Source organism: Manihot esculenta, chromosome 8, assembly GCF_001659605.2.
Source record: "Manihot esculenta cultivar AM560-2 chromosome 8, M.esculenta_v8, whole genome shotgun sequence".
NCBI classification, from domain to species: domain Eukaryota; kingdom Viridiplantae; phylum Streptophyta; class Magnoliopsida; order Malpighiales; family Euphorbiaceae; genus Manihot; species Manihot esculenta.
Genome location: NC_035168.2, coordinates 27747354 through 27819442, shown reverse-complemented (window position 1 = coordinate 27819442; position 72089 = coordinate 27747354). Strand labels below are relative to the sequence as shown.

Genomic DNA, 72089 nt, shown 5'->3' with positions numbered 1-72089 from the left:
CAAAAACTCAATATTAACCTAAACATGCATTTCTACCCCATAAACTTTCATAAAACTCGTTTAAAATATGAAATGAGCTAAGGATCTACTCTTACTTCTTAGAGAACAAAAGGAGAGGCGATCTAACTCGGAGATGGGGGAGATCTAGCTCCTTGGGTCTCCAAGCTTCAAAACTTGCTCAAAGTTCACAAATCTTCAAAAGCCAAGCAAACACTTGTTAAAACTTGAAAGATTGGAGGAAAAATTATCAAAAACAACCATGAGAGAGCATGGACTCACCATTGGCCGAAAATGGAGAGAAAACTCGCCCGTTTCGGCCATGGAGCCCTTATGTAGGGGCAGGCCCGACCACCTTCGGAAGCCTAAAGTGCCTCCAAAACTCATGCAAGTTCGGTGGCCGAACATGGGGTTCGGCGGCCGAACCTGAGCCACTTTTGGAAGCCTAACTTGCCCCCCTAAACTATCCCATGTTCGGCGGCCGGACTTGAGGTTCGGCGGCCGAACCTGTAAATGCCTCCATGGTCTATTTCATTCAAAACTCAGCTTCTTTCTTACTTAAAATCATAAAATACATTAAAACATTTTATAAAAATATTATTTTACCCTTCTAGAGGTTTCCGACATCCGAGATTCCACCAGACGGTAGGAATTCTGATACCGGAGTCTAGCCGGGTATTACAAAAAGCTCGAGTTGAGGGGAGGCTAGTTCCTCGACCATAGGTTGGAAGGAGGAGGGGGAAGAACAATCACCTCCTCTGAGGGGCAAGCACGATTAATAAGGGGATTAGCAACAGCCTTACCCTTGTAAGTAGCACGCACCGCCTCGGTAAATCTGCTTTACTCGGCTATATCTGCAAACAAATGAAAAAGTAAGTAAGATAGTCAGTTCAAGAAATAAAAAGAATGAAAATGGAAGTACCCTGATCTTGAGAAAGAGGTACGCTTTCGAAAAGGCTGGGCAAGTGAGGAGCATGGGACAACATGCGGCTTTGCCAGGATAAAATGGCGTTCCTCACCGCCTAAGTAATATCAATCTTTCTTATGGCTTTAGCCATCACCATAAGAGAAGCTAAAGCCTCGTCCTCCTCTCTCCCCGGACAGACCCCATCTTTCTTCAGCTCCACCCAATAGTGGCAGCTAGTCTGAAGGCATTCAAAATCCCCAAGAGTATGATGACGGAGGACAAAAAATGTATTTTTCTACCATTTCAAAGAAGAAGGTATCGGGTAAAAAATGTTCAAATATTTTTGACTGCTAAAATACCAAAACTTTTTATTCTTACGAGTACCCAATGGATAAAACTAGAAAAAAAGTGCTACATAGGTTGTGATTATTAAAACACATGAACCAAAAAGCTACCAAGATTCTCCAACTGTTAGGATAGAGCTAAGCGACAGAAAGCTTGTGAAACTGAAGGACCTCCACAAAGAAGGGATCTAAAGGGAAATGAAGACCCACCTTTAGCTGCTCTTCGAAGACTATGATGGTGTCACCAGCAGGAATCAAGTCGTTAGCACAGACATGAGGAGAAGGAGCAAAGATTCAAAAAGAATCCTGAGGAATGTGATAGGTATCGTACAAATGATCCACGTTGCTATCCAAGAAGACGGATGAATGTCACTAAGGGAGGCACCCTCGTTCTTGGAAGTCTCCCTCAAGGTAACAATGGGGGTTGGCACTCGAATGGAGCCATCAGAGAAGGATTTGGAAACCCTACTAGGGGAGGAAGAGATGTTTCTATCCACATCAAAAAAGATAAGAAAGTTAACAAAAATCATGTAAGGGCTTTGACAAAAAGGAAGTCGAAAAAGTGAATTTCTCTTAAAAAGAAGTTGCAGAAAAAGCGCAAAAGGTATGCTTGGAGAAGATGATGGCTCTCTATAAAGGTAGTTTTAACAGCAGACATTAAACATGACACGATAAACATCGCAACAACCACTAAAAGGACTGGCACGCGAAGTAACGTGAGTAAGCAAAGAGCCAACCTCAAGGGGCCACGTGTCCCAGGCCTCGGTAAAAGATGACCTCTTCAAATTTGAAGAAATGAAGACTAACGGAGGGGACCTCTGATGTTACATAACATCCGCCCAAAGTAAGCTATGAGCTGTCACCACAAGACAGGGGCCACGTGGCAAGAAACTAACAAGAGGAAAACATGGTTTCGCCTAGAGAGACCCAGACACTTTAATATCGGGTTTAATAGTAAGGCTCGCCCTTTCTCAATGAGCTGAGTCTTGACATAAAGTTACCGTTGTCAGACATACTTACATGTTGCCTTAGATTGCGAGATTACCTTTTCATTAGCTGACGATGCCTCTTATCAAGTAGTCGGCCACATCATCACTGGATTCCTAGGAAATGCTATGTTTATCTCCATTTTCCTGCAATATAAAAGGAAAAGAACTACAGAGACAAAGGGATGCTATATCTGACACTGGAGCTCTAAGCCCTTCATTACATTCTCTTCTTCAGGATACTGACTTGAGCGTCAAAGTGGCTGCCGTGAGCATCCACCACCACCTCACATTTTCTCCTTTGTAGGTTCTAGCCAATCATAACATAACTCTATTTCGGTCACATCATCAATTTTTTTCAGCAACATCAATTATCCTCCATTAGCTATGAGATGTAATTTCAAATCTCTTTCTTCCTCTTCAATGGAAAATCAAAATAAGGTAAACTATAATTCAACTTGTGCATTTTGGTAAAATTTACATACTAATCTATTCGTTTTTTAAAGTTAGCTATTTAATTCTTATAATAAAAAAACAACAAATTATTCTTTGTCCTGAGAAATAGAGGTAGAATTCATTTACTATTAATAATTTAATTCTTCTAATTTCATACATTCTAATAATTAGTCCCTTTAGTTTAAACACTTACGGCAATTAGTCTTTAAATAAATAATATAATAACAGTAATTTAATTGTATTTTCACATAAACGATCAACTAGTTGGTTTTTTAAAATTACAAGAACTAACTAGCTCATTTTTAAAAATATTGAATTGTTGCATAGATTTTAATAAATTACATAGTCCAATTATAGTTCTATTAAAATAATCCACGATTTGCAAATTTCTAGTACAATCATCTTTGGAGGATCTATAGAATGCTTCAATTAATTGAAGAATTACATTTGAAGCTTTTTTTTTAAATCATAAAAAATATATAAAATAAATCTCAAATCATATAACCACCAAATAACTTTTTGGATTCAGATTGGTCAACATGTTTGTTCAATACTTTCAGTGTCAAACAAGCTTGTTCGCTACTATTACTAGTGAAGAAAAGTTTGTTCGATATTGTTAGTGATGAACACGTTCATCAGCTATGAAATTTGACGTGTCGCAGGACACGCTGGCTCCATCCGACACTAAAGGTGCCAAACAAAACCATGTCAGCTTTGATTGACCCTTCAAGGGTCAATTAGTATAGGAGGTGTCACACCCACTCTCTAATATGTAGAGACGGATATGACTCGAAAAACTGACAGAATTTTCCTAAAATATATATAATGAACACATATAACCTACGACAATTTTAAAATATTAAATCATGAAAGAGAGGACTGGTGGCTGATCTAGTTAAATCATAATATATTTACACTACTATTCCCTTTATAAGGATCAAAAGACTATATATATACACCAATCAAAATACTAGCAAGCTGAGGATATAATTTATATATCATCCTCCAAAATCGCAAAAAGTTAAAAGGACTTAAGATTGGTCCGACCTCCGCTAGACTCTGAAGCTAATGAAGTGGAAGAAAGGACAATATTAGAAGATGTAGACTCCTAGGAGTGGATTACCAAAAAGAATCTGTGATATTAAAAATATAAGAGGTGAATACAGTTTACTCAGTGAGCAGATGAATAAATAATAAAGGGGAATAGATAAGGTTTTGGTACTTAGTAGTATCAAATATTAAGCTAAAATAGGTCATCTGAATAAGTACAATTTAATTCAATTAACATAAATTAAGTTGAATAAAAATTTTGCTAAGATATCACTGCTGGAATAATGAATCCAAAATCATAAAAACGATAAATAAAATCTACATATACTCATAACATGCTTTATATGGATAATGTTGGCATTTCACGAGTGATAAAGTAAAATAATAATAGTCTAAGAGTAATGCTTACTTCTTAGGTTTTATGATGACAATATTGGCCCAAGAGTAAATAAATAAAAATACTGGTCATACACATGTGCAGAATTATCCCAAAGGGTGACCATCTAACATATGCTCCAAAGGCTGTGTATATCAAGTTTTGTTATAAAGATAGTATAAATATGTGCTAAATTGAAAATAAATCACTTTGACTTATAGTACCGAAAGCTTTGTTGCATGCAGATGCCATGCGAGTGTCTACATGCAAGGCTGAATGCAGAGAACTCTCTGCATGCACCTACTCTAGCCTAGCGAGAGTAGAAACTTTGGTTTTAAAAAGCCAAAGTTCCTCTTCCCATCACTTCTTCGTTTGACTCTTCTCTTCTTTTCTCTTCTCCTCTTCTTCTTCTTTATTTGTCGTAGAAAAAATTTTCACCATAAATTTTCAACATTTCTCTTCTATTTTTTTCATCTACATTTATAGATTTCTTCAATTTATTTCATCTCATTACCAAGTATATCTAGAACTCTTTCCTTTTTTTTATGAAAAATGTGTAACGATCCGGAAACCGGACCGCTACCGGCACTAGGATTCAGATCGACTTAAGGTCGTCGGAACCCGTAGCAAGTCTATTGTGCACTCTGTGTACCTGTTATATCCCATACATGATCATACATTTCCATAAAAATTTTGAACTTTTCATTTACCAAGCTTGACCTGTGCAAGCACTATCTCTGTAAACATAAAACTACATACTAGAGCCCTCATCAAATGCTCTAGATGGGTCATCATCATATATATATCAAGCTTGGTTCTCATCAAAAAACATCATAAAACATAAAATACTGATCATGTACAAAGGGATCAAACATACATTAGGGCCAAGCACAATACTATAACTCTGTATATTACATAACTTTACATTATCTCTATACATTACATCATGTCCACTACTCTCTACTGTTACACTTAGACTTTACCCTTGCTGATCCTTTATCTTCTCTATGGCCCTGAAAACATGAGGGTTAGAGAGAGGGGTGAGCTTACTAGAGCCCAGTTAGCAGAACAATAAAAACATTTAATAAAACATGCTATCATGAAATGCATCACATCACAAGGAAATCATAGCAAGGATGGACTGATCCAAAAATCCCTCTGCTCTATGCCCGGCCCTCAAAGGATCTCCTCAGGACTTCTGTTACATACAATAGACTCTGTGCCCGGCTCTCGGTGGGGCTCCTCAGGATATAAACCATATCCAGAGGGCTAATGGATCGTCCTGTTGTCCATCCACATTAACAACAAATAATGCAATGCGTCATCTTAGTGAACACTAATGCAATACATCCTAATATAATCATGGCATTTATGATGCATGAAACATGCTAAAACTTTCATTTAATTTAAAAACATAGTTCTATTCCACTCACCTCTAGCAACTGCTGAACAGCCTCTGAATCAATTAACTCTGTGGGCCTCCTTGGTTCCTCGGGTCCGAACCTACAAGGGTGGACTCAAATGAGGGACTGAACATACTCTAACATAACTCTGAACATCTCCCCAAAAACCCCCTAAAACATCATAAACATGCATGGAAAAATGGGCAAAGGAAGGCTGGACAGGGAACTTTCGGCGGCAGGTTTGGCGGCCGAAGGTCTCTCCAGATCCGAAAGTCAGACACTTTCGGGGGCGGGTTCGGCGGCCGAAAGTCCTTCCAGAGACGAAAGTCACCCACCTTCGGCGGCATGTTCGGCGGCCGAAACTCTCCTCCAGAGCCGAAAGTTCAAACTTTCAGGGGCGAGTTTAGGCGGCCAAAATAGCCTCCTCAAGGGGTTCGGCGGCCGAACCTTGCTTCGGCGGCCGAACCTAGGTTTACCAGATATGCAGAACTTGTTCCAAACTCAAGTTCCCAGCCTCCAAAACCTATAAAAACACCCATATCATGCATACCACTTCTCTAAAACATACATATACCCTTTTCCATGCATATAGGGGCCTAAAAACTAGTTTAAACCCCACAACTACATCATGGCATCTCATATAGCATATGATCAACATATACTCCAACTTCTAGATCCACTCTAAACATGCCATGAAACTCTCTTAAACCCTTTAAAACATGCTTAAAACATAAGGGGAGGTGAGGATCCATGCTTACCTCTTGAAGATCGAGAGGATCGATGGTCCTAACTCGGAGATGTAGAGGAAAACGATCCAGAATCTCCAAGTCTCTAAACTTTGGCTTCTATGCTCAAAACTTCAAAAACCAAGTTCAAAACTCATTAAAACTTGCAAGATTTTGAAGAACATGATGAAAACAATCAAAGGAGGACAAAAACCTACCTTTGCCCGAAAAGAGAGTGAAACACACTCCATTTCCGGTCAAAGGGCCTTTTTATAGGTGGCCGACAAACCTTCTTCGGCGGCCTCAGCTGCTTCCACAACTCCACTACGTTCGGCAGTCGAAGTGGGGATTCGGTGGCAGCAAAAGCATGCAACTTTCGGCGGCCGAACTTCACTTTCGGCGGCCGAACCTGGCAATTGCCTCCTTGGTCTTTTTGTTTTCAAAACTCAATTTTCTTAATCAAAACCATAAAAACATGTGAAAACATTTTGAAAAACCTCTGTTTTCTCCTTCTAGAAAGCTCCGACATCCGAGAATTCTGGATTCCAACAGAGATTTCGCTGGAAAGTAGGAATTCCGATGCTGGGGTCTAGCCGGGTATTATATTCTCCCCCCTTAAGAACATTCGGGGATGAATGTTCCTCCTCTAACACATGCATACTGAAGCCATCACATAAACATAACATAAACTCATGAAAGCATAACAAAAAACATAAAGAAACAGAAACTCTCACCTTAAAAGAGGTAGGGGTATTGCTAGAGCATAGACTCCCATTCTCCTAGGTACACTCTTCTATGTTATGGTGGTTCCAAAGGACTTTCACCATCGGGATCTCCTTGTTTCTCAGTTTTCTGATCTGAGTGTCTATGATCCGCACTGACTGCTCTACATAGGTGAAATCTCCTAGGATCTCTACATCTGGTTCACTACGAACCTTACCTGGATCTGACACAAACTTTCGTAACATGAAAACATAGAAAACCGGATGCATTCTTTCCATAGAAGCAGGTAAATCTAACTTGTACGACACATTCCCAACCTTCTGCAATATCTCGAAGGGTCCGATGTACCGTGGAGCTAGCTTACCTTTTCTCCCAAAACGAACCACCCGTTTCATTGGAGACACCTTAAGCAATACCAGATCTCCCTCCTGGAACTCTATATGCTTCCTGCAGACATCTGCATAGCTCTTCTGCCGACTAACAGCAGTTCTAAGTCTCTCTCTAATAATAGACACTACCCTGTTGGTAATCTCTACCAACTCAGGCCCTGCCAAGGACCTCTCTCCAACCTCTTCCCAACAAACAGGTGACCTGCACTTCCTCCCATAAAGAGCTTCATATGGAGCCATCCCTATGCTAGCATGATAGCTGTTATTGTAGGCAAACTCTACTAAAGGTAGATGCAGCCTCCAAGAACCGCCAAAATCTAGCACACACATTCTGAGCATATCCTCTATGGTCTTGATGGTCCTCTCCGACTGACCGTCAGTCTATGGATGGAAAGCAGTGCTAAAGTCCAACCTTGTGCCCATAGCATCCTGTAGACTCCGCCAAAACCTGGAGGTGAACTGGGGTCCCCTATCTGACACTATAGAAACGGGAGCCCCATGCAGCCTGACAACTTCCTCAACATATACTTGCGCCAATTTGTCCACAGAATAGCTACTCCTGACAGGGATGAAGTGAGCAGATTTGGTCAGTCTGTCCACAATCACCCATATGGAGTCTAGTCTGTTGGACGTTGCCGGTAACTCCACCACAAAATCCATAGCTATATTCTCCCATTTTCACTCTGGAATCGGCAGTGGGTTAAGCATTCCAGCCGGCTTCTGATGTTCTAGCTTCACCCTCTGACATACCTCGCAGGCTGACACAAACTGTGCCACTTCTCTCTTCATAGCTGGCCACCAATAAACTTTTTTTAAATCCTGATACATCTTGGTGGCTCCAGGGTGAACACTGTACCTGGCATTATGAGCTTCTCCCATAATGTCTCCTTTCAGACTTATGTCATCTGGTACACATAACCTGTTCCCATAGCGGAGGATCCCTTTGTCGTCGAATCTGAACTCATCACTCTTCCCTGACTGAACAGTTCTGGCAATCTTGACCAACTCTGGGTCCTTATGCTGTTTATGAGCCACCTGGTCCAGAAACACGGGTGTCACTCTCATCTGAGCTATCAAAGCACCTGTACCAGATAACTCTAACTGTAGCCCTTCGTTAACAAGCCTATAGAACTCCCTCACGACCGGTCTCCTCTCTGCTGTGATATGGGACAAACTGCCAAGTGATTTCCGGCTTAGGGCATCTGCCACAATATTTGCCTTACCCGGATGGTATTGTATCTTACAATCATAGTCACTAAGCAGTTCTACCCATCTCCTCTGCCTCAAATTCAACTCTCTCTGACTCAAGATGTGCTGCAGGCTCTTATGATCTGTGAAGATCTCACATTTAACCCCATAAAGGCAATGCCTCCACATCTTGAGTGCAAAGATCACAGCTGCCATCTCAAGGTCATGTGTAGGATAGTTTAACTCATGCTTCTTCAGCTGTCTAGAAGCATAAGCAATCACTCTGTCATTTTGCATCAACACACAACCCAGTCCCACTCGGGACGCATCACAGAACACTGTGAAGTCTTCATTACTGGTAGCCAGAGCTAACACCGGTGCTGAAGTCAACCTTTTCTTTAGCTCTTCAAAACTCTCTTCACACTGGTCAGACCATGCAAACCTCTGGTTTTTCCTGGTCAATCTGGTCATAGGAGCAGCAATTTTTTAGAAGTCCTGTACGAACCTCCTGTAGTAGCCTGCCAAACCCAAAAAGCTCTTAATCTCTGTCACTGTGGTGGGTCTAGGCCAGTTAGCTACAGCCTCTATCTTCTTGGGGTCCACTGCTATTCCTTGGTCTGACACAACATGCCCCGAGAAAGAGATGTTCCTCAGCCAGAACTCACACTTGGAGAACTTGGCATACAAGCCATGCTCTCTCAAGGTCTGTAGAACTATCCTTAGATGATGGGCATGCTCCTCTGCATTTCTGGAATACACCAAAATATCATCTATGAAGACAATAACAAAGTGATCCAGATACTGTCTGAAAACTCTGTTCATGAGGTCCATGAATGCTGCAGGGGCATTAGTTAACCCGAACGGCATTACTAGGAACTCATAATGCCCATATCTGGTCCTGAATGCGGTCTTCGGTACATCGTCTTCTCTGATTCTCAACTGGTGATACCCTGATCTCAGATCTATTTTAGAAAAACAACCTGCTCCTGCCAGCTGGTCAAATAGATCGTCGATTCTGGGTAGAGGATACTTATTCTTGGTAGTGACTTTGTTCAACTGCCTATAGTCGATACAAAGTCTGAAGGATCCATCCTTTTTCTTTACAAATAGCACTGGAGCACCCCAAGGTGAGGTACTCGGTCGGATGAAACCACTATCTACCAACTCTTGCAACTGTTCTTTTAACTCTATTAACTCTGCTGGTGCCATCCTGTAGGGAGGGATAGAGATCGGTCTGGTACTAGGCATCAACTCTATTTCGAACTCTATCTCCCTATCAGGTGGTAGTCTTGGAAGCTCGTCTGAGAAAACATCTAGAAACTCTTTGACTACGGGCACTGAGGCGGGTTCCCTAACCTGACTATCAAGCTCTCTCACATGAGCCAGAAACCCCTGACAACCCCTCTTGAGCAACCTACGAGCCTGTAGGGCTGATATCAAACCTCTAGGCGTACCCCTCCTGTCTCCTCTGAAGACAAACTCTGATCCATCCTGATCTCTGAACCTGACTACCTTGTCTCTGCAGTCCAAGGTAGCACCATGTGCAGATAGCCAATCCATCCCTAGAATGACATCAAAATCCATCAAATCTAGAACCATAAGGTCAGCTGGAAGGCATCTACCATCTATAAACACTGGACTATGATGGCAGACTGACTCTGCCACTGATGGATCACACTTGGACCCACTAACCCAAAGGGGACACTCTAACCTAGAAGTCATCAAACCCACTCTCTCTATGGCTCTCGGAGCAACAAAAGAATGAGAAGCACCGGGGTCCAATAAAGCATACACATCAGAACAACCAATGATGAGATTACCTGACACCACGGTGTTAGACGTGTTAGCCTCCTGCTGTGTCATAGTGAAAATTCGAGCCGGAGCTGACGGACCTTCACCACGGGAACCTACTAAAGAAGAGGCTGCCCCTCTCCCTCTGCCTCTGCCCTGAGTCATGGCTAGAGCTGACGGCTGTGGCATACTTCCTGGAGCTGTCTGATGGGACGGTGCCGTAAAAGCTACCCTAGGACACTCTCGAGCTATGTGTCCTTCCTGGCCGCATCTATAACATGCTGTAGTCCCGAGATGATAGACTCCCTTGTGCGGCTTACCGCACCTCATACACTCTGCAACCTCTGTACCTGAGCTTGAGCCACCTCCTAAACCCAGACCTGACTTTAGCTTATTCTAGAACATATTCTTCTTTGGCTTATGAGTGAAACCACTCCACTTTTTACTGTCTAAAGCTGCTGCATTCTGGGAAGAGGGATCTGACTTTCCCCTACCTGGGGTCTTAGAGCCTGAAGACTGTGCCACCTGCTGTTTAACTATTCCCTGTATAATGGCACTAGCCTCCATCTTTCGTGCTATATCCACCACTGTGTGGAAACTCTCCCTTTCTGCTGCTAGGATCAAGGAGGAATACCTAGGATGAATGTAACGACCCGAAAATCGGACCGCTACCGGCGCTAGGATCCGGGTCGGCTTAAGGCCGCCAAGACCCATAGCAAGCCTGACATACATCCTGAAAACCTGTTTAATCCCATACATGATCAACAACATACATAAAAATTTAAAACTTTTCTTTCATACACCCAACTCAACCTGAGCATGCACTGTACATAGCCATAATCATAATCATGACCCCTCTGTGGGATCCCATCAATGCCCCAATGGGCGATACATCATAAGATGAGTTGGCTTACATGAACATTATAAAACATCTTTGATCATGTACTAAAAGGGATACCTCATACATAAAGTCAAGCACAATCTCTAATCCTCAACATCATTACATGACTGAAACTGTACTTTTACATAACATTAATACATTCATCATGTCCACACTATCTATTACATACACAAGACTTCAATACTCTTGTAAACCTCCTGGTCTACCCTGTACCTACAATCCTGGGGAAAATTTGGGAGAGGGGTGAGCTACTAGAGCCCAGTGAGCAGAATAATAAAACATTTAAAAACATATGATAACATGGAATGCATCACATCACAGCTAATCACATCAAGGATGAACCTGTCACCAATAGCCCTCTACATGGTCCAACTGTGCCAGAACGTAGAATGGGTCCTGGTCTTTCCCTTACATATAATAACATAACAGTGTCCAACTGTGCCAGAACGTAGAATGGGTCCTGGTCTTTCCCTTACATAGTGCCAGCGAACGTAGAATGGGTCCCACTGGTCTTACATTCCGTACCGTACATATCACATTGTCACATCATAGGTCGAGGGCTATGGATCATCCAACATTCATCCACATCAACATTTAAAATATGCAATGCAACATATTCGTGAATTCTAATGCAAGCAACCTAATTCATCACATGGCATTCATGATGCATGATCAATGCTCAATCCTTGCAATTGATTTGCTTAAAAACATAAAGAGTTATTCCACTCACCTCTGGATAGCTCTGACCAGACACTGGGGCAACAGACTCACTGCTGGGGTCCTCGGTTCCTCGGGTCCGAACCTACACAGGTGGACTCAAATGAGGGACCAAACATACATGAACAAAACTCTAAAATATTCCCCAAAAACCCCCCTAAAACATCATGGAATAATCATAGAAAAACATGCAAGAAAGGGCTGGACAGGGCACTTTCGGCGGCAGGTTCGGCGGCCGAAAGTGCCGCCGAACATGCATGAGTTTCGCCTCTGTCTGGGAGTTTCGGCCGCCGAAGGTGCCGCCGAACCTAATGGAACAATTGGTACTCACTCTCACCAGACTATTCCCTTAAAGTGGGAGGTCAAGGGTTCGAGTAGTGGGGGAGGCGACCTAATTTCCAAAGGGAAATTTGGGCCAAATCCACTTGGGGAAGGATGCATTCGATGCAAGAACCCAAGGGGACAAATCCTGCCAGGAACCCGTGAGGGTGAATGGATGTTAAGAGCTGTTCACGACGCCAGTGGAAAGCCCGAGGTGGCAAAGAGGCCAGGCGAGGGATAGCCCTGGGCCGTGAACGGTAACAGTGCCGGGGTTCACGTCCGGGCTGTTACAATGAAGCCTCATGGTATATCTCCTAGCCTTCTTCTGATCTGTGTCATAGGCCTGACCCACATACTGCAGCAACTCCAAGAACCTATCAATGTACTCATCGACACTCATATCCTTTGTCTGTCTCAACTGTTCAAACTCTATCATCTTTAGCTCTATGAAACTATTTGGAAAAGCCCATCCAGCAAACTCATTTGCAAACCCCCCCAGGACATGTTATCCAGTCTAGGGTCCACATAGTTATTAAATCACTCTTTTGCTTTCTTGCATTTCAGAGTGAACCCTGCCATATGAATGGCTCTACTATCACTTGCCCCCAACTCATCTGCTATCATTTTCACTGTTTTGAGATACTCAAACGGATCATCTCCTGTTTTGTACTTAGGAGCATCTAGCTTCAGGTAATCAGTCATCTTTACCTTGCTCCTCTCAGATGGGCCAAGTTGAGGTGTTTGGATAACAGGGGCTACTGGTTCTGCTGGTGGTAGAGGAGGTGCAGCACTTTCTGGAGTAGGATTTGCTGGACTTGGGTAAAAGGGTGAGGGTGGATACATGGGGTGTTGTGGATATGGTGGGTAAAAAGGTGGATAAGGCATAAAGGTAGGATATGGGTGAAAACTAGAGTAATCTGATGTACCCCCCATCGAATACCCTGGGCCCTGTGGAAAGGGCTGATATTGGGGTGGATAACCAAACCCCGAGGCCTGAGCGCCTCCCTGAGATGATCCCATACCCTCCTCAGATATGCCAACACCCAACCCTCCATCTCTTCTCTGGTCAATATCCATAGCTTCCTTCACATCCTCAGATCTTCTACCCTGCTCTGTTCTCCTCCTGCTTTCATCAAAAGACCTTCTAGGGTCCCTTGATATTCTTTCTCTACCTGTCCTCTGAGACATTGCCCTTGGCAAAGCAGGGGAACGGGCATCCATGCCCTCATTCTCTGGTGGAGCTCCAGTCAATCTAGCAGATCGACGAGTTCCTCTCATCCTGACTTCTGAAAACATAACATGTACACATAAACATTAGCATCATATGGTCCATGTGAAAACACATGAACCCTCATCACATACATAGCATATCATTAAATGCACATGCATAAAATCATGGCATTACACATCATTATCAAGACAGGACTCTGCATCCTATCCTAGTGGACATGATCTTTCCTATTGTGCTTGCCCTTTTATAACCTCTATGAGCCCGACACTCTATAGGTCCGATCATATGAACCTAGAGCTCTGATACCAATCTGTAACGACCCAAAAACCGGACCGCTACCGGCGCTAGGATTCAGATCGACTTAAGGTTGCCGGAACCCGTAGCAAGCCTACTGTGCACTCTGTGTACCTGTTATATCCCATACATGATCATACATTTCCATAAAAATTTTGAACTTTTCATTTACCAAGCTTGACCTGTGCATGCACTATCTCTGTAAATATAAAACCACATACTAGAGCCCTCATCAAATGCTCTAGATGGGTCATCATCATATATATATCAAGCTTGGTTCTCATCAAAAAACATCATAAAACATAAAATATTGATCATGTACAAAGGGATCAAACATACATTAGGGCCAAGCACAATACTAAAACTCTGTACATTACATAACTTTACATCATCTCTATACATTACATCATGTCCACTACTCTCTACTGTTACACTTAGACTTTACCCTTGCTGATACTTTATCTTCCCTGTGGCCCTGAAAACATGGGGGTTAGGGAGAGGGGTGAGCTTACTAGAGCCTAGTGAGCAGAACAATAAAAACATTTAATAAAACATGCTATCATGAAATGCGTCACATCACAAGTAAATCATAGCAAGGATGGACTGATCCAAAAATCCCTCTGCTCTGTGCACGGCCCTCAAAGGAGCTCCTCAGGACTTCTGTTACTTACAATAGACTCTGTGCCTGGCCCTCGGTGGGGCTCCTCAGGACTTCTGTTACATAGAAACCATATCCAGAGGGCTAATGGATCGTCCTATTGTCCATCCACATCAACAACAAATAATGCAATGCGTCATCTTAGTGAACACTAATGCAATACATCCTAATATAAATATGGCATTTATGATGCATGAAACATGCTAAAACTTTCATTTAATTTAAAAACACAGTTCTGTTCTACTCACCTCTAGCAACTGCTGAACAGCCTCTGAATCAATTAACTCTGTGGGCCTCCTTGGTTCCTTGGGTCTGAACCTACAAGGGTGGACTCAAATGAGGGACCGAACATACTCTAACATAACTCTGAACATCTCCCCAAAAACCCCATAAAACATCACAAACATGCATGGAAAAATGGGCAAAGGAAGGCTGGACAGGGGACTTTCGGCGGCAGGTTCGGCGGCCGAAGGTCCCTCTAGATCCGAAAGTCAGACACTTTCGGGGGCGGGTTCGGCGGCCGAAAGTCCTTCCAGAGACGAAAGTCACCCACCTTCGGCGGCATGTTCGGCGGCTGAAACTCCCCTCCAGAGCCAAAAGTTCAAACTTTTGGGGGCGAGTTTAGGCGGCCAAAACAGCCTCCTCAAGGGGTTTGGCAGCCGAACCTTGCTTCGGCGGCTGAACCTAGGTTTCCTAAACAGGCACAATCTGTTCCAAACTCAAGTTCACAGCCTCCAAAACCTATAAAAACACCCATATCATGCATACCACTTCTCTAAAACATACATATACCCTTTTCCATGCATATAGGGGCCTAAAAACTAGTTTAAACCCCACAACTACATCATGGCATCTCATATAGCATATGATCAACATATACTCCAACTTCTAGATCCACTCTAAACATGCCATGAAACTCTCTTAAACCCTTTAAAATATGCTTAAAACATAAGGGGAGGTGAGGATCCATGCTTACCTCTTGAAGATCGAGAGGATCGATGGTCCTAACTCGGAGATGTAGAGGAAAACGATCCAGAATCTTCAAGTCTCTAAACTTTGCCTTCTATGCTCAAAACTTCAAAAACCAAGTTCAAAACTCATTAAAACTTGCAAGATTTTGAAGAACAAGATGAAAACAACCAAAGAAGGATAAAAACCTACCTTTGCCCGAAAAGATAGTAAAACACACTCCATTTCCGGTCAAAGGGCATTTTTATAGGTGGCCGGCAAACCTTCTTTGGCGACCTCAGCTGCTTCCACAACTCCACTACGTTCGGCAGCCGAAGTGGGGATTCGGTGGCAGCAAAAGCATACAACTTTTGGCGGTCGAACTTCACTTTCGGTGGTCGAACCTGGCAATTGCCTCATTGGTCTTTTTCTTTTCAAAACTCAATTTTCTTAATCAAAACCATAAAAACATCTAAAAACATTTTGAAAAACCTCTGTTTTCCCCTTCTAGAAAGCTTCGACATCCGAGAATTCCGGATTCCAATGGAGATTCCGCTGGAAAGTAGGAATTCCGATGCTGGGGTCTAGCCGGGTATTACAAAATGTGTATGTTTTTTTTTTTTTGATATATAGAAATAAGATTTTTAGTTGTGTTTTGATAAAATGCAATAATAATTTTCTTTTATTATTTAGATTGAAAATTTATATAATTATGATTTTAATGTAGTAAAAAACTTATTGTAATTTTAGTTGTAGAATTTATATACTTGTTTTTTATATAGTAAAAAAATAATATTATTGAGGTAAAAAATATAATAATTGTGTTTTAATGTAGTAAAAATAAATGTAGTAATTGTATTTTAGTGCATTAAAAAATTTATAATTGATCACTACAAAAATTTATCGGATTAGTAATGGAAATTTCCGTTACTAATTATTAAAAATCCGTTACTAAAACGATTTTGTAACGGATTTGTAACGAAAATTTTCCGTTACAGCAAACCTCGTTGCTAATGCATTAGTAACGGATTTTCTAATCCGTTACTAAATTAGTAACGGATTTATAACGGAAAATCCGTTACTAAATATTGTTTCCTTTTCGTTGGTTTTAGTAATGGATTTTTTTAGTAACGGAATTTTCTATTACAGAAATCCATTACTAATTGTGAAAAGGTAATAACAGATTTTTTCGTTACTAATCCGTTACTATTTTTAACAGATCAGTAACAACTTAATCCGTTACTAATCCGTTACTATTTATAAAATTACAATAAAATATTACAAATTATATAATTTAATCAGACAATTTAACATGTAAATTCACTCACCTATTACAACTCATCTCAATAACAAAATGTAAAAACCAAATGTCATACCTATCATGAATGCACTCAAATCCAATATCATATATTATGTAAATCAAATCAAACATATATCCAAGTATTAAGTTGTGCAATTTTAAACTAAAAAAATTAACAAAATATTTATTATCCTAGTACATATGTGTAATGAAAAAAGAAACTATAAATGTGTAGTATTTTCGTCCTCGCCCTCGTCCTCATCATTAACTTCATCTTCTTGATCAGGAGGCTGTGCAGAAGTTCCCTCACCGGGAGCTAAAGGTTGGCTGCCTTGCCTTTGACTCACAAGCTGCATAAGTAAATCCTTCACCTGTGAGAGCTCAGAGGTAATCCGCACATTTTGCTAACGCAATACTTGTTCATTATCCTCACGCTCCTTTACCTTGCGTCTGAGATCAGCCACTTCATCTTGAAGATCCTTATTTTGCTGAGCTGATGTGAAGGATGTACTAGCAGAAGTCTTGTTTGGGAAGAAAACTGAAGCCTATGATCCAAGACCATACACCCTTTTTTTTTTCTCTCCACCTACTGCCTCAAAGTATAACTGAGCCTCATCAATGCGGGATGCCTGACTACTGTCATTATCTGTCAGTGATGCTTGCTCTTTCAAAGTTAGAAAGCGGTCCTTCAAAAAAGATACCATGTGATATAACAGTATAAAATACAAATCAAATACTTTACTATAAATTTATTTAATTTCTCACATGAATGGTCTTTGAGCGTGTATCAACAAACTCTGAGGTACCATTCTTTTTATGAGTAGCCTCAAATAACTCATGAGGTAGAAGATCTTTGCCTAGTCTTTCGCGCTACAAGTAAAATATAAATAGTAATAACATGCTTCAATATAAATTCACAACAAATTGAATAAAATTTAAAGCATTTGAAAAAATTTAAGTGAAAATGAATAGTACATACCATCTGTTGTTGATGCCTATACTGAGATATGGATCCTCCACAATGTCTTGATGGGCCAGCGCCTTGCCCACCTGTTTCACTCTTTCTGTTATTTGAGAATTTTTTGCATTTCTCTTTATACTCAATTGCTCCCCAAGCGGATTGCCATGCATCCATTACTCCTTCTGTCAGTGATAGTCTCTTCTCCTTCCCATTCCTTACGCTACACATAAGGCTACGATACCGCTCGGCAGCTTTCTTCCTCCAAGCTATCTTCATAAGCTGCTTTATTGCCTCCTCCCATAAGAAGTGTTTCTGTAATTACTCATATTTAGTGACAAATAATGCACAGTAAAAATAATCACATGTACTGTAAAATTTGTATTACCTTAAATTCTTGCCAATAGAATTCTTTAACCTCTTCTGGTACATTTTTCCAACAAAAGCCATCTGCTACTAACTTTTCCTTGAAGATCAAGGTAATCCGCCTAGCAATCGGATCAGAAGGCTGCATGCTGTAGAAGAATAATTGACAAAATAATTATATTGAAATAAGCATAGAAATTAAATGCATATTTAAAAATACTTATAAATTTTACTCACATTGAGTTTACTAAGGAAATATATGGTCTGTATCCTGTGGGTCCGCAACTACCAGAAGCAGATGCAAATGCAGATGCAGATGTAGCCATCGATGGAATAGGTGGCAAACCTATGGGAGCTGAGGCAGTAGCAGATGTGTGTACTGAAGCAGGAGTGGATGATGTAGCACCCTGTGTAGATCTCTCACCCTGGTCTGGTCTAGGAATCAAAGCAGTGTGCTGTACCAAATCTTGATTGATATTTTCTGATTCATTTGTGTGGACACCCCTGCCATGGTCTCCTCGACCCCGTGATGAAGATCCACGTCCTCGTCCTCTCATCCTGTATAAATTTACATTAAACAAATCACATATAGTTAATATATTTAATAACTGAAAGTAAAAATAGATATCAATTATTTTATACCTTTTATTCACTATCTACATCTAAGTCATTATTATCATCATCATCATCATCATCGTCCGTTTCTGTTGCTATTATAGTTTCATCTTCATCATTTTCTTCACCATCATCAATTTCAATAACATCCCCAGTTGGATCATTTAATTGTTGTGTTGAATCATCAATTTCAATAACAATGGCAGTGTGTTCCATTTCATCTTGTTGAAATGGTTCTTCATCAGGTTGTGTATTTTCTTGTGTTGGAAGTTGAATCATAGAACGTGCTTTGACTTTTACAGCAGCCCACCATTCAATTTTATCTCGCTTAAGGCTAGGATACGAAGTATATATCACTTGTATTGCTTGTACTCCCAGCACAAAAGGCTCATATCTATTAAAAGATCATTTATGATTTACATCGATAAGTTTATATTTACTATGGATCTTTGTGCCTACATTTGGAGTGGGGTCAAACCAATTGCATTTGAAAAGTACAACTCGCTTGATTGGAAGACCTGGATACTCCAAACGTATAACTTCAAGCAATTGTCCATAGTAATCGCTCTCTTCGTTGCTGTAATTTGACCCCTTAATACACACCCCACTGTTCATAGTTGCTCTACTTGTACAGTATGACTTTGATTGAAACTTATATCCATTCACCATATATCCATTGTATGATGTCACACTTCGTAATGGACCCTTTGCAAGCGATATGATAAACTTGTTGGATATATTACTGCACGAATCATGAGCAAAATTGTTGAACCATATAGCAAATTCACTCTCCAATTTGATGTCAATCTGAGAATCATTGACTAACGGATCATTTGAGCGCAGTTGATCAATGTAAATGCTGGAAAAATCTTAACTTCATTAGAAAAAGTAATTTAAAAAAATAATATATAAATTTCTTATTAACGATAACTTACTCAATGTAGGGTTTCACTTCTGGACAATTTAATAATATGTACATTTGTGCTGCTTTATACTCATCCTCCATAAGGTATCTGGTTGTCCATTTTCCTATTGGTCGACCGGACTGCATGAAAATTGATAGGTTGCCTTCATAATTTTCAGTACTTTCTGAAATGTCAACATTTCTTAGCACTTTTCGATGTCTAGTTTGAACATACGGCTCAAAGTAATGCGCACAAAATGAAGTGGCTTCTTCTACTAGGTATGCATTACAAATTGATCCCTCGACTCTAGCTTTATTTCTGACATTATTCTTAAGTCGTCGCAGATATCTATAAAATATATGACCAACATTAGTAAACATTATTAAATAACTTAATTAAAGTGAAGTTAAAAGAACTTACCGTTCAAAAGGATACATCCACCGATATTGCACTGGACCTGCCAACCATGCTTCATATGCTAGATAGACGGAGAGGTGTTCCATACAATCAAAGAAACTTGGAGGGAAAATACGCTCAAGCTTGCATATGATCAAAGGAATTTCACCATGCAACCGCAACATATCACTCTCACTTATAGCCGTAGATGTTAATTCCCTAAAAAAATTGCTCAACTCTGTTAAGGGTTGCCAAACATTCGAAGGAAGCAACTCACGAAATACAATTGGAATAATCCGCTGCATGAAAACATGACAGTCATGACTCTTCATCCCAAACATCTTCAGCCTCTTCATATCAATACATCGGCCCATATTGGAAACATATCCATCAGGAAACTTGAGATTTTTCAGCCAATCACATAACACCTGCTTACTTTGCTTATCTAGAGTATAACAAGCTTTGGGATATCTCCTAGTGACTTGATCCATTTCCAACTCTGGTCGATCGCAGATCACATTGAGGTCTGCCCTTGACTTAGCATTATCCTTTGTCTTTCCTTCAACACTCATTACAGTGTTGATTATATTTTCAAAAAAATTTTTCTCAATGTGCATTACATCAAGATTGTGTCGAATCAAATTACTTTTCCAATACGGTAAATCCCACAAGATACTTCTTTTTCGCCAACCGCATTGCTTTGATAGACGGGAATTTATTTCAAATGCATCCTCATCTATAACCCTCTTAAACCCCAATTCATTAATCTGTTTCAGTATTTCTTCACCGGAAATAGGTGGTTTAGCTTTCTTAGTAACAGATACATTCTTCCTAAAAGCTGTTTTGTTTCTTCTAAAAGAATGGCTAGGAGGTAAAAATTTGCGATGATTATCAAACCATGATTGCTTACCTCCTCTTGTCAATGTGAATGCATCACTATCTTCCATGCAATAAGGACAAGCAGTCCGTCCTGCAGTGCTCCATCCAGATAACATTGCATAAGCAGGAAAATCACTTATAGTCCACATTAAAGCAGCTCGCAAGTTGAAATTTTCTTTATTGAATGCATCATATGTTTCAACTCCATTCTCCCATAAATCTTTCAACTCAGTTACTAGGGGTTGCAAATACACATCCAACTTATCTTTTGGATTTCTAGGCCCTAGGATAAGTATAGTGAGAAATATATACTCACCTTTCATGCATAACCATGGAGGTAAATTGTACGGTGTCAATATGACAGGCCATGATGAATATTGCTGACCAGATTGTCCAAAGGGTTGAAAACCATCGGTACATAGTCCCAGACGGACATTACGTTTCTCAGCACTGAAATGAGGCCAATTATTATCAAAAGCTTTCCATGCATGCGAATCAGCTGGATGATGCATTAAATCATCATTAGTCCCATGATTGGCATGCCAAGTCATATCCTTAGCTGTAGCATTAGATGCGTACAACCTTTGTAGTCTAGGTGTGATTGGCATGTAATACATTTTACTATAAGCAACTTGGGTTTTACTAGAGCTTTGGCTTTCTTGCAATCGTTTGTACCTCGGATGATCACACACCTTGCACCTGAGCAATTCATTATCCTCACCCCAATAAATCATACAACCATTTAAGCAACTATGAATCTTCTGAATTGGTAATCCCAAGCCTTCAAGCAATTTCTTTGTAGAGTAGAAATTATCAGTAAACAAATTATCAGTAGGTAAAATTTCTTTGATTAATTGGCAAATATTATCAAAACAACGTTCGGACAAATGATGTTCAGATTTGATATTCAATATCCTTGCCACAGCTGACAGTTGTGAATGATTTTCACAACCTGGCCACAATTCCTGATTAGCAGCGGCCAACATGTCATACAATCTCTGAGTAGATTGGTTTGGAGGCTCAGTACTTATTGATGGGGAGAAACTAGGCCCTGCTGCATCTGCAACTAGTTGCTCATAAGCATTAGAGAACTCACCATGTTGATATTCCACATTGCAAGTGTTGTCAGTCGAATCAATATTACTTCTTCTATGGACCGCATTGTAGTTTTGAATTTCGCCATGCAAATACCATACGTAATAGTCTCTAACAAACCCATATTTCATCAGATGAAACCTAACTGTATTCTCATCTTCAAAACTGCGATTTTGGCACTTAAATCGATTACATGGACACCTAATTAGTTCTCCATTCAAACAGTCTGGAAACTGTTTGGCAGCTGATATGAATTCATTTAATCCTTCAAGGAATAAAGGATTTAGTAGACCAACTTTTAGTCTTGCATACATCCAACGTCTATCAGAATGCATATTGTACCTATTGTACCTAGAAAAGAGTTGGTCATAACGGTCAAAACGACTATCAATATTTGCATATTGAATTTCAATCACAATCTAAGTTATTGAAAGATGACTATATCAATTAATTCATCCAACCAAAGAAAATGACTATCAATTTGAAAGTTGACGAAGACAAAGAGAAGCTCCCTTCAACTCAACCAGACTAGGAAAATCTACAATGTCCAATATACCTTGTGTTCATTTGATTAAACTTTTGTCACTCCAAAACCAGAAAAATCTACCAAGTTCAATATACCTTGTGTTCATTTGATTAAACTTTTGTCACTCCAAAACCAGGAAAATCTACCAAGTCCAATATACTTTGAGTTCATTTGACTACACTTCATGTAAATAATCAAGTGAAAATAAAATGTAACTACCATGAAATATTTTTAAATTTAAGGAAGAGGTGACCATAAGTCTTGTTATCATTTTCTGTACTTTTGGCAATTTTTTTAACACATCTATGTATAAATTTATTAATATATTTTATTTTTAAATTAAAATTAAAAAATTGAAAATAAGTTAGTTTTTGAGAAGGAGGACTTACAGGGAAAGACATCCCCAAAAGTATATATTTTATTTTTAAATAAGAAGATAAGTTAGTTTTTGAAAATTAAATAAAATTAATATATTTTATTTTTAAATTTATTAATTATGGAGTAACTTATCATTGTGTTGATTTTTTTTAATTTTAATTTAGCTTTTAGAATTTTTAATGAAAGACATATTGCTCAAAATATCATTCTTGCTCAAAAGACTTATTTTTGAAACAGCTTTAAATAAGAAAATAAGTTAGTTTTTGAAAATTAAATAAAATTAATATATTTTATTTTTAAATTTATCAATTATGGAGTAACTTATCATTGTGTTGATTTTTTAAAATTTTAGTTTAGCTTTTATAATTTTTAATGAAAGACATATTGCTCAAAATATCATTCTTCTATATTTAATTTCAGAAGATCTTAATATTTCCTCCAGTTATGAGTTTTATGGATTTTCTTCAAAAGCTACTGGAATCACACAACAAGAAAACAAGAAGAATTGAAATCACAATCTACTGGAATCATTGAAATCACAACAACTGCAGCATCTCTTCATTCCAGAATGCTACAAGAAGTTGATGGCAGGTTAATAATATTTTATATATTTTCTATAATGTTATTGACTACTAATAAAATTTTCTAATACTCATAAATTTTGCTAATTAATATAATGTTATTGACTACTAATAAAATTTTTTAATAATATTTTACATATTTTCTATCATTTGAAATATTTAGAAAAATTTATTAATAAAAAGTATTTTTCTGACAAAAAGAAAGAATTAAGTGAAAATAACCCTCAAATACAACGTAACTTATTAAGGCTTCTTTATTCAGATTGAGTAGTAGAACTAGGTCCTTCAGCTGTGCATCCAAAATCTGCATAGCTCTTAGGGCCGAGAGGAGTACTTTTTGCTATCTAGTTTTCACACTTATTATTCTCACTGAGGTACAAAAACCAGTTTAAAATTATTCTCCAATAATAGCAATATGTTAATGGCCAAAAGAATCTCACTAAATTCACTATGAGCTTAAAGGTAGGACTTTGTAGTAGATGACTAGTTGGGATTTGCTGAACCACAATTGATTTTCTTTTTTCTGATATTAATACTGTGCTTATTTCTACCAAAAATAGTTGAATTGGCAATTTAGTATATTTTATGAAGTATAGTTTTGCCAATCTTATAGTGGCTAGAAAACAAGCAAGTATATCAATTGAATGAGGTAACAACCACATGACAGTAATTAGGAGTCTGGTTGTACCACAGAGTAGATGAGGATTAGTTCTTACATATTGGCAATATTGAAGTTGACCTTGACAAAGGTGAACAAAAAAAAAGTGAAGTTGCAAGGTGAGCTTTTTGAATTTGAATAATAAAATGGATAGTCGGCTTGAACATGCTCGAAGTTCCAAGGTGAGCTTTGTTTTGTCAAGTGACAGTTCATTGGTTTTAATCTAGATGTCTCCCTGGCTTCACTATCCAACTATGTAGTTGTGACAAATGCTAAATAAATGATGTTTTAGTAATTTAATTATAGTGTTCACAAGAAACAAATGATTTAGAGGGTTATTCTATATGCTCTGTTGAACTTGTAAAATATAGAAGTCTGCAGCTAAGATGTTGCATATTTTAGGCTTTAGCCACTCTATGTAAAATTACCATAGGAGAGATCACATATATTCTTTTCTGGCCATATTATGGAAAAAATACTTACTTTTAATAGTTTTAGTTTTGGTGCAATAGGTCATCTGATAACAGAAAATATCACCTAGGCATGCCACATGAGCACAAGCATTCACAGCTGGATAAAATTCCTTACTATCAATTTCAATAAATAAATTATGATAGCCAGGCAATGTGGCAAGCTTTATCCTTCATATATACTTTTGAGTTCAGCCACTAAGATGGAGTTAGTGCCAAAGGCAACAGTGAAGCCCTTTAGCCACTCTCCTTCTGAGTTTCTGAACATACTATTACCATAAGTAAAATCAAAGTATTTAGATTTCGCAACATCGACATTCAACTTATAGAACTTACAAAAGGACACACCAACATAGACCAATCATAAGAATTGAAACAGCAAACAGCAAGAAAAACAACACATTATAATCACACAAAAAAATTCAACAACTCATTTCAATAATCTCACATTAACATATCAATAAAATTCAACAACCCATTTCAATAATTTACACAAAAAAGAGAGCATTTGAAATCACAATCTCAAAATTAATTCAAACTTGCAGTGACTGGACCAGCGGATGAGGCGAAAATCAGCAGAGGCTTGCTTGAGGACGAGGAGCAGCACCGGACAACAGAAGAACTGGACCAGCGGATGCGCCGATGAGAATTAGATGATGCAGCAACGATGACCAAAGGGAGCAGCGGAGGAGAGAGAAGAACCAACCACTACCAGCGGACGTAGCAGCGGCGTGACTGAGGACGAGGAGCAACACCGAACGGCAGACGGACTAGACTGATGGAAGCAACGACAACGATCAGAGGGAGCGATGGCGAAAATAGAAGAAGCAACTGTAATACCCGGCTAGACTCCGGTATCGGAATTCCTACCGTCCGGTGGAATCTCGGATGTCGGAAGCCTCTAGAAGGGTAAAATCATGTTTTTATAAAATATTTTAATGTATCTTATGGTTTTAAGCAAAAGGAAATTGAGTTTTAAATGAAAAAGACCAAGGAGACATTTCCAGGTTCGGCCGCCGAACGTGGGATGGTTTAGGGGGGCAAGTTAGGCTTCCGAAAGTTTCAAAGATTCGGCCGCCGAACTTGCATGAGTTTTGGAGGCACTTTAGGCTGCCGAAAGGTGGTCTGCCAGCCCCTATATAAGAGCTCCATGGCCGAAACAGGCGAGTTTTCTCTCCATTTTCGGCCACGGTGAGTTCTTGCTCTCCCATGGTTAATTTTAGATGTTTTTCCTTTGATCTTTCATGTTTTAACAAGCTTTATGTTGATTTGAAGATATTTGAATAAAAGAGCGAGTTTTGGAAACTTGGAGACCAAAGAGCGGATTTCTCCCCATCTCCGAGTTGGATCGTCTCTCCTCTCGTTCTACAAGAGGTAAGAGTAGATCCATAGTTCCTTTCATGTTTTAAGTAAGTTTTATGAAGTTTATTAGGGTAGAAATGCTTGTGTAGGTTTATGTGGAGTTTATGGGTTTACTGTGCGTTTATGAACAATGTATGTTGGATATGCATGTTTGATGTGTTGTAGATGGGGTTTAGGATAGTTTGAAGCCCCTAGGAGCTTGTATGCTTGAGTATGCATGTTGTAGAATAGGAAAATGCATGATTGAATGAGTTGTGAGGCGTTTATGCATGTTGAGCTGAGTTTCTGCCCTTTTGGGAAGAACTCAGGTTCGGCAGCTGAAGGCCCTTTTGGCCGCCGAACCTGCCTTTGGTTGCATGTATCGGCTGCCGAACCCTGCCCCCGAAAGTGGACTTTCGGCTCTGGAAGGGAGTTTCAGCCGCCGAAGGTGCCGCCGAACATGCATGAGTTTCGTCTTTGGAGGGAACCTTCGGCCGCCGAAAGTGCCGCCGAAGGTGCATGACTTTCGGCTCTGGAGGGCCTTTCGGCCGCCGAACCTGCCGCCGAAAGTGCCCTGTTCAGCCCTCCTTTGCATGATTTATGTGATTTTTTTAAGGTGTTTTAGGGGGTTTTGAGCAGTATTTTAGAGTCATGTTTATGTTTGTTAGGTCCCTCATTTGAGTCCACCTGTGTAGGTTCGGACCCGAGGAACCGAGGCCCCCAGCAGTGAGTTCAGCTACTTCCGTGTCTGTTAGAGCTTCAGCCAGAGGTGAGTGGAATACCTTATTTTGTTTCAAAGTAAATAAATAAATTCTGAGCATGATACACGCATCATGAATGCCATGAGATATACTAGGGTGTTTGCATTAGAATTCACGAATATGTTGCATTGCATAATATGTTGTTGATGTGGATGAATGTTGGATGATCCTTTAGCCGCACTACGTTATGATATGATGTGATACGGTATGGAAGACCAGTGAGGCCCATTCTACGCCCCTGGCACTATGTAAGAGAAAGACCAATGAGGTCCATTCTACGCCCCTGGCATATTGGATAGTTATGTTATACATGTAATGTAAGAGAAAGACCAGTGAGGCCCAGTCTACGCCCCTGGCACTATTGGAATGAGTAGTGGGCTATTGGTGACAAGTTCATCCTTGATGTGAATTGTTTGTGATATGTTGCATTTCATGAAAGCATGAAATTTAAATTGAATGTTTAATTATTCTGCTCACTGGGCTTTATAGCTCACCCCTCTCCCTTAACCCCCAGGTTTGCAGGTACAGGGTAGACCAGGAGGTCAGCAGAAGTAGAGTCATGTGTATGTAATAGTTAGATGTGGACATTGATATTGATGTAATGTAAAAGTATGATATATAAATGTTATGTAATAATGTTTATGGAAGTTTAGAGTTGTGCTTGACCATAGTATTATGTTAATTCCTTTCTAGTACATGATCTTAATGTTTAATGATGATTATCGAAAACCAAACTTAATGTATGTATGTTACCCCATTGGAGCATTGTTGAGGACTCCAGTGTGGGTTGATGATTATGATTATGTATAATGCATGCACAGGTTGAGTTTGGTGAATGAATGAAAGAAAAGTTTAAAATTTTTATGTATGTTGTTGATCATGTATGGGATTAAACAGGTTCACAGGATGAATGTTTGGCTTGCTACGGGTCCCAGCGGCCTTAAGCCGATCTGGATCCTAGCGCCGGTAGCGGTCCGATTTTCGGGTCGTTACAGATGGGTATCAGAGCCCTAGGTTCATATGGTCGGACCTAGAGTGTTGGGCTCATAGATGTTCTAGAAGGTCAAGCACAATAAGAAAATCATGTCCACTAGGATAGGATGAAGAGTCCTGTCTTGAATGATGATGTGAAATGCCATGATTTTATGCATGTGCATTAATGTTATGCTTTGATATGTGATGTATGTGATGCGGGTTCATGCGTTTGCACATGAACCATTTGATGCTAATGTTGTATGTGATGTATGCTGTTTTTCAGAAAACAGGATGAGAGGAACTCGTCGATCTACACGATTGACTGGAGTACCACCCCAGGACGAGGGCACTGATGCCCGTCCTCCTGCATTGCCTAGGGCAATGTCAAGTAGGTCCAGCAGAGAAAGAGCAGTAAGAGACCCTAGAAGGTCTTTGGATCTGGGTAGAAGCAGATCAGTGAGGGGAACAGTGCAAGGGGATATGTCAGAGGATGTGGGGCATCAGATGGATGTGGATCAGAGGAGGGATGGCAGTCTCGGAGTAAGTATGTCGGAAGAGGGAATGGGAGAGTCCAAGGAGGCACTCAGGCCTCGGGATTTGTTCAGCCACCTTTCTACCCACCCTTTTCACATAATCCCGGGTATTTGATGGGAGGTACATCGGATTACCCTAGTTTTAACTCTTATCACTCTCAGATGCCATATCCACCTTTCTACCCACCGTACCCACAGTACCCTATGTATCCACCCCCACCCTACCATCCAGGTACAGCAAACTCTACCCCAGGGGATGCTACACCTCCTCCACCACCACCAGCACCTACTGTCCCAGAAACCCAAATGCCTAAACCTAGCTCATTTGGGGGGAGCAAGGTCAAGATGACCGATTACATGAAGCTGGGTGCTCCCCAGTTTGAAACCGGTGATGACCCGTTTGTGTACCTTGAGAGGGTCAAGACAATTACAGATGAGATAGGAGCTGATGACAGTAGAGCCATTCAGATGGCTGGGTTCACACTAAAATGCAAGAAGGCCCGAGAGTGGTTTAAGAACTATGTGAACCCGAGGTTGGACAGCCTATCATGGGAGGAGTTTGCAAATGAGTTTGCAGGATGGGCTTTCCCTGACAGTTCAAGAGAATTGAAGATGATTGAGTTCGAGCAGCTGAGGTAGACGGATGAGATGAGTGTGGATGAGTTCACAGACAGGTTTTTGGAGCTGTTGCCGTTTGCCGGGCAAAATCTAGATACAGATCAGAAAAAGTCAAGGAGGTATATCATGAAGCTCCATTCCAGGTATTCCTCCTTGATTCAGTCGGCAGAGGAAGAGGGACAGCCTCTTCTTCAGCGGGTTTCAGGGGTGAGGGCCCGTCAGCTCCAGCATGGATCTTCACCATGACTCAGTAGGAGGCAAACACATCCAACACCGTGGTGTCAGGTAATCTCATCATTGGTTGTTCTGATGTGTATGCATTAATGGACCCCAGTGCATCTCATTCTTTCATTGCTCTGAGAGCCGTCGAGAGGTTGGGTTTGATGGTCTCTGGGTTAGAGTGTCCCCTATGGGTCAGTGGACCCAAGTGTGACCCGTCAGTGGCAGAGTCAGTCTGCCAGTATAGTCCAGTTTTTGTTGAGGGGAGATGCCTTTCTGCCGACCTTGTGGTTCTAGATTTGACAGATTTTGACGTCATTCTAGGGATGGATTGGCTATCTACCCATGGTGCTACCTTGGATTGCAGAGACAAGGTAGTCAAGTTCAGATGTCAGGATGGGTCAGAGGTTGTCTTCAGAGGAGACAGGAGGGGTACACCTAGAGGTTTGATATCAGCCCTATAGGCTCGTAGGCTACTCAGGAGGGGTTGTTAGGGTTTTCTAGCTCATGTGAGAGAGCTGGATAGTCATGTCAGAAAGCCCGCCTCAGTGCCAGTGGTCAGAGAGTTCTTAGATGTTTTCCCAAACGAGCTGCCAGGTTTACCACCTGCTAGGGAGATAGAGTTTGAAATTGAACTGATGCCTGAAACTAGACCGATCTCTATCCCTCCCTACAGGATGGCACCAGCAGAATTGAAAGAGTTAAAAGAGCAGTTGCAAGAGCTGGTAGATAGGGGTTTCATCCGACCGAGTACCTCACCTTGGGGTGCTCCAGTGCTATTTGTAAAAAAGAAGGATGGATCCCTTAGACTTTGTATCGACTACAGGCAGTTGAACAAGGTCACTACCAAGAATAAGTACCCGTTGCCAAGGATCGACGATCTATTCGACCAGCTAGCAGGAGCAGGTTGTTTCTCCAAGATAGATATGAGATCAGGGTACCATCAGTTGAGGATAAGGGAAGAGGATGTACCGAAGACAGCATTCAGGACCAGATATGGGCATTATGAGTTCCTTGTGATGCCGTTCGGGTTAACCAATGCCCCTGCAGCATTCATGGATCTCATAAATAGAGTGTTTAGCCAATACCTAGATCACTTTGTTATTGTCTTCATAGATGATATCTTAGTGTATTCCAGGAATGCAGAGGAGCATGCCCATCATCTGAGGTTAGTTCCGCAGACCTTGAGGGAACATGGCTTGTATGCCAAGTTCTCCAAGTGTGAGTTCTGGCTAAGGAGCATCTCTTTCTTGGGGCATGTGGTGTCAAAAAATGGAATCGAGGTAGACCCCAAGAAAGTGGAAGCTGTAGCTAACTGGCTTAGACCCACTACAGTGACAGAGATCAAGAGTTTCTTGGGTTTGGCAGGTTACTACAGGAGGTTCGTTCAGGACTTCTCTAAGATTGCAGCTCCCATGACCAGATTGACTAAGAAGAACCAGAGGTTCGTGTGGACTGACCAGTGTGAAGAGAGCTTTGAGGAGCTAAAGAAGAGGTTGACTTCAGAACCGGTGTTAGCTCTGCCGACTAGTAATAAGGACTTCACAGTCTTTTGTGATGCGTCCCGTGTGGGACTGGGTTGTGTACTAATGCAGAATGAAAGGGTGATTACTTATGCTTCTAGACAGCTAAAGAAGCATGAGTTGAATTACCCTACACATGACCTAGAGATGGCAGCAGTAATCTTTGCACTCAAGATGTGGAGGCATTACCTCTATGGGGTTAAATGTGAGATCTTCACAGATCATAAGAGCCTGCAGTACATCCTGAGTCAGAGAGAGCTGAATATGAGCAGAGAAGATGGGTAGAATTGCTTAGTGACTATGATTGCAAGATCCAGTACCATCCGGGTAAGGCGAATGTTATGGCAGATGCCTTAAGCCAAAAATCACTTGGCAGTTTGTCCCATATTTCAGCAGAGAGGAGGTGACAGTGCGGTTGTCGAAACCGGTCAAAAATAACCTTCTTGGTTACCTACAATTTACAACTGCAAATAGTGGTGAAGGATCGAATCCACAGAGAATTGATTACCTATTTATTTTTCTCAATCAAGACCAAGAGAACTAATTGAAAACACAATGGAAAGCAAGTAACTAAAAGCTGAATTAAAGTAAAGTGCAATAAAAGTAAAAAGGGAGGGTTTGAGATTGATTTGTCTAACAACTATTGTGAGCAACTAAAACAGCAAGTAATTAAAATAAAAGAAGAAATCAATAAGAGAAAAGTCTAGTTGAAGATATGGATCCACTTTGGTTGTTTTGGTTGATCATTGAAACATGGTTATCTTGATTGATTCAATAGGTTGGTTTATGGGGGTGGAAGACGCTTCTCACCACCATGTCTTTCCTTATGAACAAACTGATTAGGGAACGTCCTCTAACCAATTACTAATCAACAAATTTCCAAGGAACGTCCTTGGGCCAAAGGCATCAAAACAATTGCCAATTGCATGAAGAACAAGAAAGATCCAAACCCTAGCTACTCAAACGCATGAGATGTTGCTAGATCATACAATTTCTTGGGTTTTTACACCAAGTGTTCTATGGACAGAATATTTCCAGCAATTACGGACTAACAAATATCCCAATCCAACAATCAATTAACTTTGCAATCAAGAATCAAGTGGCCAATTTGATCAAAACAACAAAGCAATCTTGGAATCAAAGCGCAATTGCATGAATATTGAATAAATCAAAAGCAAACACTTTATGTTCAAATCTCACAACCTTTTAAACAACCTTAGTTTCAACCAAACTTCAACTAGAAAGAAGGTCGTTGAACCAAAACAGAAAATTAAAGAAAAGAAGAAAGAAGAACCGAAATTGAGGGGAGAAGCCCCTTGGAGTGTGGCTGCCCTTGCTTGGCCGAATTTGGAGAGTTGAATTGTGTCTCTTCTTGTGTTCTTGAGGCCTTTAAATAGGTATTGAGAGGCTTCCCAAGGTTTGGTAGCAATCCATGAGTCTTTTAGAGGCTGTCCAAAGTGCCCTTGGTCCCATATGTGCCTTCTTTGTGCATGGGTTAAGGCAAAAACGTGGAGCATGTTTTGAATTGTAAGTGGGGGCTCTTTGGTCTTTTAATTACTGCCCAAGATCTTCAAGATATTGCCTAAAGAGTTAAGAGGCTGCCCATGCACTAATAAGGAAGGTGGAGCCTCCTTTTGAATTTTTGAATTTTGAATGTGCATGGCATGAAATGGGAAACATGTGATCTTCAAGATTTGGCTTCTTGAATGAGCTGGATCTTGAAATCCAATATCTGAATATGAATCTTGGAGATTTGAATTTCAAAATACTTTCCTTCTTTAGCTCTTCAATTATGGCAACTTGAGATATGGCTTCTTAAATAAGGAAAAGGCAACTTGCTGATTTGAAATTCGAATTTCAAATGGCTTTGGCTGAATGTTCTTTCCTTCTTTGCCACTTTCCTTATTTAGAACTTTCCATATTTAACTTGACTTGATTTCAACTTGGCAGGCTTGCTCTCTTTTGCTCCAAATAAGGCAGTTTTAGGGGTATTTTCTCCAGAATATCCTTTTACACCATTTTTTGCAAAATAATATTAAAAGCACTAAATTAAGCAGAAATCATGTAAATATTCATCAATAATATTAATATAAAATGGACTAAATTATGCTCTATCAAATACCCCCACACTTAAGCTTTTGCTTGTCCTCAAGCAAATAAACATAATCAAATAAGTTTTCTTCCTCTAGATCCTTATTACCACTTAAGCTCATACTCTAGACACTTATTTTGAAGCATTGCAGTGAAGAATATATGCATGAAGATTACTTACCCCCTTTCCTTGTTTCCCTTTGCTTACCATGGTTAGGATTTGTTTTCCTCAATAGAGACATGCACATTAATTTGTTAAGACTTTTTCTAGCTTTTGGATTGACTTGCCCTTACCTTGAAGTACTTTATTCAGGCTTTTGCACTTTAGAACTTGCTTGGAAAGGTCACCAACCTATTTTTGATGTCATGGTTTATATTTTTCAGTTGGTCACCTATCCAAGTGGCTACTAGCCTTGTTCATAGTCTTTTGACCATTGGAACAATTTTTTACTTTGTGCTTTTGAGGTCTTTGCCTTTGCTGAATTTTCTTTCTCTCAATGATTTGGGCAATTCAACACCAATTGCTAAATTAAGTCACATTAAGTTCATTCACACAACTTTAATTTATTCTCAATCAATTGAGGGTCATCAATATATTTTTCACCATGGCAAACTCAAAGATTCAATTCAAAAGGCAATTCTCAAACATGAATATAACCCACTGCAATTGATTCAATATAAGTTTAAAGAGTTATCACATTAATGGGGTCATGGAAAGAAAAACTCATCCAACGTAGTTCATCAGTTTGAGTGGAGCAAAACAAAAAGAAGAAGAAGGTTGTGGTTGTGTGTGTTTTATTGAAAGCAAAAACAAAAAATGAAAAATTTTCACCTAATGCAAGCAAACTAGAGATTAAAGCAAAAATAAACTTAAAAGTAAAAATTCAGATATATGCACCCCCACACTTAAATCATGCATTGTCCTCAATGTATAAAAAACATAAAAGAACAAAGGAAACTGAGTACTTCCCTGGGTGTGGTGTGCATGGTGCGATCCACTTGATCAAGGCTCAAGTAATTGGGGAAGGAAAAAGCGTCCCAACTGTATTGAGCAAAAAGTGTAGCACTCCTTTTGATTTGGTCATAGCCCATCCTATTTTCTCCGTGTACTCATGAAGTAACATGATGAGCTTCTCTCCTTTCAGATGAGGTGTGCCTCTAGCCCTTATGTTTGCATTTTTGAGATGATTGGGCAGAACTTTGAATTCCAATTCATGTTTCTCCATGTGTAGCTGCAAATTGGTACTAAGATCTGGCAAAACAAACTCTACCTTATCCGGAGGTTTGGGAAGGCATTGATCCGCATGCTCCTTTGGTTTTGGCTCTTGGATTTCCACTTGTTCCTTGTGAGCATGGGCTGTTTGCATTGGATCCATGGCTGAATTGGTTTCAGTTTGCTCCTTCTGCACAAGATTGGCTATTTCTCTTTTTATGACCGAAAATAAACTGAACAATAATAAACTTAAAAATGAGATAAAAACTGGAAGTGTTGCAGGACTGTCTTGCGCAAGGCTTTTGGCAGAACTGGATCCAGGGGCCTCCTTTTGCGCAAGGTCTGACTGAAAGGGAGGACTGGAGGAGCTTGACTGTGCTGGAAGTTGAAAGGATGCGATGGAGATGGTTTCAGTCTGCAATGAGAGCTGAGGTGAAGGGTCCGGCGGCCGAAAGATGGTGGAGTTCGGCGGCTGAAAAGTCATGGCTTCAGTTTGCGCAAGTCCTTCCTGAAGTGGTGCAACAGCATTTTCTTCATCCTCCGCTTGGCTGCAGTCTACCTGTTGGATGCAATAGTCAGTTTCTTTCAATTCTGGCTCTTTCTGGCTCTCTTTCCTGCAAAGATCATTGTTTAGCATATCATCTTTTATATCAAAAACATCTTTGTTCAAACAATCAATGATATCCAAATTATCAACAGGCTCTGTTTGATCAGTTTGTTTGGACAAACAGTTTTCTGGTTATGTCTCTTCAGCATCTTGTTCTTGAATTTGCCAACTTTCCTCATCTGTCTCACCAGCTTGAAGCTCTTCCTCTTTTCTTACCATGTCTGCTCTCCATTTGGCAGCTATTCGATCCACTTCTTGTTGGACATTTTGCAAAGTTTCCAACATTTTATAAAGTTTAGTTCTGCGATCTTCAGGTATTGCTTAGGCTTGATAGTTTTTGTAGTAGTTATCCCTTCCATAGTCATAATTTGGTTGGTCTCCCCAACATGGACGTACTTCAAGAGCTTGTTCAGCTTGGTCTATAATAAAACTTCTTGCAGCAGCGATTTGTTCATAAAGTTCCGCAAGGCGAAAAGGTGTACTTGCCTCGTCCATGATTTAATTCAGTGATGGTGACTTACTTGGGTGAGATGATGGGCAGCAGAATGTTGATGAAGTTTGGCGGCTGGAGTAGAGGACTTTCGGCGGCCGAATGTTGGGGTGGTTCGGCGGCCGAAGGTTGGGCAGAATGTCCTTCAGGCGCAGAGGCTTGCTTTCCTAATCTTCTGAGGGTGCGTTCAATTTCTTGATCAAAAGGGCAGAGTGTCCCTGTGTTCAGATCTGGTCATGAAAGAAAAATAAACAAGTGAAATCAATTCCCCGGCAACGGCGCCAATTTTTGACAGTGCGGTTGTCGAAACTGGTAAAAAATAACCTTCTTGGTTACCTACAATTTACAACTGCAGATAGTGGTGAAGGATCGAATCCACAGAGAATTGATTACCTATTTATTTTTCTCAATCAAGACCAAGAGAACTAATTGAAAACACAATGGAAAGCAAGTAACTAAAAGCTGAATTAAAGTAAAGTGCAATAAAAGTAAAAAGGGGGGGGGGTTGAGATTGATTTGTCTAACAACTATTGTGAGCAACTAAAACAGCAAGTAATTAAAATAAAAGAAGAAATCAATATGAGAAAAGTCTAGTTGAAGATATGGATCCACTTTGGTTGTTTTGGTTGATCATTGAAACATGGTTATCTTAATTGATTCAATAGGTTGGTTATGGGGGTGGAAGACCCTTCTCACCACCATGTCTTTCCTTATGAACAAACTGATTAGGGAACGTCCTCTAACCAATTACTAATCAACAAATTGCCAAGGAACGTCCTTGGGCCAAAGGCATCAAAACAATTGCCAATTGCATGAAGAACAAGAAAGATCCAAACCCTAGCTACTCAAACGCATGAGATGTTGCTAGATCATACAATTTCTTGGGTTTTTACACCAAGTGTTCTATGGACAGAATATTTCCAGCAATTACGGACTAACAAATATCCCAATCCAACAATCAATTAACTTTGCAATCAAGAATCAAGTGGCCAATTTGATCAAAACAACAAAGCAATCTTGGAATCAAAGCGCAATTGCATGAATATTGAATAAATCAAAAGCAAACACTTTATGTTCAAATCTCACAACCTTTTAAACAACCTTAGTTTCAACCAAACTTCAACTAGAAAGAAGGTTTCAGCCACTCATGGCTGAACCAAAACAGAAAATTAAAGAAAAGAAGAAAGAAGAACCGAAATTGAGGGGAGAAGCCCCTTGGAGTGTGGCTGCCCTTGCTTGGCCGAATTTGGAGAGTTGAATTGTGTCTCTTCTTGTGTTCTTGAGGCCTTTAAATAGGTGTTGAGAGGCTGCCCAAGGTTTGGTAGCAATCCATGAGTCTTTTAGAGGCTGTCCAAAGTGCCCTTGGTCCCATATGTGCCTTCTTTGTGCATGGGTTAAGGCAAAAACGTGGAGCATGTTTTGAATTGCAAGTGGGGGCTCTTTGGTCTTTTAATTACTGTCCAAGATCTTCAAGATGTTGCCTAAAGAGTTAAGAGGCTGCCCATGCACGAATAAGGAAGGTGGAGCCTCCTTTTGAATTTTTGAATTTTGAATGTGCATGGCATGAAATGGGAAACATGTGATCTTCAAGATTTGGCTTCTTGAATGAGCTGGATCTTGAAATCCAATATCTGAATATGAACCTTGGAGATTTGAATTTCAAAATACTTTCCTTCTTTGGCTCTTCAATTATGGCAACTTGAGATATGGCTTCTTAAATAAGGAAAAGGCAACTTGCTGATTTGAAATTCGAATTTCAAATGGCTTTGGCTGAATGTTCTTTCCTTCTTTGCCACTTTCCTTATTTAGAACTTTCCATATTTAGCTTGACTTGATTTCAACTTGGCAGGCTTGCTCTCTTTTGCTCCAAATAAGGCAGTTTTAGGGGTATTTTCTCCAGAATGTCCTTTTACACCATTTTCTGCAAAATAATATTAAAAGCACTAAATTAAGCAGAAATCATGTAAATATTCATCAATAATATTAATATAAAATGGACTAAATTATTCTCTATCAGGAGGCTAGTGGTGAGGCAGTTCTTCGAGCTCCTGAATGAAGGTCTACAGTTGGAGTTGTCTGGTACAGGTGCTTTGATTGCCCAGATGAGAGTGGCACCCGTGTTTCTGGAGCAGGTGGCTCAGAAACAGCATGAAGACCCAGAGTTAGTGAAGATTGCTAGGACTGTTCAGTCAGGCAAAGATAGTGAGTTCAGATTCAACAGCAAGGGGATCCTCCGCTATGGGAGCAGACTATGTGTACCAGATGATATAGGGCTAAAGGGAGACATTATGAGAGAGGCTCATAATGCCAGATACAGTGTTCACCCTGGAGCCACCAAGATGTATCAAGATCTGAAGATGGTTTATTGGTGGCCAGCTATGAAAAGAGAAGTGGCATAGTTTATGTCAGCCTGCGAAGTGTGTCAGAGGGTGAAGCTGGAACATCAGAAGCCGGCTGGAATGCTTAACCCACTACCTATTCCAGAGTGGAAATGGGAGAATATAGCTATGGACTTCGTGGCGGGGCTACCGGCGGTGTCCAACAGATTGGACTCCATATGGGTGATTGTGGACAGACTCACCAAATCTGCTCACTTCATCCCTGTCAGGAGTGGCTATTGTAATACCCGGCTAGAATCCGGCATCGGAATTCCTGTCGTCCGGTGGAATCTGGGGTGTCGGAATGCTAAAGGAGGGTAGGCTTTATGTTTTACTACGTGTTATGATGTGTGTTAATGTGTTAAAGTCAAATGGACTTAAGTTTTGAGCTGAAATGACCCAAGGCAGATGAGCCAAGTTCGGCCGCCGAAGGTAAGTTCGGCCGCCGAAAGTGCTCAAGGTTCGGCTACCGAAGTGCAAGTTCGGCCCCCGAATGTTGCATGGTTTTGCATGCGATTCGGCAGCCGAAGCTGAGTTGCTCAGCCAGCTCTTGTGCGATCCTTAGTCAGCATTGTGGACAGGTGTTATCACCAGATCATGTCCAGAAGTTGGTCACGTCTCCCATGCTTTATTTGTTCAGTTTGAGCAGCTCATGCACGAGTTAGCTTGTGTTCAAAAGAGTTTGAAAATTTTGAAGCAAAAAGCTAAGTTTGTGAGAGTTTGAGAGTTTGAGGAGTTGGTCCGTTTTCCTTAGTTCAGAGTGTTCATCTTCTTGTTACAGGAGGTAAGTAATGCTCTTGAACTTGGTTAGATGTTTTTTGAAGGTTTTATGGAAGTTAAGGGAGAGAGATGCATGTGTAAGTGAGAAGTAGTGGTTTTGTTGATTTATGCATATGTTGATGTGTTATGTCTGATTTGTTGTTTGGGGTGATTAGATAGTTTTGGACCCCTGTGAACATATACTTATGTATATGAGTGTTGAGGAGTTGATATATGCATGTTTGGAGATGTTGAAGGGAAGGAGGAGCTTGGTTTGCCGTCGGGCTGAGTTCTGGATGAACTCAGGTTCGGCAGCCGAAGGTTCATTCGGCCGCCGAACCTCTTGCATGGTGGCTTTGGCTGCCACAGCTTGCCCCTGAGTGTTTTTGCATGTTCGGCTCTGTTTGGGGACTTCGGCCGCCGAAGGTGCCGCCGAAGGTTAGAGACTTTCGTCTCTGGAATGTGTTTTGGTCCCCGAAACTTGCCCCCGAAAGGGTTCGGCCGCCGAAGCTTGAGATTCGGCCGCCGAAGGTGCTTGAGTTTCGTCTCTGGAAAGGACTTTTGGCCGCCGAACCTGCCGCCGAAAGTGTTCTGTCCAGCTTTCTTTTGCATGCTTTGCATGAGGTTTAGAGTGAGTTTCAGGGGATGCTTGGGGAGTGTCATAGAGGTATTCAGAAGCTTGTTTGGTCCCTCATTTGCGTTCATCTGTATAGGTACAGATCAGAGGAACCAGAGAGAGCAGCAGTGAGTACTGCTCCAGAGTTTTCAGAGCCTGCTCAGTCAGTCAGTCCAGTTAGCCAGAGGTGAGTGGAACTAAACTTAACTCTTTTAATTGACTAATGAAATGTTTTAGCATATCTCATGCATCATGATTATGCCATAGGTTGATTGCATTAGTATCCACGAATATGTTGCATTGCATAGTTAGTTGTTGATGTGGGTAAATGCTGAATGATCCAATAGTCACAGACAGGAAGACCAGGAGCCTTTGACTACGCCCTGGCAGGTATAGTAAAGACCAGGAGCCTTTGACTACGCCCTGGCAGGTATATAGTAAAGTCCAGGAGCCTTTGACTACGCCCTGGCAATGGTAAGTACAGAGGTGTTATATACACATATACATATATGACAGGAAGACCAGGTGCTCGATTCTACGCCCTGGCACAGAGTTACTGGGACTATGTGGTGACAGGTTTACTCTTGATGTGATTTGTCTGTGTTATGACGCATTCCATGCGAGCATGTTTTACTGAGATGTTTTACTGTTCTACTCACTGGGCTATAGAGCTCATCCCACTCCCTTAACCCCAGTTTTGCAGGTTCAGTGTTCAGTGTACAGGGACAGTTCAGCAGCGTACAGAAAGAGTAAAAGAGCTTGTAATAGTATAGCGTGGACATGTAAAGTTTAAAAGAGATGTTATAGTTGTGTATAACGTTAGAGTTGTGCTTGCCTTAGTTGTGTTGTGTTGTAAAGCTTTTATTACATACATGATCTGGATATATGTATATATGTTTTATCACCAGGCTTAACAGGTATGAGTTAACCCATCTAGAGCAAGCTCTAGTCAGGGGTACAGAGTACAGAGTACAGAGTACAGAGTACAGAGTACAGAGTACAGAGATAGTGCATGCACAGGTTAAGCCTTGGTTCAGCAAAGAGTTTTTATTTTCACAGAAAATGTATGATCATGTATGAGTTTTACAGGTACACAGAGAGTATAGCAGGCTTGCTACGGGTTCTGGCGGCCTTAAGCCGACCTGAATCCTAGCGCCGGTGACGGTCCATTTTGGGGTCGTTACAGATTGGTATCAGAGCCCTAGGTTCACATGATCGGACCTATGAGACAGTGTTGGGCTCATAGACAGTGGTCAAGCACAATAGGAAATCATGTCCACTAGGATAGGGTGTTGTGTCCTATCTGTGATATGCCATGAGTTATGCATGTGCCTTATTGTTATGTGTTGTTTATGCGCTAAAGTGCTATGTTATATGTTGTGTTTCCAGAGAGTAAAGATGCGAGGAACTCGTCGATCAGCTCGATTGACTGGAGTCCCACCAGAGAGTGAGAGAACAGCTGCTCGTCCTCCTGCATTGCCAAGGGCAAGGTCTCAGAGATCTAGCAGGGAAGGTATGTCAATAGACCCTAGAAGGTCTGTCGACGAGAGCAGAAGAGGAACAGTGAGGGGAGGAAGATCAGAGGAAAGGAGGGACGCTATGGAGATTGATCAGTCTAGAGATGATAGCATGGGTGTAGGCAGTTTTGAGGAAGGTATGGGAGAGTCACAGGGAGGTGCTCAGACCTCAGGTTTTGGCTATCCAGAGTATCCGATGGGAGGTATGTCGGAGTACTCTAGTTTTGTGCCATATCCTTCTTACATGCCATATATGCCTTATCCTCCGTACTACCCACCATATCCTATGTATCCATCTTCCCCTACCCATCCAAGTGCAGCACACACAGAGTCAAATGAACCAGTACCACCACCAGAACCAGTAGCCCCTGTTGTTGACAAACATCAACCTAGCTCATCTGGAGGTAAAGTGCAAATGACGGAGTACTTGAAATTGGATGCTCCTAAATATAACATGGGAGATGATCCATTTGAATACCTCAGATCAGTTAGGATGATAACTAGTGAGTTGGGAGCTGATGATAGTAGAGCCATTGAGATGGCAGGGTTTACACTCAAATGCAAGAAAGCCAGAGAATGGTTTAAGAATTATGTGGAACCCAGAATGGACAGCATGTCATGGGGAGAGTTCGCCAATGCGTTTGCAGGGTGGGCTTTTCCTGACAGTTCCAGAGAGATGAAGGTAATAGAGTTCGAACAGTTGAGACAGACAGATGAGATGAGTGTTGATGAATTCACAGATAAGTTCCTGGATTTGCTTCAGTATGTGGGTCAAGCCTATGATACTGATCAGAAGAAGGCAAGGAGATATACTATGAGATTGCATCCCAGGTATGCTTCCTTGATTCTTCCAGCAGAAAAGGAGAGTTTCCACACCATAGTGGACGCAGCCAGGAAAATGGAAGCTAGTGCCAATATTCAGAAACAGTCAAAGGCACAGGCTTCGGGTTCTAAGGCCCCCAGTACAGGCACTTCAGGCAGCAAGAGATGGGATAGAGCAAAAGGAACAAAGAGTAAGTTCTGGAGTAAAGTCAAGTCAGGTCTGGGAATAGGTAGTGGCTCAAGCTCTGGCACAGCTCCAGTCTGCAGAAGATGCGGAAAACCACATGGCGGAGTTTGTCGGTTGGGATCTACAGCTTGTTTTAGATGTGGACAGGAAGGGCATATTGCTCGGGATTGTCCTCAGGTGACTTTTGCACCATCCCAGCAGATGAGTTCAGGCAGTGTGGTACAGCCAGTTGTACGGCCAGTAGCTCCAGTCATGCCTCAGAGTAGTGGCAGAGGTAGAGGGAGAGGGGCAGCCTCTACTTCAGCAGCAGGTTCCCGAGGTGGAAATCCGGTAGCCCCCGCACGGATTTTCACTGTGGCACAGGAGGAGGCGAACATGTCGAACACAGTGGTGTCAAGTAATCTCATCATTGGGTGTTCTGATGTGTATGCTTTGATGGACCCCGGTGCTTCTCATTCCTTTATTGCTTCGAGAGCCATAGAGAGATTGGGTTTGATCAGTTCTGAGTTAGAGTATCCTCTCTGGGTCAGTGGACCTAAATGTGACCCATCAGTGGCAGTGTCAGTCTGTCGTTTCAGTCCAGTGTTTATAGAGGGTAGATACCTTCCAGCTGACCTTGTGGTTCTAGATTTGACAGCTTTTGATGTCATTCTAGGGATGGATTGGTTATCTACATATAGTGCTACTTTGGACTGTAGAGAGAAGCTAGTGAGTCTCAGAGACCAGGATGGGTCAGAGTGTGTCTTCAGAGGAGATAGGAGAGGTACACCCAGAGGTATGATTTCAGCCCTTCAGGCTCGTCGTTTGCTTAGGAGGGGTTGTCAGGGGTTTCTAGCTCATGTGAGAGAGCTAGACAGTCAGGTGAGGGAACCAGCCACAGTCCCAGTAGTCCGAGAGTTTCTCGATGTGTTCCCAGACGATTTACCAGGACTCCCACCTGATAGGGAGATAGGGTTTGAAATTGAATTGCTGCCAGATACCAGACCTATCTCTATTCCTCCCTACAGGATGGCACCAGCAGAGTTAAAAGAGTTGAAAGAACAGTTGCAGGACTTGGTAGATAAGGGTTTCATCCGCCCTAGTACCTCACCTTGGGGTGCTCCAGTGCTCTTTGTCAGAAAGAAGGATGGATCCCTCAGACTTTGTATCGACTACAGACAGTTGAACAAGGTCACTATCAAGAATAGATATCCGCTACCTCGGATTGATGATCTCTTTGACCAGCTAGCTGGAGCAGGTTGTTTTTCGAAAATAGATCTGAGATCCGGGTATCATCAGTTGAGAGTCAGAGAGGCAGATGTGCCTACAACAGCTTTCAGGACCAGATATGGGCATTATGAGTTCTTAGTGATGCCGTTCGGGTTGACTAACGCCCCTGCAGCATTCATGGATCTCATGAACAGAGTTTTCAGTGAGTTTCTGGACCACTTTTGTAATACCCGGCTAGAGTCGGACATCGGAATTTCTACCATCCGGTGGAATTCGAGGATGTCAGAGGTTTCTAGAAGGGTAAGAGAAAGGTTTTCTAAAATGTTTTTAAGTGTTTGAAAGGTTTTGAAACAAACCGGATTGATTTTGGAAGAGAAAAGGCTTTGGAGACAAAGGCCAGGTTCGGCCCCCGAATGTTAAGTTCGGCCGCCGAAAGTGCCCAATGTTCGGCCCCCGAAGGTTAAGTTCGGCCCCCGAAGGTTGCATGGTTTTGCATGCGATTCGGCAGCCGAACCTGAGGCGGTTGCTCATCTATAAGGGCACCGAGTGGCAGAAAAAGGAGGAGGTTTCTTCTCTCCTTCTGACCTAGGTGAGGTCTTGATCTCCTTAAAGTATTTTCATGGTTTTTCTTCAAATCTTTCACGGTTTTAATGAGGTTTACCCTTGTTTTGAAGAGTTGTGAGCTTGAAACAAGGTTTTGGAGTTTGAAGCTTTTGAAGCTTGGTTTCTCCATATCTTTGAGTTTGGATCATCTCAGCCTTTGTTCTTCAAGAGGTAAGTGTTGATCCATGGTTCTTATGATGTTTTTATGAGTTTTGTAAAGGGAAAAGGGAGCTAGGCATGAGTTTGCATGAGATGTGCATCATAGGGTTTATGAATCCTCTATGTTTGATGTGTGTCTTGTGAGCTTGTTTGTTGGAGTTTAAAGTTAGTTGAAGCTCCCTTAGGCTTGTTGAAGTGTTTATGCATGTTTTAGAAGGGTTAAATGCATGTGTTGAGGTCTGAACAGGTGATGGAGGGACTGGCAGGCGTCCTTGTGCACGAAACTGAGTTCTGGCTAAACTCAGGTTCGGCCCCCGAAAGTCCAAGTTAGGCCGCCGAACATGCCTGACTTTCATCTCTGGAGGAGACATTCGGCCGCCGAAGGTGCTGCCGAAGGTGCCCTGTCCAGCCTTCCTTTGCTTGTTTTGCATGCATGTTTTGTGATGTTTTAGAGGGTTTTTGGAGAGATGTTCATAGTTATGTTAGAGTATGTTTGGTACCTCATTTACGTCCATCTGTGTAGGATTGGACCGAGGAACCGAGGAGGCTCCAGAGTTAGAGTTGGCCCAGAGTTAGCCAGCATTGGCTAGAGGTGAGTGGAACTAAACTAAATATTTGATCTGAAATGACACGATTCTAGCATGATCCATGCATCATAAACTGCCATGTTATGTATTAGGTTGTGTTGCATTAGAATTCACGAATATGATGCATTGCATATGTTGTTGTTCCTGTGGATGAATGTTGGATGATCCTTAGCCCTTGACAGAGAGCAGATACAGCATTATGGCATGAGATAGCCATACCAGGTCGCCCCTGGATAGTCCAGGTCGCTCCTGGTACTATGAGTGAGACAGCTGGGCTGTCAAATCAGAGTTAAGTGTAGACCAGGTGAGACCTCGTCTCCTTGGCACAGTTAGTCATGTTATGATATCAGAGAGATAAGTGTAGACCAGGTGATGACATCGTCTCCTTGGCACAGTTGGATTATCACATGTAGTTGAGGGCTATTGGTGACAAGTTCATCCTTGAGATGATATGTTTGTGATGTGATGCATTTCATGAAAGCATGTAATGAATGAACTGTTTTTATTGTTCCTCCTCACTGGGCTGTAGTAGCTCATCCCACTCCCTTAACCCCAGTTTTGCAGGTTCTGAGATAGCTATGGGAAGTTAAAGTCAGCAAGAGTACAGAGGAAAGTTATGCATGAATGTATGTTTGTAATAGCATAGTGGACATGATGTAATTAAAAGATTAGTTAATGTAATGTATAGATATGTACTGTCGTATACTGGATAGACTTGTGCTTTTCCTAGTATCCTTGCTATAGTGTGATGTATGATTAATCCCTTGTACATGAATCATGTTTTACGTTTCTTGATGAGAAATGTGTGAGTTAGGCTTAATGTATGGCTTTGATGTGATACCAGTGGATTGTGTTACAGAGTAAAAGGGTTTCAATCCTTTGGTCCACAGCCGATAGTAGTCCCTGGTATAGGCCCTGAGGGCCATTTCAGATTGCTATATCTGAGTAGCAGTAGTTAAGCCTACACAGTTTTACAGGATTGTTAAGTATCTTTGTATCATGTATGGGATTTATCAGGTACACAGAGAGTATAGTCGGCTTGCTACGGGTCCCGGCGGCCTTAAGCCGATCTGGATCCTAGTGCCAGTGATGGTTCGGACCGTTACTGAGTGGTACCGGTTTCCGGGTCGTTACAACTTTGTCATTGTTTTCATCGATGATATTTTAGTGTATTCCAGAGATGCAGAGGAGCATGCCCAGCATCTGAGGATAATTTTGCAGACACTGAGAGAGCATGGGTTATATGCCAAGTTCTCGAAGTGTGAGTTTTGGTTGAGGAGCATTTCCTTCTTGGGACATGTAGTCTCAGCAGAGGGTATTGAAGTAGACCCCAAGAAGATAGAAGCTGTAGCTAACTGGCCCAGACCCACGACAGTGACTGAGATTAAAAGCTTTCTGGGACTGGCAGGTTACTACAGGAGGTTCGTTCAGAACTTCTCAAAGATAGCGGCTCCTATGACCAAATTGACTCAGAAGAACCAGAAGTTTGTCTGGTCAGACCAATGTGAAGAGAGCTTTGAAGAGCTCAAAAAGAGATTGACAACAGCACCAGTGCTAGCTCTGCCTGTGAGTAATGAGGATTTCACAGTGTTCTGTGATGCATCTCGAGTGGGATTGGGTTGTGTTTTGATGCAGAGTGATAGGGTGATAGCTTATGCTTCTAGACAGTTGAAGAAGCACGAGTTGAATTACCCCACCCATGACCTGGAGATGGCAGCAGTTATCTTTGCACTTAAGATGTGGCGGCATTACCTCTACGGGGTGAAATGCGAGATCTTCACTGATCACAAGAGTTTACAGTACATCTTGAGTCAGAGAGAGCTGAATTTGAGGCAGAGGAGATGGGTAGAATTGCTCAGTGATTATGATTGTAAGATCCAGTATCATCCGGGTAAGGCGAATGTTGTGGCAGACGCCCTAAGCCGGAAGTCACTTGGCAGTTTATCCCATATAGCAGCAGAGCGGAGACCAGTTGTGATGGAGCTTTATAAGCTCTTAGACGACGGATTACAGTTAGAGTTGTCTGGTACAGGTGCGTTGATAGCACAGATGAGAGTGACACCTGTGTTTCTGGAGCAGATAGCTCAGAGACAGCATGAGGACCCTGAATTGATGAAAATTGCCAGGACTGTTCAGTCAGGCAACAGTGCAGAATTCAGATTTGACAGCAAAGGGATCCTTCGCTATGGGAGTCGACTTTGTGTACCAGCTAGGAGCAGTGTGAAGGAAGACATTATGAGGGAAGCTCATAATGCAAGATATAGTGTTCACCCAGGAGCCACCAAGATGTATCAGGATCTGAAAAGGGTCTATTGGTGGCCAGCCATGAAGAAAGAGGTAGCGCATTTTGTGACAGCTTGTGAAGTTTGCCAGAGGGTGAAACTAGAGCATCAGAAACCAGCAGGAATGCTTAACCCATTGCCGATTCCAGAGTGGAAATGGGAGAACATAGCCATGGATTTTGTAGTGGGTTTACCAGCAACGTCCAACAGGATAGACTCTATATGGGTGATTGTGGACAGACTCACGAAATCTGCTCATTTTCTTCCAGTTCGGAGTAACTATTCTGTGGATAAGTTGGCACAGGTTTATCTGGATGAAATAGTAAGATTACATGGTGTTCCAGTGTCGATAGTTTCAGATAGAGGACCTCAGTTTACTTCCAGATTTTGGCGAAGTCTGCAGAGTGCGATGGGCACGAGATTAGAGTTTAGCACTGCTTTCCACCCACAGACTGATGGACAGTCAGAGAGGACCATCCAGACCATAGAGGATATGCTTCGACTGTGTGTGTTAGACTTTGGCGGTTCTTGGAGGCAGCATCTACCTTTAGTGGAGTTTGCCTACAATAACAGCCATCATGCTAGCATTGGGATGGCTCCTTATGAAGCTTTGTATGGGAGGAAGTGCAGATCCCCTGTTTGTTGGGAAGAGATAGGAGAGAAGGCTCTTGCAGGGCCAGAGTTAGTAGAGATTACTAGTCGAGTAGTGCCCGTGATCAGAGATAGAATCAGGACAGCGCAGAGTAGACAGAAAAGTTATGCAGACGTTCGCAGAAAGCAGTTAGAGTTTCAGGAGGGTAATATGGTATTGCTGAAAGTGTCTCCAATGAAAGGAGTGGTTCGGTTTGGGAAGAAGGGTAAATTAGCTCCACGGTACATTGGACCCTTTGAGATTTTACAGAGGATCGGAAATGTGTCGTATAAGCTAGATTTGCCTGCTTCTATGGAGAGGATTCACCCGGTATTTCATGTTTCTATGCTACGGCAGTTTGTGTCAGATCCGAATCAGGTTCTGAGTGAGCCTGAGGTGGAGATTCATACAGATCTCACCTATATAGAGCAGCCAGTGCGGATTCTGGACACGCAGATCAGACAGCTAAGGAACAAAGAGATTCCGATGGTGAAAGTTCTATGGAACCACCATAACCTAGAAGAGTGCACCTGGGAGACGCGGGAGTCTATGCTCCAGCAGTATCCATATTTGTTTTGAGGTGAGTTTCCTCCGGTTTTTTTGTTTTAGAATCATTCGAGGACGAATGTTTTTTAAGGGGGGGAGAATGTAATACCCGGCTAGAATCCGGCATCGGAATTCCTGTCGTCCGGTGGAATCTGGGGTGTCGGAATGCTAAAGGAGGGTAGGCTTTATGTTTTACTACGTGTTATGATGTGTGTTAATGTGTTAAAGTCAAATGGACTTAAGTTTTGAGCTGAAATGACCCAAGGCAGATGAGCCAAGTTCGGCCGCCGAAGGTAAGTTCGGCCGCCGAAAGTGCTCAAGGTTCGGCTACCGAAGTGCAAGTTCGGCCCCCGAATGTTGCATGGTTTTGCATGCGATTCGGCAGCCGAAGCTGAGTTGCTCAGCCAGCTCTTGTGCGATCCTTAGTCAGCATTGTGGACAGGTGTTATCACCAGATCATGTCCAGAAGTTGGTCACGTCTCCCATGCTTTATTTGTTCAGTTTGAGCAGCTCATGCACGAGTTAGCTTGTGTTCAAAAGAGTTTGAAAATTTTGAAGCAAAAAGCTAAGTTTGTGAGAGTTTGAGAGTTTGAGGAGTTGGTCCGTTTTCCTTAGTTCAGAGTGTTCATCTTCTTGTTACAGGAGGTAAGTAATGCTCTTGAACTTGGTTAGATGTTTTTTGAAGGTTTTATGGAAGTTAAGGGAGAGAGATGCATGTGTAAGTGAGAAGTAGTGGTTTTGTTGATTTATGCATATGTTGATGTGTTATGTCTGATTTGTTGTTTGGGGTGATTAGATAGTTTTGGACCCCTGTGAACATATACTTATGTATATGAGTGTTGAGGAGTTGATATATGCATGTTTGGAGATGTTGAAGGGAAGGAGGAGCTTGGTTTGCCGTCGGGCTGAGTTCTGGATGAACTCAGGTTCGGCAGCCGAAGGTTCATTCGGCCGCCGAACCTCTTGCATGGTGGCTTTGGCTGCCACAGCTTGCCCCTGAGTGTTTTTGCATGTTCGGCTCTGTTTGGGGACTTCGGCCGCCGAAGGTGCCGCCGAAGGTTAGAGACTTTCGTCTCTGGAATGTGTTTTGGTCCCCGAAACTTGCCCCCGAAAGGGTTCGGCCGCCGAAGCTTGAGATTCGGCCGCCGAAGGTGCTTGAGTTTCGTCTCTGGAAAGGACTTTTGGCCGCCGAACCTGCCGCCGAAAGTGTTCTGTCCAGCTTTCTTTTGCATGCTTTGCATGAGGTTTAGAGTGAGTTTCAGGGGATGCTTGGGGAGTGTCATAGAGGTATTCAGAAGCTTGTTTGGTCCCTCATTTGCGTTCATCTGTATAGGTACAGATCAGAGGAACCAGAGAGAGCAGCAGTGAGTACTGCTCCAGAGTTTTCAGAGCCTGCTCAGTCAGTCAGTCCAGTTAGCCAGAGGTGAGTGGAACTAAACTTAACTCTTTTAATTGACTAATGAAATGTTTTAGCATATCTCATGCATCATGATTATGCCATAGGTTGATTGCATTAGTATCCACGAATATGTTGCATTGCATAGTTAGTTGTTGATGTGGGTAAATGCTGAATGATCCAATAGTCACAGACAGGAAGACCAGGAGCCTTTGACTACGCCCTGGCAGGTATAGTAAAGACCAGGAGCCTTTGACTACGCCCTGGCAGGTATATAGTAAAGTCCAGGAGCCTTTGACTACGCCCTGGCAATGGTAAGTACAGAGGTGTTATATACACATATACATATATGACAGGAAGACCAGGTGCTCGATTCTACGCCCTGGCACAGAGTTACTGGGACTATGTGGTGACAGGTTTACTCTTGATGTGATTTGTCTGTGTTATGACGCATTCCATGCGAGCATGTTTTACTGAGATGTTTTACTGTTCTACTCACTGGGCTATAGAGCTCATCCCACTCCCTTAACCCCAGTTTTGCAGGTTCAGTGTTCAGTGTACAGGGACAGTTCAGCAGCGTACAGAAAGAGTAAAAGAGCTTGTAATAGTATAGCGTGGACATGTAAAGTTTAAAAGAGATGTTATAGTTGTGTATAACGTTAGAGTTGTGCTTGCCTTAGTTGTGTTGTGTTGTAAAGCTTTTATTACATACATGATCTGGATATATGTATATATGTTTTATCACCAGGCTTAACAGGTATGAGTTAACCCATCTAGAGCAAGCTCTAGTCAGGGGTACAGAGTACAGAGTACAGAGTACAGAGTACAGAGTACAGAGTACAGAGATAGTGCATGCACAGGTTAAGCCTTGGTTCAGCAAAGAGTTTTTATTTTCACAGAAAATGTATGATCATGTATGAGTTTTACAGGTACACAGAGAGTATAGCAGGCTTGCTACGGGTTCTGGCGGCCTTAAGCCGACTTGAATCCTAGCGCCGGTGACGGTCCATTTTGGGGTCGTTACAGCTATTCTGTGGACAAGTTGGCGCAGGTGTATGTTGATGAGGTCGTCAGGCTGCATGGGGTTCCTGTTTCAATAGTGTCTGATCGAGGGCCCCAGTTCACCTCTAGGTTTTGGCAGAGTCTGCAGAACGCTATGGGTACCAGGTTGGATTTTAGCACTGCTTTCCATCCACAAACGGACGGACAATCAGAGAGGACCATCCAAACAATAGAAGATATGCTCAGAATGTGTGTGCTGGATTTTGGCAGTTCTTGGAAGCAGCATCTACCTTTAGTGGAGTTTGCCTACAATAACAGCCATCATGCCAGCATAGGGATGGCCCCATATGAAGCTTTGTATGGAAGGAAGTGCAGGTCGCCTGTCTGTTGGGAAGAAGTTGGAGAAAAGGCCTTGGCAGGGCCTGAACTAGTAGAGATCACCAGCAGAGTGGTGCCCATAATCAGAGAAAGAATCAAGACTGCTGCAAGCAGGCAAAAGAGTTATGCAGATATCCACAGAAAGCAAGTAGAGTTTCAGGAGGGGGATTTGGTATTGCTCAAGGTGTCTCCAATGAAAGGGGTGATTCGGTTTGGGAAGAAAGGTAAGCTAGCTCCACGATACATCGGACCCTTTGAGATCTTGTAGAAGATTGGAAATGTATCGTACAAGCTGGACTTGCCTGCTTCAATGGAGAGAATCCATTTGGTTTTTCATGTTTCCATGTTAAGGAAGTTCGTGTCAGATCCGGGCAAGGTTCTTAGTGAGCCTGATGTGGAGATCCAAGAGGATCTCACCTACGTTGAACAGCCAGTACGGATCCTAGACACCCAGATAAGAAAGCTAAGGAACAAGGAAATCCCGATGGTGAAAGTCCTTTAGAATCACCACAACATCGAAGAGTGTACCTGGGAGACACGGGAGTCCATGCTCCGGCAATATCCTCATCTCTTCTAAGGTGAGTTTTATGTGCTTTGTATGAATGTTTATGTTTTATGCTATGCCATGTGTTTGTTTGGTGAACATTCGGGGACGAATGTTCTTAAGGGGGGGAGAATGTAATACCCGACTAGACTCCGGTATCGAAATTCCTACCGTCCGGTGGAATCTCGGATGTCGGAAGCCTTTAGAAGGGTAAAATCATGTTTTTATAAAATGTTTTAATGTATCTTATGGTTTTAAGCAAAAGGAAATTGAGTTTTAAGCAAAAGGAAATTGAGTTTTAAATGAAAAAGACCAAGGAGACATTTCCAGGTTCGGCCGCCGAACCTCAAGTTCGGCCGCCGAACGTGGGATGGTTTAGGGGGCAAGTTAGGCTTCCGAAAGTTTCAAAGGTTCGGCCGCCGAACCTCATGTTCGGCCGCCGAACTTGCATGAGTTTTGGAGGCACTTTAGGCTGCCGAAAGGTGGTCTGCCAGCCCCTATATAAGAGCTCCATGGCTGAAACAGGCGAGTTTTCTCCCCATTTTCGGCCACGGTGAGTTCTTGCTCTCCCATGGTTCATTTTAGATGTTTTTCCTTTGATCTTTCATGTTTTAACAAGCTTTATGTTGATTTGAAGATATTTGAATAAAAGAGCAAGTTTTGAAAACTTGGAGACCAAAGAGCGGATTTCTCCCCATCTCTGAGTTGGATCGTCTCTCCTCTCGTTCTACAAGAGGTAAGAGTAGATCCATAGTTCCTTTCATGTTTTAAGTAAGTTTTATGAAGTTTCTTGGGGTAGAAATGCTTGTGTAGGTTTATATGGAGTTTATGGGTTTACTGTGCGTTTATGAACAATGTATGTTGGATATGCATGTTTGATGTGTTGTAGATGGGGTTTAGGATAGTTTGAAGCCCCTAGGAGCTTGTATGCTTGAGTATGCATGTTGTAGAATAGGAAAATACATGATTGAATGAGTTGTGAGGCGTTTATGCATGTTAAGCTGAGTTTCTACCCTTTTGGGAAGAACTCAGGTTCAGCAGCCGAAGGCCCTTTCGGCCGCCGAACCTGCCTTTGGTTGCATGTATCGGCTGCCGAACCCTGCCCCCGAAAGTGGACTTTTGGCTCTGGAAGGGAGTTTCGGCCGCCGAAGGTGCCGCCGAACATGCATGAGTTTCGTCTCTAGAGGGAACCTTCGGCCGCCGAAAGTACCGCCGAAGGTGCATGACTTTCGGCTCTAGAGGGCCTTTCGGCCGCCGAACCTGCCGCCGAAAGTGCCCTGTTCAGCCCTCCTTTGCATGATTTATGTGATTGTTTTAAGGTGTTTTAGGGGCTTTTTGAGCAGTATTTTAGAGTCATGTTTATGTTTGTTAGGTCCCTCATTTGAGTCCACCTGTGTAGGTTCGGACCCGAGGAACCGAGGCCCCCAGCAGTGAGTTCAGCTGCTTCCGTGTCTGTTAGAGCTTCAGCCAGAGGTGAGTGGAATACCTTATTTTGTTTCAAAGTAAATAAATAAATTCTGAGCATGATACACGCATCATGAATGCCATGAGATATACTAGGGTGTTTGCATTAGAATTCACGAATATGTTGCTGTAATACCCGGCTAGTTCAGACATCAGAATTCCTACTGTGTGATGGAATCTTGGATGTCAGAGCTCCCCTGAAGGAAAGGGTGAAGGTTTTCTAAACTGTTTTTAAGTGTTTTAAGATGTTGATTAAGAAAAGAGTTGAGTTTTAAAGAAAATTGTTCAAAGGAGTTTCTGCCAAGTTCGGCCCCCGAAAGTAAAGTTCGGCCGCCGAACATTGGAAGGCTTAGGGAGTGCTTTTGGCTTCCGAAAATCAAGTTGGCATGAACCGGGGTTCGGCCGCCGAAAGTGAGGTTCGGCCGCCGAAGGTAGGGGACTTTCGGCCCCCGAAGGTTAACTTCGGCCGCCGAACGTGGTTTGGTGTCGCATGCAGCTTTGGCCACCGAATGTGAAGCGGCTGGTCACCTACTTAAGGTCCTCAGTCGGCAAATGGATAGCTATTCTGTTCTTTTGCACGACAGAGGTGAGTTCATGCATTCTCTTAGTGATTTTTCATGGTTTTTCATTAAATCTTTCATAGTTTAGCAAGTTTAAGTGAGTTTATGTTGGTTTTTGAAGAGTTGTTGAGTTCGGAGACTTTTAAAGCTTGAATCTCCATCTCTTTGAGTTTGGAATCACACCAGCCTTTGTTCTTCAAGAGGTAAGTGTTGATTCTTGATTTTGATAATGTTTTACATGAGTTTTATGAAGGGGAAAGGGAGTTATGCATGAGTTGCATGAGTTGAGCATATTAGGGTTCATAGATCCTTTATGCTTTCTGTATACTTGATATGTGTTGTTTGATGGGGTTTTAAGGTAGTTTATGGACCCCTTTGTGCATGTACTTAGGTATATGCTAGTGGTATTGCGTTATATGCATGTATGAGTGAGTTGAAGAAGTTATGCATGAGAGGAAGCAAGGTTCTGCCTTCTGGAGAACCCAGCTTCGGCCGCCGAAGTGAAGATTCGGCCGCCGAACCTGCAGAGAAGGTGGCTACGGCTGCCTAAGGTTGCCCCCGAAGGTGTGGACTTTCGGCTCTGTCCTGGACATTCGGCCGCCGAAGGTGCCGCCGAAGGTGTCCTGTCCAGCCTTCTTTTGCATGTTTTCTATGATTGTTCTGGGGTGTTTTGGGGAAATGTTTAGAGGTTTGTCAGAGTATGTTTGGTACCTCATTTGAGTCCACCTGTGTAGGTTCGGACCTGAGGAACCGAGGAGTTTAGCAGTGTTAGCTGCTTCAGAGTTTTCAAAGTTAGAGGTGGCCCAGAGTTAGCCAAGTATTGGCTACAGGTGAGTGAAACTAAACGAATACTTGTTTTAATTGAGACATTAACTGCTTTTAGCATATGTCATGCATCATATTTATGCCATAGGGTGATTGCATTAGAATGCACAAAGATGTTGCATTGCATAGCTTCATTGTTGGTGTGGGTAAATGCTGAATGATTCAGTAGTTCCAGACAGGAAGACCAGGACCCCATTCTACGGCCTGGCAGGTAAAGGAAGACCAGGACCCCATTCTACGGCCTGGCGGGTATAGGCAAATGGCCTATACTGGCAAAGGGTAAGTACAGGTGTTATATACACATATACATATATGGTATAGGAAGTCCAGGACCCCAGTCTACGGCCTGGCACGGTTTACTGGGACTATGTGGTGACAGGTTTACTCTTGATGTGGTTTGTCTGTATTATGACGCAATCCATGAGAGCATGTTTTACTGAGATGTTTTACTGTTCTACTCACTGGGCTATAGAGCTCATCCCACTCCCTTAACCCCAGTTTTGCAGGTTCAGTGTACAATGTACAGGGACAGTCCAGCAGGGTACAGAAAGAGTAAAGAGCTTGTAATAGTATAGGGTGGACATGTAAAGTTTAAAGAGATGTCATAGTTATGTTTTCAGTTAAAGATGTGCTTGACGTGATTGTAATGTGTAGTAAAGCTTTTGTTACGTACATGATCTGTATATGTATATATGTTTTATTACCAGGCTTAACAGATATGAACCCATCTAGAGCAAGCTCTAGTCAGGGGTACAGCATACAGAGTACAGAGTACAGAGTACAGAGTACAGAGTACAGAGTACAAAGATAGTGCATGCACAGGTTAAGCCTTGGTACAGAGAAACGAATGTTTATTTTTCACAGAAAATGTATGATCATGTATGAGTTTTACAGGTACACAGAGAGTATAGCAGGCTTGCTACGGGTTCTGGCGGCCTTAAGCCGACCTGAATCCTAGCGCCGGTGACGGTCCATTTTGGGGTCGTTACAGATTGGTATCAGAGCCCTAGGTTCACATGGTCGGACCTCTAGAGAGAGTGTCGGGCTCATAGAGGTTACAGCTGGTCAAGCACAATAGAAAATCATGTCCACTAGGATAGGATGGTAAGTCCTGTCTATTTGATGCTGTGATATGCCATGTTTTGTGCATGTGCATTTATGATATGGTGTGGATGGATGTTGGTGGATCCTTTAACCCTCAGCATGTATGAAATGAGTAGACCAGGTTTGGCTTTGTTGCCCCTGGCACAGAGTAAGAGAGTTTAAATGAGGCTTAATCGCCTTTGGTAATGTTAGAGGGCTATTGGTGACCAACTCATCCTGATATGCTATGATTGATGGGGTTCATGTGTTACCACATGAATCATATGATGTGATGTTTTGTTTCTTTGTATGTGTGTTCTTTTCTTAGTAGGCAGGTTATGAGAGATACTTGTTAATCTACGGGATTGACAGGGGTTTCTCTTGAGAAGGAAGGTATAGATACTTTTCTCTTGTTTTGCCCAGAGCGCAGTAGTGTAGTAACAGTAGAGAGGATATGTCAAAGGACTCTAGTTGGTCTTTTGATACAGCCAGAGGAGAATTGGACCCTAGAGAATGTCAGTGTTATGCTAATAACAGAGATAGATGTTTAGAAATTTGAAAGTAAAGAAGAAATAGAGAGTCAGAGAAGAAATAGAGGGTCAGAGAAGAGTTAGTAGCTAAAGGTTAGTGAGTTAGCGAAGAGTTTGAGAGAGATGCTATGACCCTGAGTTTTTACAAACCAGGTATAGTGAGAGTTGATCTCTCATTTCTAGGTGTAAACCCCCTCAAAAGTAAGTAAGATAGAATAAGAAGAGTAAATAAATCAGAAAACAAAATAAGAAATAGAAGGTAAAAGAGTAAAAGAGAAAGAATAGAGTAAAAGAAAAATTAAAACGGTATAAGTGAGAATGAGTAAGAGTAGGAAGAGGAAGTGAAGAGTAAGAGAAAGGTTAAGGTTAGATGAGTATACGGACAAGATCCTTGAGCTGCTCCAGTATGTGGGGCAAGAGTGTAATATAGATCAGAAGAGAGTCAGGAAGGCATACCATAAGATTTTACTCTAGGTATTCTTTTCTGTTTTAGTCATGAAAAGGAGAGTTTCCACTTTCTAGTGGATGCAACCTGAAAGATGGAGGTTAGTATCATTAAGGAGGGGTCAGTAGAACCGTAGGTGGCACAATCCTTAGGTTCTAAGATCCCGAGAGTAGAGAATGTTAATCTTGCCTTCTGGGAAAGGTTACTGTTAGGAGTAAGAAGAAAGTCAGAGACCTTAAAAGGTCGAAGAAGAGCGAGTTGTGAACAGGTTAGGATCTGGTCTGGGATTAGATGAGGAATTAAGATCCGACTCAGATAATTCCAGATGTATGAGTTGCGGTAGGCCGCACAGGGGAGTTTGTTTGATTGGGACAATAGCATGTTTTTAGGTGCGGACAAGAGGGGCACATAGTACGTGAGTGTTCCACTGCGACCTTAATAGTACAGTCCCAGCAAACAGTTTCAGACAGAATAGCTTAGCCAGTAGCTCTGGCCTTGTTACAGAGCAGAGGTAGAGGAAGAGGGGTGATTCCTTCTTCAGCAGGTTTACGTGGAGAAGATCTAACGGCTCCAGCCCGGATCTTCACCATGACCTAGCAGGAGGGTGACGCATCGGACATAATGGTGACAAGTAGTCTCACTTTCTTATGTTCTGATGTGCATGCTTTAGTGGACCCTGATGTTTCTCTTTCCTTGTTGCTTTGAGAGCCGTAGATAGAGCGGGTTGACAGTTTCTGGGTTAGAGTGTTTTCCTTGGGTCAGAGAACCCAAGTGTGATCCATCTGTGACAGAGTCAGTCTGTCAGTATAGTTCAGAGTATGTAGAGAGTAGATGCCATTTATCTGACCTTTTGGTTCTAGATTGGATTGCGTTGACATCATTCTAGTGATAAATGGGCTAGCTACTCGTAGTGCTACCAAGTCTGAAGAGACAAGGTAGTTATGTTTAGAGTTCAGGATGGATCAGAGTTGTCCTTTGAGGGACAGAGTAGGGATATCCAGAGATTTGATATCAACCCTACAGGCTCGTGGGTTGTTCAGGAAGGGTTGTCAGGGATTTTCTTCCTCTGGGTAGAGAGCATAGAAATCAGGTCAGGGAACCGGCTTTAGTACCTATAGTTTCAGAGAGAGGGAGTTTTAGATGTTTTCCCAGACTAGTTAGCAGGTTTATCATCAGTTAGGGAGACAGAGATAAATAAGGTGAGGATGGGAATTAGACCCGTCTTTATATCTCCCTTCACGATAATACCTGTAGAGTTAAAGAAGCTAGTTAAAGGACTAGTGTAAGAGTTAGTTGATAAAGGTTCCATCCGACTGAGTATTTCTTTTCAGAGTGCTCTAGAGTTGTTTATGAGAAAGAGTGAAGGATGAATTCCTTGGACTTTGTTTCGACTATATATAGTTGAACAAAGCTGTTACCAAGAATTGGTAGCAGGTTACTTTGGATTGACGGTCTATTCGGATCAGCTAGTAGAAGTTGGTCGCCTTTCCAGGATAGATCCGACATCCAGGTACCAATAGTAAAGAGTTAGAGCGGCAGATGTGCTAAAGATAGAGTTTAGAACCAGTTATGGCATCAGGAGTTCCTAGTAGTGCAGTTCGGGTTAATAAAGAGCCCGTAGCATTCATGGACCTCATAAACAAAGTTTTAGTCAGATTCTGGATCACTCGGTTATGATCTTCATTGATGATACCTTAGTGTACTCCAGAAGTATAGGACAGTATTGTAGAACTTCAGAGAATACGGTTTGGAGACTCCGTTCTCTAAACTGTAAGTTGTGATTAGAGAATAGAAAGAGAAGGTAAGGCAGAAAACAGAACAAGAAGCAGAAAAGTAATTGTAAGTAAGATAAAGCAGAAGGAAAATGTGAGATAGATCCGAATAAGAAGAAAAGAAGAGATAAGAGTAAGCTTAGAAAGAGATTAGAGACAATCTGGGATTGAGTGGTAGTTGAGGCACAGGAAAGGGTTAGCTTTTTCTTGAGAAGATTCCCGAAGAAAGTTCCGTTAGCTTAGCTTGGATCTTTACCCTGACTCAGTAAGAGGCTAACTGTAACGACCCCAAAATGGACCGTCACCGGCGCTAGGATTCAGGTCGGCTTAAGGCCGCCAGAACCCGTAGCAAGCCTGCTATACTCTCTGTGTACCTGTAAAACTCATACATGATCATACATTTTCTGTGAAAATAAAAACTCTTTGCTGATCCAAGGCTTAACCTGTGCATGCACTATCTCTGTACTCTGTACTCTGTACTCTGTACTCTGTACTCTGTAATCTGTACTCTGTACTCTGTACCCCTGACTAGAGCTTGCTCTAGATGGGTTAACTCATACCTGTTAAGCCTGGTTTTTCACATACAGAAAAACATAAATACATATCCAGATCATGTACAACACATACATCACTAAGTCAAGCACATGTCTACCTTAAGACACACAAATATTACATTTCTGTCATATTACATGTCCACTCTAGGCTATTACATTTCTCTTTACTCTTTCCGTACTCTGCTGGTCTGTCCCTGTACACTGTACACTGAACCTGCAAAACTGGGGTTAAGGGAGTGGGATGAGCTCTATAGCCCAGTGAGTAGAACAGTAAAACATCTCAGTAAAACATGCTCGCATGGAATGCGTCATAACACAGACAAATCACATCAAGAGTAAACCTGTCACCACATAGTCCCAGTAACTCTGTGCCAGGGCGTAGAATCGAGCACCTGGTCTTCCTGTCATATATGTATATGTGTATATAACACCTCTGTACTTACCATTGCCAGGGCGTAGTCAAAGGCTCCTGGACTTTACTATATACCTGCCAGGGCGTAGTCAAAGGCTCCTGGTCTTTACTATACCTGCCAGGGCGTAGTCAAAGGCTCCTGGTCTTTACTATACCTGCCAGGGCGTAGTCAAAGGCTCCTGGTCTTCCTGTCTGTGACTATTGGATCATTCAGCATTTACTCACATCAACAACTAACTATCTAATGCAACATATTCGTGGATACTAATGCAATCAACCTATGGCACAATCATGATGCATGAGATATGCTAAAACATTCCATTAGTCAATTAAAAGAGTTAAGTTTAGTTCCACTCACCTCTGGCTAACTGGACTGACTGACTGAGCAGGCTCTGAAAACTCTGGAGCAGTACTCACTGCTGCTCTCTCTGGTTCCTCTGATCTGTACCTATACAGATGAACGCAAATGAGCGACCAAACAAGCTTCTGAATACCTCTATGACACTCCCCAAGCATCCTCTGAAACTCACTCTAAACCTCATGCAAAGCATGCAAAAGAAAGCTGGACAGAACACTTTCGGCGGCAGGTTCGGCGGCCGAAAGTCCTATCCAGAGACGAAACTCAAGCACCTTCGGCGGCACCTTCGGCGGCCGAAGTCTCCCAAACAGAGCCGAACATGCAAAACTCGCGGGGGCAAGCTGTGGCAGGCTAAGCCACCATGCAAGAGGTTCGGCGGCCGAATGAACCTTCGGCTGCCGAACCTGAGTTCATCCAGAACTCAGCCCGACGGTAAACCAAGCTCCTCCTTCCCTTCAACATCTCCAAACATGCATACTTCAACTCCTCAACACTCATATACACAAGTATATGTTCACAGGGGTCCAAAACTATCTAATCACCCCAAACAACAAATCAAACATAACACATAAACATATATACATGCATAACTTAGCAAAACCACTACTTCTCACTTACACATGCATCTCTCTCCCTTAACTTCCATAAAACCTTCAGAAAACACATAAACAGGTTCAAGAGCATTACTTACCTCCTGTAACAAGAAGATGAACACTCTGAACTAAGGAAAACGGACCAACTTTCCTCAAACTCTCAAACTCTCACAAACTTAGCTTTTTGCTTCAAAACTTTCAAACTTAGTTGAACACAAGCTAACTCGTGCATGAGCTGCTCAAACTGAGCAAATAAAGCATGGGAGACGTGACCAACTTCTGGACATGATCTGGTGATAACACCTGTCCACAATGCTGACTAAGGATCGCACAAGAGCTGGCTGAGCAACTCAGCTTCGGCTGCCGAATCGCATGCAAAACCATGCAACATTCGGGGGCTGAACTTGCACTTCGGTAGCCGAACCTTGAGCACTTTCGGCGGCCGAACTTACCTTCGGCGGCCGAACTTGGCTCAGCTGCCTTGGGTCCTTTCAGCTCAAAACTTAATTCCATTTGCCTTTAACACATTAACACACACATCATAACAAGTCCGATACCCCGGATTCCACCGGACGACAGGAATTCCGGTGCCGGATTCTAGCCGGGTATTACATTCTCCCCCCCTTAAAACACATTCGTCCTCGAATGATTCTAAAACAAATAACACATAAACTGGAGGAAACTAACCTCAAAACAAATATGGATACTGCTGGAGCATAGACTCCCGCGTCTCCCAGGTGCACTCTTCTAGGTTATGGTGGTTCCATAGAACTTTCACCATCGGAATCCCCTTGTTCCTTAGCTGTCTGATCTGCGTGTCCAGAATCCGCACTGGCTGCTCTATATAGGTGAGATCTGTATGAATCTCCACCTCAGGCTCACTCAGAACCTGATTCGGATCTGACACAAACTGCCGTAGCATAGAAACATGAAATACCGGGTGAATCCTCTCCATAGAAGCAGGCAAATCTAGCTTATACGACACATTTTCGATCCTCTACAAAATCTCAAAGGGTCCAATGTACCGTGGAGCTAATTTACCCTTCTTCCCAAACCGAACCACTCCTTTCATTGGAGACACCTTCAGCAATACCATAGTACCCTCCTGAAACTCTAACTGCTTTCTGCGAACGTCTGCATAACTTTTATGTCGACTCTGAGCTGTCCTGATTCTATCTCTGATCACGGGCACTACTCGACTAGTAATCTCTACTAACTCTGGCCCTGCAAGAGCCTTCTCTCCTATCTCTTCCCAACAAACAGGGGATCTGCACTTCCTCCCATACAAAGCTTCATAAGGAGCCATTCCAATGCTAGCATGATGGCTGTTATTGTAGGCAAACTCCACCAAAGGTAGATGCTGCCTCCAAGAACCGCCAAAGTCTAACACACATAGTCGAAGCATATCCTCTATGGTCTGGATGGTCCTCTCTGACTGTCCATCAGTCTGTGGGTGGAAAGCAGTGCTAAACTCTAATCTCGTGCCCATCGCACTCTGCAGACTTCGCCAAAATCTAGAGGTAAACTGAGGTCCTCTATCTGACACTATCGACACTGGAACACCATGTAATCTCACTATCTCATCCAGATAGACCTGTGCCAACTTATCCACAGAATAGTTACTCCGAACTGGAAGAAAATGAGCAGATTTCGTGAGTCTGTCCACAATCACCCATATAGAGTCTATCCTGTTGGACGCTGCTGGTAAGCCCACTACAAAATCCATGGCTATGTTCTCCCATTTCCACTCTGGAATCGGCAATGGGTTAAGCATTCCAGCTGGTTTCTGATGCTCTAGTTTCACCCTCTGGCAAACCTCACAGGCTGTCACAAATTGCGCCACTTCTTTCTTCATGGCTGGCCACCAATAGACTCTCTTCAGATCCTGATACATCTTGGTGGCTCCTGGGTGAACACTATACCTTGCATTATGAGCTTCCCTCATAATGTCTTCCTTCACACTGCCCCTATCTGGTACACAAAGTCGACTCCCATAGCGAAGGATCCCTTTGTTATCAAAACGAAACTCTGCATTGTTGCCTGACTGAACAGTCCTGGCAATTTTCATCAACTCAGGCTCCTCATGCTGTCTCTGAGCTATCTGCTCCAGAAACACAGGTGTCACTCTCATATGTGCTATCAACGCTCCTGTACCAGACAACTCTAACTGTAACCCCTCTTCTAAGAGCTTGTACAGCTCCATCACAGCTGGTCTCCGCTCTGCTGCTATACGGGATAAACTGCCTAGTGACTTCCGACTTAGGGCGTCTGCCACAACATTCGCCTTACCCGGATGGTACTGGATCTTACAATCATAATCACTGAGCAATTCTACCCATCTCCTCTGCCTCAAATTCAGCTCTCTCTGACTCAAGATGTACTGTAAACTCTTGTGATCAGTGAAGATCTCGCATTTCACTCCGTAGAGGTAATGCCGCCACATCTTAAGTGCAAAGATAACTGCTGCCATCTCCAGGTCATGGGTGGGGTAATTCAACTCGTGCTTCTTCAACTGTCTAGAAGCATAAGCTATCACCCTATCACTCTGCATCAAAACACAACCCAATCCCACTCGAGATGCATCACAGAACACTGTGAAATCCTCATTACTCACAGGCAGAGCTAGCACTGGTGCTGTTGTCAATCTCTTTTTGAGCTCTTTAAAGCTCTCTTCACACTGGTCTGACCAGACAAACTTCTGGTTCTTCTGAGTCAATTTGGTCATAGGAGCCGCTATCTTTGAGAAGTTCTGAACGAACCTCCTGTAGTAACCTGCCAGTCCCAGAAAGCTTTTAATCTCAGTCACTGTCGTGGGTCTGGGCCAGTTAGCTACAGCTTCTATCTTCTTGGGGTCTACCTCAATACCCTCTGCTGATACTACATGTCCCAAGAAAGAAATGCTCCTCAACCAAAACTCACACTTCGAGAACTTGGCATATAACCCATGCTCTCTCAGTGTCTGCAAAACTATCCTCAGATGCTGGGCATGCTCCTCTGCATCTCTGGAATACACTAAAATATCATCGATGAAAACAATGACAAAGTGGTCCAGAAACTCACTGAAAACTCTGTTCATGAGATCCATGAATGCTGCAGGGGCGTTAGTCAACCCGAACGGCATCACTAAGAACTCATAATGCCCATATCTGGTCCTGAAAGCTGTCGTAGGCACATCTGCCTCTCTAACTCTCAACTGATGATACCCGGATCTCAGATCTATTTTCGAAAAACAACCTGCTCCAGCTAGCTGGTCAAATAGATCATCAATCCTAGGTAGCGGATATCTATTCTTGATAGTGACCTTGTTCAACTGTCTGTAGTCGATACAAAGTCTGAGGGATCCATCCTTCTTTCTGACAAAGAGCACTGGAGCACCCCAAGGTGAGGTACTAGGGCGGATGAAACCCTTATCTACCAAGTCCTGCAACTGTTCTTTCAACTCTTTTAACTCTGCTGGCGCCATCCTGTAGGGAGGAATAGAGATAGGTCTGGTTCCTGGCAGCAATTCAATTTCAAACCCTATCTCCCTATCAGGTGGGAGTCCTGGTAAATCGTCTGGGAACACATCGAGAAACTCTCGAACAACTGGTACTGCGGCTGGTTCCCTCACCTGACTATCTAGCTCTCTCACATGAGCTAGAAACCCCTGACAACCCCTCCTAAGAAAACGACGAGCCTGAAGGGCTGAAATCATACCTCTGGGTGTACCTCTCCTGTCTCCTCTGAAGACACACTCTGACCCATCCTGGTCTCTGAGACTCACTAGCTTCTCTCTACAGTCCAAAGTAGCACTATATGTAGATAACCAATCCATCCCTAGAATGACATCAAAATCCGTCAAATCTAGAACCACAAGGTCAGCTGGAAGGTATCTACCCTCTATAAACACTGGACTGAAATGACAGACTGACACTGCCACTGATGGGTCACATTTAGGTCCACTGACCCAGAGAGGATACTCTAACTCAGAACTGATCAAACCCAATCTCTCTATGGCTCTCGAAGCAATAAAGGAATGAGAAGCACCGGGGTCCATCAAAGCATACACATCAGAACACCCAATGATGAGATTACCTGACACCACTGTGTTCGACGTGTTAGCCTCCTCCTGTGTCACTGTGAAAATCCGTGCTGGGGCTACCGGATTTCCACCTCGGGAACCTGCTGCTGAAGTAGAGGCTGCCCCTCTCCCTCTACCTCTGCCACTACTCTGAGGCATGACTGGAGCTGCTGGCCGTACAACTGGCTGTACCACACTGCCTGAACTCATCTGCTGGGATGGTGCAAAAGTCACCTGAGGACAATCCCGAGCAATATGCCCTTCCTGTCCACATCTAAAACACGCTGTAGATCCCAACCGACAAACTCCGCCATGTGGTTTTCCGCATCTTCTGCAGACTGGAGCTGTGCCAGAGCTTGAGCCACTACCTATTCCCAGACCTGACTTCACTTTATTCCAGAACTTACTCTTTGTTCCTTTTGCTCTGTCCCATCTCTTGCTGCCTGACGTGCCTGTACTGGGGGCCTTAGAACCCGAAGCCTGTGCCTTTGACTGTTTCTGAATATTGGCACTAGCTTCCATTTTCCTGGCTGCGTCCACTATGGTGTGGAAACTCTCCTTTTCTGCTGGAAGAATCAAGGAAGAATACTTAGGATGCAATCTCATAGTATATCTCCTTGCCTTCTTCTGATCAGTATCATAGGCTTGACCCACATACTGAAGCAAATCCAGGAACTTATCTGTGAATTCATCAACACTCATCTCATCTGTCTGTTTCAACTGTTCGAACTCTATTACCTTCATCTCTCTGGAACTGTCAGGAAAAGCCCACCCTGCAAACGCATTGGCGAACTCTCCCCATGACATGCTGTCCATTCTGGGTTCCACATAATTCTTAAACCATTCTCTGGCTTTCTTGCATTTGAGTGTAAACCCTGCCATCTCAATGGCTCTACTATCATCAGCTCCCAACTCACTAGTTATCATCCTAACTGATCTGAGGTATTCAAATGGATCATCTCCCGTGTTATATTTAGGAGCATCCAATTTCAAGTACTCCGTCATTTGCACTTTACCTCCAGATGAGCTAGGTTGATGTCTGTCAACAACAGGGGCTACTGGTTCTAGTGGTGGTACTGGTTCATTTATTTCTGGGTGTGCTGCACTTGGATGGGTAGGGGAAGATGGATACATAGGATATGGTGGATAGTACGGAGGATAAGGCATATATGGCATGTAAGAAGGATATGGCACAAAACTAGAGTACTCCGACATACCTCCCATCGGATACTCTGAATAGCCAAAACCTGAGGTCTGAGCACCTCCCTGTGACTCTCCCATACCTTCCTCAAAACTGCCTATACCCATGCTATCATCTCTAGACTGATCAATTTCCATAGCTTCCCTCCTTTCCTCTGATCTTTCTCCCCTCACTGTTCCTCTTCTGCTCTCGTCGACAGACCTTCTAGGGTCTATTGACATACCTTCCCTGCTAGATCTCTGAGATCTTGCCCTTGGCAATGCAGGAGGACGAGCAGCTGTTCTCTCACTCTCTGGTGGGACTCCAGTCAATCGAGCTGATTGACGAGTTCCTCGCATCGTTACTCTCTGGAAACACAACATATAACATAGCACTTTAGCACATAAACAACACATAACAATAAGGCACATGCATAACTCATGGCATATCACAGATAGGACACAACACCCTATCCTAGTGGACATGATTTTCCTATTGTGCTTGACCACTTTTAACCTCTATGAGCCCAACACTGTCTCTATAGGTCCGATCATGTGAACCTAGGGCTCTGATACCAATCTGTAACGACCCCAAAATGGACCGTCACCGACGCTAGGATTCAGGTCGGCTTAAGGCCGCCAGAACCCGTAGCAAGCCTGCTATACTCTCTGTGTACCTGTAAAACTCATACATGATCATACATTTTCTGTGAAAATAAAAACTCTTTGCTGATCCAAGGCTTAACCTGTGCATGCACTATCTCTGTACTCTGTACTCTGTACTCTGTACTCTGTACTCTGTACTCTGTACCCCTGACTAGAGCTTGCTCTAGATGGGTTAACTCATACCTGTTAAGCCTGGTTTTTCACATACAGAAAAACATAAATACATATCCAGATCATGTACAACACATACATCACTAAGTCAAGCACATGTCTACCTTAAGACACACAAATATTACATTTCTGTCATATTACATGTCCACTCTAGGCTATTACATTTCTCTTTGCTCTTTTCGTACTCTGCTGGTCTGTCCCTGTACACTGTACACTGAACCTGCAAAACTGGGGTTAAGGGAGTGGGATGAGCTCTATAGCCCAGTGAGTAGAACAGTAAAACATCTCAGTAAAACATGCTCGCATGGAATGCGTCATAACACAGACAAATCACATCAAGAGTAAACCTGTCACCACATAGTCCCAGTAACTCTGTGCCAGGGTGTAGAATCGAGCACCTGGTCTTCCTGTCATATATGTATATGTGTATATAACACCTCTGTACTTACCATTGCCAGGGCGTAGTCAAAGGCTCCTGGACTTTACTATATACCTGCCAGGGCGTAGTCAAAGGCTCCTGGTCTTTACTATACCTGCCAGGGCGTAGTCAAAGGCTCCTGGTCTTTACTATACCTGCCAGGGCGTAGTCAAAGGCTCCTGGTCTTCCTGTCTGTGACTATTGGATCATTCAGCATTTAGTCACATCAACAACTAACTATGCAATGCAACATATTCGTGGATACTAATGCAATCAACCTATGGCACAATCATGATGCATGAGATATGCTAAAACATTCCATTAGTCAATTAAAAGAGTTAAGTTTAGTTCCACTCACCTCTGGCTAACTGGACTGACTGACTGAGCAGGCTCTGAAAACTCTGGAGCAGTACTCACTGCTGCTCTCTCTGGTTCCTCTGATCTGTACCTATACAGATGAACGCAAATGAGGGACCAAACAAGCTTCTGAATACCTCTATGACACTCCCCAAGCATCCTCTGAAACTCACTCTAAACCTCATGCAAAGCATGCAAAAGAAAGCTGGACAGAACACTTTCGGCGGCAGGTTCGGCGGCCGAAAGTCCTATCCAGAGACGAAACTCAAGCACCTTCGGCGGCCGAAGTCTCCCAAACAGAGCCGAACATGCAAAACTCGCGGGGGCAAGCTGTGGCAGGCTAAGCCACCATGCAAGAGGTTCGGCGGCCGAATGAACCTTCGGCTGCCGAACCTGAGTTCATCCAGAACTCAGCCCGACGGTAAACCAAGCTCCTCCTTCCCTTCAACATCTCCAAACATGCATACTTCAACTCCTCAACACTCATATACACAAGTATATGTTCACAGGGGTCCAAAACTATCTAATCACCCCAAACAACAAATCAAACATAACACATAAACATATATACATGCATAACTTAGCAAAACCACTACTTCTCACTTACACATGCATCTCTCTCCCTTAACTTCCATAAAACCTTCAGAAAACACATAAACAGGTTCAAGAGCATTACTTACCTCCTGTAACAAGAAGATGAACACTCTGAACTAAGGAAAACGGACCAACTTTCCTCAAACTCTCAAACTCTCACAAACTTAGCTTTTTGCTTCAAAACTTTCAAACTTAGTTGAACACAAGCTAACTCGTGCATGAGCTGCTCAAACTGAGCAAATAAAGCATGGGAGACGTGACCAACTTCTGGACATGATCTGGTGATAACACCTGTCCACAATGCTGACTAAGGATCGCACAAGAGCTGGCTGAGCAACTCAGCTTCGGCTGCCGAATCGCATGCAAAACCATGCAACATTCGGGGGCCGAACTTGCACTTCGGTAGCCGAACCTTGAGCACTTTCGGCGGCCGAACTTACCTTCGGCGGCCGAACTTGGCTCAGCTGCCTTGGGTCCTTTCAGCTCAAAACTTAATTCCATTTGCCTTTAACACATTAACACACACATCATAACAAGTCCGATACCCCGGATTCCACCGGACGACAGGAATTCCGGTGCCGGATTCTAGCCGGGTATTACACTAACACATCAAACACAGTGACGTCAAGTACGTTCACTTGTAAGTGTTCAGATGTGTATGCTACTTGTTTTGACCCTAGTGTTTCGCTTTCCTTGTTAGTTGTGAGCTGTTGATAGGATGGGTTTAATGACTTCTGGGCTTAGAATGTTTCCTTTGGGTCAATAGACCTAAATGTGATCCATCTGAAGCAGAGTCAGTCAGTTTAGTTCAGAGTTGATGGTGAGTAGGTGCAATCCAGCTGACCATATGGTTCTAGATTTGACTGTGAGATGTCATTCTAGGGCGGATTGGCTAACTACTCATAGTACTACCTGTGTCGACAGAGACAAGGTAGGAGAGTTCAGAGCTAAGGATGGATCAGAGATAGTCCTTTAGGAGGACAGAGTATGAAGTTAATGTCAGTTCCGCAGGCTCATAACTACTCAGGAAAGGTTATCAGAGGGTTTTAGTTCTTGTGAACGAGTTAGTCAGGACAGGGAATCAGCCTCAGTGCCCATTGCTAGTGAGTACTAGACGTGTCCCAGGTCAGCTGTCAGGTTTACCATTTGTCAAAGAGATAGAGTTTGGAATCCGGACGCGGAACCATTTCTATCTTTTCTGACAGGATGGCACCTGCGGCGAGAGAGAGAGTTAAGAGTGTAAGAGTAATGAAGAGGCTTGGTAGGTAAGGGTTTTATCCGACCTAGTACCTCACCTTGGAATGTTTCCAATGTGGTTGTGGGAAAAGTAGGATAAATCCTGAGACCTAGTGTCAACTGAGAGCAATTGAATAAGGTTGCTACCAAGTATAGTTGTTCCTACTCAGGATTATTAACCTGTTGGAACAGCTAGTAGAGGTTAGTTAGTTTCCACAATAGATATGAGATTTGGATACTACCTATTGAGAATCAACAGTAGTAGTCTGTGGAAAGTTAGAGAGGAAGCCAGTTTAATAAAGAAGAAGAAAGGCGGGCAAGGAACAGAGTGCGCAGCAGAAGCTGCAGAGTTGAGAGCAAAACTAAAGTTTTGATTATCGTGTCATCTTTCATTAGATGATTCACAGTAAGTTGAAGGGTGAAGTGGCTCTAAGGTACATTAAATCTCTTGAAGTCCTGAAAAGGATTAGGGATGTATCTAAGTTGGCTTTACCTACTCAGATGGAGGAAGTTTATGTCAGATCTAAGATAGGTTCTTAAGGAACCAGAGGTGGAGATCTTGAGAAGACTCACCTATGATAAGTAGCCAGAGAGGATAATAGACACCCAGTTTAGGAAGTTAAGGATGGAAGAATCCTGGTGGTGATACTCTTTTGAATCACCATAAAGTAGAAGTGTGCCAAAGTGTCACGGGAGTATTTACTCCAGAGTTTACTTATGTCTCTCTTTGGAGAGAAGCTTTAGGCCTTGCTTGTTATGTTTTGTTTTAACATTCGGGGACGAATGTTTTTAAGGGGGGGAGAATGTAATACCCGGCTAGTTCAGACATCAGAATTCCTACTGTGTGATGGAATCTTGGATGTCAGAGCTCCCCTGAAGGAAAGGGTGAAGGTTTTCTAAACTGTTTTTAAGTGTTTTAAGATGTTGATTAAGAAAAGAGTTGAGTTTTAAAGAAAATTGTTCAAAGGAGTTTCTGCCAAGTTCGGCCCCCGAAAGTGAAGTTCGGCCGCCGAACATTGAAAGGCTTAGGGAGTGCTTTTGGCTTCCGAAAATCAAGTTGGCATGAACCGGGGTTCGGCCGCCGAAAGTGAGGTTCGGCCGCCGAAGGTAGGGGACTTTCGGCCCCCGAAGGTTAACTTCGGCCACCGAACGTGGTTTGGTGTCGCATGCAGCTTTGGCCACCGAATGTGAAGCGGCTGGTCACCTACTTAAGGTCCTCAGTCGGCAAATGGATAGCTATTCTATTCTTTTGCACGACAGAGGTGAGTTCATGCATTCTCTTAGTGATTTTTCATGGTTTTTCATTAAATCTTTCATAGTTTAGCAAGTTTAAGTGAGTTTATGTTGGTTTTTGAAGAGTTGTTGAGTTCGGAGACTTTTAAAGCTTGAATCTCCATCTCTTTGAGTTTGGAATCACACCAGCCTTTGTTCTTCAAGAGGTAAGTGTTGATTCTTGATTTTGATAATGTTTTACATGAGTTTTATGAAGGGGAAAGGGAGTTATGCATGAGTTGCATGAGTTGAGCATATTAGGGTTCATAGATCCTTTATGCTTTCTGTATACTTGATATGTGTTGTTTGATGGGGTTTTAAGGTAGTTTATGGACCCCTTTGTGCATGTACTTAGGTATATGCTAGTGGTATTGCGTTATATGCATGTATGAGTGAGTTGAAGAAGTTATGCATGAGAGGAAGCAAGGTTCTGCCTTCTGGAGAACCCAGCTTCGGCCGCCGAAGTGAAGATTCGGCCGCCGAACCTGCAGAGAAGGTGGCTACGGCTGCCTAAGGTTGCCCCCGAAGGTGTGGACTTTCGGCTCTGTCCTGGACATTCGGCCGCCGAAGGTGCCGCCGAAGGTGTCCTGTCCAGCCTTCTTTTGCATGTTTTCTATGATTGTTCTGGGGTGTTTTGGGGAAATGTTTAGAGGTTTGTCAGAGTATGTTTGGTACCTCATTTGAGTCCACCTGTGTAGGTTCGGACCTGAGAAACCGAGGAGTTTAGCAGTGTTAGCTGCTTCAGAGTTTTCAGAGTTAGAGGTGGCCTAGAGTTAGCCAAGTATTGGCTACAGGTGAGTGGAACTAAACGAATACTTGTTTTAATTGAGACATTAACTGCTTTTAGCATATGTCATGCATCATATTTATGCCATAGGGTGATTGCATTAGAATGCACAAAGATGTTGCATTGCATAGCTTCATTGTTGGTGTGGGTAAATGCTGAATGATCCAGTAGTTCCAGACAGGAAGACCAGGACCCCATTCTACGGCCTGGCAGGTAAAGGAAGACCAGGACCCCATTCTACGGCCTGGCGGGTATAGGCAAATGGCCTATACTGGCAAAGGGTAAGTACAGGTGTTATATACACATATACATATATGGTACAGGAAGTCCAGGACCCCAGTCTACGGCCTGGCACGGTTTACTAGGACTATGTGGTGACAGGTTTACTCTTGATGTGGTTTGTCTGTATTATGACGCAATCCATGAGAGCATGTTTTACTGAGATGTTTTACTGTTCTACTCACTGGGCTATAGAGCTCATCCCACTCCCTTAACCCCAGTTTTGCAGGTTCAGTGTACAATGTACAGGGACAGTCCAGCAGGGTACAGAAAGAGTAAAGAGCTTGTAATAGTATAGGGTGGACATGTAAAGTTTAAAGAGATGTCATAGTTATGTTTTCAGTTAAAGATGTGCTTGACGTGATTGTAATGTGTAGTAAAGCTTTTGTTACGTACATGATCTGTATATGTATATATGTTTTATTACCAGGCTTAACAGATATGAACCCATCTAGAGCAAGCTCTAGTCAGGGGTACAGCATACAGAGTACAGAGTACAGAGTACAGAGTACAGAGTACAAAGATAGTGCATGCACAGGTTAAGCCTTGGTACAGAGAAATGAATGTTTATTTTTCACAGAAAATGTATGATCATGTATGAGTTTTACAAGTACACAGAGAGTATAGCAGGCTTGCTACGGGTTCTGGCGGCCTTAAGCCGACCTGAATCCTAGCGCCGGTGACGGTCCATTTTGGGGTCGTTATAGTTGCATTGCATAATATGTTGTTGATGTGGATGAATGTTGGATGATCCTTTAGCCGCACTACGTTATGATATGATGTGATACGGTATGGAAGACCAGTGAGGCCCATTCTACGCCCCTGGCACTATGTAAGAGAAAGACCAGTGAGGCCCATTCTACGCCCCTGGCATATTGGAATGTTATGTTATGCATGTAATATAAGAGAAAGACCAGTGAGGCCCAGTCTACGCCCCTGGCACTATTGGAATGAGTAGTGGGCTATTGGTGACAAGTTCATCCTTGATGTGAATTGTTTGTGATATGTTGCATTTCATGAAAGCATGAAATTTAAATTGAATGTTTAATTATTCTGCTCACTGGGCTTTATAGCTCACCCCTCTCCCTTAACCCCCAGGTTTGCAGGTACAGGGTAGACCAGGAGGTCAGCAGGAGTAGAGTCATGTGTATGTAATAGTTAGATGTGGACATTGATATTGATGTAATGTAAAAGTATGATATAGAAATGTTATGTAATAATGTTTATGGAAGTTTAGAGTTGTGCTTGACCATAGTATTATGTTAATTCCTTTCTAGTACATGATCTTAATGTTTAATGATGATTATCGAAAACCAAACTTAATGTATGTATGTTACCCCATTGGAGCATTGTTGAGGACTCCAGTATGGGTTGATGATTATGATTATGTATAATGCATGCACAGGTTGAGTTTGGTGAATGAATGAAAGAAAAGTTTAAAATTTTTATGTATGTTGTTCATCATGTATGGGATTAAACAGGTTCACAGGATGAATGTTTGGCTTGTTACGGGTCCCGGCGGCCTTAAGCCGATCTGGATCCTAGCGCCGGTAGTGGTCTGCTTTTCGAGTCGTTACAGCGGCCACCACCAGCAGACGCAGCAACGGTGTTGACAGCGGGAAGAGAGGTTTTGGAAAATTTTGTTGAAATGCCGGGAAAGGAGAAGTCAATTTGTGTGATTGAGAAAGGGAAAATACAGGATTTCATATATTAGGGATTTCAATTTTAGTAACGGACACATCCGTTACTAAATTTAACTTCTGTAACGAATAGTTTATCCGTTACTAAATAAACTGAATAGAAAACAATTTAGTCACGAATTATTTCATCCGTTACTAATTTTGTGCCCATTGAACCAATTCTGTAACGGATATGTATCCGTTACAGAATTTAGTAACGGATTAATAACGGATTATTTAATCTGTTACTATTGTTGTTCTTTACATGATATCCGT

General features: G+C 42.4%; 2 protein-coding genes across 2 annotated transcripts; both read right to left on the bottom strand.

Moving 5' to 3' along the window:
• Window positions 1-18024: 18024 nt before the first annotated feature.
• Window positions 18025-18586, bottom strand: LOC122724438. The gene is made up of 2 exons (XM_043959397.1): window positions 18267-18586; window positions 18025-18178 (listed from the first exon to the last, which is right to left on the bottom strand). Exons 1-2 carry the CDS (start codon window positions 18584-18586, stop codon window positions 18025-18027), a joined length of 474 nt encoding a protein of 157 aa, XP_043815332.1.
• An 88-nt stretch (window positions 18587-18674) lies between these two features.
• Window positions 18675-34908, bottom strand: LOC110607688. Its single transcript, XM_021746833.1, has 5 exons — window positions 34810-34908; window positions 19970-22338; window positions 19622-19897; window positions 19150-19503; window positions 18675-19038 (listed from the first exon to the last, which is right to left on the bottom strand). The coding sequence occupies exons 1-5, from the start codon at window positions 34906-34908 to the stop codon at window positions 18675-18677; spliced, it is 3462 nt and encodes a 1153-aa protein (XP_021602525.1).
• Window positions 34909-72089: the final 37181 nt, after the last annotated feature.

Bases quoted from the DNA above. Each gene is read 5' to 3' on its own strand.
- LOC122724438 (XM_043959397.1), bottom strand. From the start codon at position 18,586: ATGAGAGGACGAGGACGTGGATCTTCATCACGGGGTCGAGGAGACCAT. The intron at 18,179-18,266 runs GTGAGTAAAATT...ATTCTTCTACAG, and splicing joins ATTTCCTTAGTAAACTCAAT to CATGCAGCCTTCTGATCCGA.
- LOC110607688 (XM_021746833.1), bottom strand. From the start codon at position 34,908: ATGGACGAGGCAAGTACACCTTTTCGCCTTGCGGAACTTTATGAACAA. The intron at 19,898-19,969 runs GTAAGTTCTTTT...TATATTTTATAG, and splicing joins TGGATGTATCCTTTTGAACG to ATATCTGCGACGACTTAAGA. The intron at 19,504-19,621 runs GTACATATTATT...AGATTTTTCCAG, and splicing joins GAGTATAAAGCAGCACAAAT to CATTTACATTGATCAACTGC.